General features: G+C 56.3%; 5 protein-coding genes and 1 long non-coding RNA gene across 10 annotated transcripts in view; 1 reads left to right on the top strand and 5 right to left on the bottom strand.

Annotated features, from left to right (window-relative positions):
- The window catches only part of OPRD1 (opioid receptor delta 1), an 8,730-nt gene extending 7,254 nt beyond the window's left edge, over positions 1–1,476 (bottom strand). Inside the window, exon 1 of the mRNA XM_039733724.1 lies at positions 1,025–1,476. Coding sequence (XP_039589658.1) covers positions 1,025–1,302 — 278 coding nt within the window. The 5' untranslated portion in view covers positions 1,303–1,476. The remainder of the gene's footprint in view (positions 1–1,024) is intronic.
- A 12,208-nt stretch (positions 1,477–13,684) lies between these two features.
- TCEA3 (transcription elongation factor A3) lies at positions 13,685–20,531 on the bottom strand. Of its 3 annotated transcripts, none has more exons than XM_039733764.1 (14): positions 20,288–20,530; positions 18,766–18,855; positions 18,566–18,671; positions 18,086–18,251; positions 17,756–17,824; positions 17,491–17,559; positions 17,292–17,366; positions 16,936–17,013; positions 16,664–16,818; positions 16,327–16,383; positions 15,338–15,492; positions 14,661–14,807; positions 14,510–14,581; positions 13,685–14,354 (listed from the first exon to the last, which is right to left on the bottom strand). In XM_039733764.1, the coding sequence occupies exons 2-14, from the start codon at positions 18,784–18,786 to the stop codon at positions 14,346–14,348; spliced, it is 1,179 nt and encodes a 392-aa protein (XP_039589698.1). In that variant the 5' UTR covers positions 18,787–18,855; positions 20,288–20,530; the 3' UTR covers positions 13,685–14,345. The 3 variants fall into 3 exon arrangements, with proteins under 3 accessions (XP_039589698.1, XP_039589696.1, XP_039589697.1); XM_039733762.1 differs by having other exon boundaries at positions 18,766–18,828; XM_039733763.1 differs by lacking the exon at positions 18,766–18,855 and having other exon boundaries at positions 20,288–20,531.
- An 829-nt stretch (positions 20,532–21,360) lies between these two features.
- On the bottom strand, positions 21,361–38,664 carry ASAP3 (ArfGAP with SH3 domain, ankyrin repeat and PH domain 3). 3 transcript variants are annotated; one of them, XM_039733827.1, is made up of 26 exons: positions 38,510–38,664; positions 34,647–34,719; positions 33,942–34,087; positions 32,392–32,466; positions 32,071–32,120; positions 31,691–31,817; positions 29,647–29,732; positions 28,794–28,869; positions 28,587–28,673; positions 28,229–28,338; positions 27,930–27,999; positions 27,310–27,397; positions 26,744–26,792; positions 26,468–26,655; positions 26,224–26,357; positions 25,724–25,818; positions 25,287–25,467; positions 24,869–24,954; positions 24,646–24,761; positions 24,489–24,556; positions 24,214–24,321; positions 23,836–24,079; positions 23,480–23,753; positions 22,845–22,989; positions 22,573–22,695; positions 21,361–22,294 (listed from the first exon to the last, which is right to left on the bottom strand). In XM_039733827.1, exons 1-26 carry the CDS (start codon positions 38,630–38,632, stop codon positions 22,220–22,222), a joined length of 2,997 nt encoding a protein of 998 aa, XP_039589761.1. In that variant the 5' UTR covers positions 38,633–38,664; the 3' UTR covers positions 21,361–22,219. The 3 variants fall into 3 exon arrangements, with proteins under 3 accessions (XP_039589761.1, XP_039589762.1, XP_039589763.1); XM_039733828.1 differs by having other exon boundaries at positions 23,836–24,064; XM_039733829.1 differs by lacking the exons at positions 28,794–28,869; positions 29,647–29,732.
- Positions 38,665–39,964: 1,300 nt separating this feature from the next.
- E2F2 (E2F transcription factor 2) lies at positions 39,965–47,990 on the bottom strand. The gene is made up of 6 exons (XM_039733743.1): positions 47,794–47,990; positions 42,754–42,841; positions 42,180–42,399; positions 41,935–42,093; positions 41,668–41,782; positions 39,965–41,420 (listed from the first exon to the last, which is right to left on the bottom strand). The coding sequence occupies exons 1-6, from the start codon at positions 47,983–47,985 to the stop codon at positions 40,935–40,937; spliced, it is 1,260 nt and encodes a 419-aa protein (XP_039589677.1). The 5' UTR covers positions 47,986–47,990; the 3' UTR covers positions 39,965–40,934.
- A 3,361-nt stretch (positions 47,991–51,351) lies between these two features.
- LOC120513939 lies at positions 51,352–54,022 on the top strand. Its single transcript, XR_005630381.1, has 3 exons — positions 51,352–52,259; positions 52,598–52,672; positions 52,773–54,022. It is a non-coding gene; the product is annotated as an uncharacterized LOC120513939 (long non-coding RNA).
- Positions 54,023–54,714: 692 nt separating this feature from the next.
- ID3 (inhibitor of DNA binding 3, HLH protein) lies at positions 54,715–56,642 on the bottom strand. The gene is made up of 3 exons (XM_039733839.1): positions 56,014–56,642; positions 55,741–55,812; positions 54,715–55,265 (listed from the first exon to the last, which is right to left on the bottom strand). Exons 1-2 carry the CDS (start codon positions 56,332–56,334, stop codon positions 55,756–55,758), a joined length of 378 nt encoding a protein of 125 aa, XP_039589773.1. The 5' UTR covers positions 56,335–56,642; the 3' UTR covers positions 54,715–55,265; positions 55,741–55,755.
- Positions 56,643–67,195: the final 10,553 nt, after the last annotated feature.

Below are 67,195 nucleotides of genomic sequence, written 5' to 3'. Positions count from 1 at the left end.
GGCTTTATGGTCCCATTTTCCATGTCAACCCATCCTAACCAGGCAGGACCACCCAGTGTCTGGACAAAGGGACTGACGAGATTTTGTACCTTAGCACAAGTGCCTGGCTGGATACAGCAGCATCTTGCCATGCCCCATCTTTATAATGGGGGGCGTTTGGGTCATGCTGTTTTGTCCTGGGGTGCAGGGACCCTGCAGACCCTGTCTCTGCCCAGGGAAAGCCTCACCACAGGTGCCCAGGTCTTGGACGCAGCCACAGTAGGTCTCTTGGCTACTGGAGATGGTTCCCCACGCTGAGGGGACCAGAGGACAGCTCAGCTGCTGTGGGAGATGGGGCTGGGCCATGCAGTTCCTGCTCTTTGTTAGAGAAAAGCAGAAGTCAGGCAGCTGCAGGAGGTGCTGGCACAAGAAGGAGCTGGGAATGGGCTGGGTGGGTAATTCCCACTGATGGAGTGAGGTGGCAGCAGCGGGAACCCACCAGCCCCTGCCTGGGGCGGGGGAGTCTGGACCCACCCTGCAAACAGAGCAGCTCCCAGCCCTGCGCTTCTCTTCCTCACAAAGGACAAGAGGCACCCGCTCGGGGCCGGGCTGTGTCGCCCATGCCCCCTCCCCGTGGCCGAACACAGCTGCCCTGCACTCCCCGAGCTGCCCCAGGCCCACACGGCCGCTGCTTTCACCCTTGCACAGCTCACACGCACATCCCGGTGCACACCCAGCCCTGCTGCTGCTGCTCGGGGAACGCTCACACGCGGGGCAAACTCACACCTGGTGCACACTCACCGCCGGTTCACACTCACTCTCGGCTCACACTCACTTCTGCTGCTGTTTGGCACGCAGCACACGCTCAGCCCCGCTCACACCTTGTCTCAGTGCAAACTCGCTCCTGGTCCTGTCTCAGCCCCGGTGCGCACTCAGCAGCTCGTACTCCCGTGCGCTGCACCGGCACAGCCTGGCTCCACACCTGCTCACACCTGGTGTGCCCAGGGTGCCCCTTGTCCCTCACACTCCGCAGCCCGGCTCTCACCTGACGATGCCGTACATGACCAGGACGTTGCCCAGCAGCCCCACCACGCACACCACCGAGTAGAGCGCGGTGATGACGACGGCGATGAGGATGGACGTGGCGCTCCTGGCCCGCTGCAGGCCCGTGTCGTTGACGCCGTGCCCGGGCAGGGTGGCCCAGGCGCTGCCGTTGCCCCAGGGGGCGGCGGTGGCGGCGGGCAGCACCGAGGGCAGCACCGAGGGCAGCACCGAGGGCAGCTCCGCGGGCGCATCCGAGGGCACAGCCATGGGCAGCTCCATGGCCCGCGGGCGGCCGCGGCCCCGCTGCAGCCGCCGGGCGCATCCGAGCTCCGCGGGTTCGAGCCCCGCTGCGGCCGGCGCCGCCGCCGCCTCCCGCACCGGCGCTTTATAAACCCGCGTGTCCCCCGAGCCACGTGGGGCCGGGGGCGGCCCTGCTCGCCGCCCGCCCCCTCGCCCGAATGTTCCCCTCCTGCGGTTCTCCCCCTTGCTCCCTACCTGTCTCCCCCGTCCCCGCCTTCCTCCACCTCGGTCGATGGCTGCCGTTCTCCACTCGGCAGGTCCTTGTCTTCCCTCCACGCTCCCGTTTTCCCCGCATCCCTGCCTGCCTCGCCCCATGCTTGCATTCCTGCCTACCTTTTCCCCCCACAGCTCCCTCCTTGCTCCCCCCTCCACGCCCCCCCGCCCCCAAGCCTGTCTCTTTCTCCTGCCATCCTCCCCTCCCAGTTCTTCTCAGTCCCTGCCTGACCTCCGCTCTCCCCAGTCCCTTCCTCTTTTCCCCTTTTCCCACCGCCCAGTTCCTTACCTTCACCCCCCTCCCTCATTCCTGCCTCTGCCTCTCCTCCCTGCTTGCCCTCCTGATCCCTGTCTCTCCCCCCAATCCCTGCCTGTCGCCCATCCTGGAGCCTGCACGGGTCCCCGGCTGGAGGGGGAGCGATGGATGGGGCGCTGTGACTGCTCTGGGTTTCCTTTGTCTGCAGGCAGGCAGGGGGACAAGCAGCCCCCTTGTCCACAAAGCAAAGCCGGCCGGTCTCCAGTTCTCCCTCGGCCTCTGCTTTTTCTTCCTCTCCTTCACTCTCCCCATCACATGCTGTGGGGTTAAGGGGTGCTGCATGAGTTTAGGGGTGCTGAGGAGGTCTGGGAGGATGTTGCAGGGGGATTCAAGAGGGATATTGTTGGTGAAGGAAGGAACTGGAGGGGTGCTGGGGGGAGAGTGATGCAGGAATGCTGAAGAGGGATTTGGGGAGCAGTGTTGGGGGGATTTTGGAGGAATGCTTGGAAGGCAATAAGGAATGCTGGGGGTGCTAAAAGAGGTTTCTGGGGGGCTTGGGAGGGATGCTGCTGCAGGATAAAAGATGTAGGAGATGCTGCAGAGTGAAGGTGCAAATACAGACCCAGCAGCAGCACCTGCTTAGCTGAGCTGGGCTTTGTGGGCTGTTGAGTTCACCTTCCCCTTTCCAAGGAGCCTTCCCAGCCTTGGGGCAGGACCGCCTTCCTCTGGCAGTGCTCCCCCCTTTCAGGGTCTGCAAAGCTGAGAGGCAGGAACCTTATTTTTCCTGGAGCCCAAATGGAGGTGGAGGCTCTGGGTACACATGCTTGGGGTGTCCCCATCTCCCGTTTGCTTTGGGAATAGATTAATTCATTGCCCTGTGCCCTGGAACAGCTCCGGCCCAGAGAGAGAGGATGATTTGCTGCAATTTTGGGTACATCTGGCTCCAGAGAGACGGAGCAGGAGACACGGGACATGGAGGAGAGGCCAGCAGCTTGTTCAACCCTGGAGATGGGGTTTTCAGTCTGCGCGTAGCTCTGCCAGTATCAAAACCCTGCAGTGCTGAAGCAGACATTTCACCAAGAGCTTCATAAAAACGCCCAGGAGGGAATTAATGGCTTTTCAATCATTCCATGGTTCAGATGGTAACCACGGGATGGGAGGTCCAGGGCCTCTGAGCAGGGAGGCAGGAGCTGTGAGCTGTGTGCTCCTGTCCTCATGGCGTGAGGTGGCTGTGGCCCTGGCTGTGTCCCACAGGGCTGGTGGGATGGGTAAAGGCAGGATTGGGAGCACAGGAATGGATTTAACATGTGTATCTTGGTTCCTGCACTTTGGATGCATCAGCCTCCTTACCTGGAGGGTGTTCCCATTCCTGCAGTGCTTTTACAAGCCCAGGCAGGATAGAGGGGGATGTTCTGCATCTGTGTGTGGTCCAGAATATGGGATTTAAACACCTGCCTGGGTGAAAAGAGCCTCCCAGACCCAGATCGAGGTGTTGAGTATCTGCTGTGCCCAGCTCTGATGCAGGCTGGTTGCTGATCTCTCCCAGCGGGAAGGAAACATCAGGTTGGGGAGTGTAAAATAGCTTTTAGCATGGCTGAGGAGCTCTCTGGAAAAGAACCCATCCCTTCGCTTGGCTCCCGGCATGGCCAGAGCCCCCACACTGACCCTTTTCCAACGGGTTATCTGCAAAGGACTAATCATCCTGGCAGGTTCCAGCAAACACGTCCTCTTGGCTCAGCTCCAGCATTTCTTTAGAATTTTTTTTTTCAGCTGGAATGTTAAAAATAAACCCAGTGGACACACAAAACAAATGGAAAATCTTTAAAGGGCTTTGGTGCTCATCTGCCTGCTCTCAGTTGTTGCTGCTCCTGCTGCCAAACCTGGCTGCTGCTGCGAGTGGAGTTCCAAAATTGGGGAAACTGAGGTATCTTGGAGGGGAGAGCATCACCCTAATGCAGCCTGGTGGGTCTAGCAGGTTCTGACCCCCAGCACTGGTCCTGGGACCTCTCTCTGCATCCCGAGTTTGATCAATGCCACTTTGGCCACCCGGGGGGATGGTGAGGCCCTGGCACAGGGTGCCCAGAGAAGCTGTGGCTGCCCATCCCTAGAAATGTCCAAGGCCAGGTTGAAAAAGGCTTGGAGCAGCCTGGGATAGTGAAAGGTGTCCCTGCTATGGCAGGGGTAACACTGGAGGGGCTTTAAGGTCCCTTCCAGCCTGAACCATTCTGTGATCTCGGATCAAGTCTTGCTCTCCTGCAGGGATTGCTTCTCTTAGGAAGTTCTGTGCGGCAATGTCTTAGCTCTTATTTCCTCACCCACATCCTGAAAAATAAATAATGTATCAAATTGAGATGGTGAGAGCAATGCTGAGGCTGTCAAGGAGCACAATTCATGTCGCTCCTTTGCCTGGTGAGCTGAGGTCCATCCAAGGGGATTTATAGCTGGAGCCACTAATGGCAGTGTTTTGATGTACTCAGAGACTCAGAAAACTCGACAAAGTGTATTTCATGGTGAGAAGACCCTCTCCTCTGGAATTTATTGCTTTTAATCAAAATAGACATAGAAATAACATGCAAGAGCAATGAATCTGCTCTGGCTGGACTCCAGTCAAAATCCATGGCAACCTCTGGAGGATGATGAAGGAGGGAAAAAGGGAGATGAATTCTCCATGAGGATTTTTGGGAATTCAGAAGGACACTGAGGCTCCCTAGCAGTACCATGGCTCTCACCTTGCCATGATGCTGTTAGGGAGTGCCTTGCACTGGATCTCTGGTGACACTGGAATGGCTTTGTCCTCTGCTGAGGTGGGGACCAGGGCATTTCTGCCAGGTATAGAACTATGATAGAAATAGAACAATATCTAAAATATAAATATATAAAAATATCTAGATATTTTTATATAATTTACATTTTGGCAGCCAGCTGGAGTCCTGTCTGTACATTTCAGAGCTGTGATGCAGAGAAGGGAAACTCCATTTTTTATTCCCCCTTCATAGTGCCTATCTTCGTAGAATCATGGAGTGATTTGGGTAGGTAGGGACCTTAAAGCCCACCTATCCCACCCATCCCAACTCAGAAAACCAAGAAGTCAGCACAATGAGGGCACCAGAATGGAGCTCAGCTTGTAGTGAACCACTTTGGGGGGGGGCTCCATTGGCATCTAGCTTCCCTCATTTATAAGGATGAGCCAGGACGTGCACAGAATCACACCTTGGGGAATTGCAGCAGAAAATGTCACTTTGTTTTCTGTAGATCTGAGGTGTTTTGGGGCTTGGGAGAGAATGGACCAGATGCTCAATGAGCATCAGCCCAACTGCACTGGTAACCACCGAGTTGCGAGTCCAGGCTGCTCCTCCATCTCCCCAGGGCTCATCACTTCCCCTCCCTCCACTGACAGCTCCAGATAAATCAGCCTTGAAGAGGAAAATGGGCTGATTTGTGTGTTTTGTTTTCCCATGTCAACATATCTGAGTGTTTTCATACCTTGCGGGGCAGCTGCTGCAAAGAACAAAGCCCATCCGTCAGGGGAGTTAAAATTAGATGAGATTCTTCTCTGCCTCGCCATTCTGCATGGCTGCACGTGAGGTGGGGGTTTGCAGCATTGTTTCCTCGGCACTGTGTGTGGAGAGGCTGTCTCTTGGGGCAGGGTGTCTGCACACCGCGACGGCCAGAGTCGGAGTTGAGGCCAGAGGCTGGATGGAAAATCTCTGCTCACCACCTTGCAGGCAGCAGTCCCTCTCCCAGAGGTTGGTGATATCTTGAGGGGGATGCCACCTCTATCCCTGAGATGTTCTTGGGATGTGAGAGGGGCTGTCCCTGGCGGGCTCAAGCTGGCGACAGTGCCAGCCTGCCCCGAGCCCGCTGCTCCCACCAAGGCTGGGGGCAGCAGGGCTCCTTACAAACACAGGTGAGTGCATCTGCACCTGCTAGTTCATCCTTTTCCATAAAAAATGCCTCCAAAGTGATGATTATTTCACTGGAGGGGTTAGTGAGCCCATTCCTTCACCCAGGCTCATGCCTGGCCTCGTGGCAGTGACAGGGACAGGGGCAGCGATAGCGAGTGACTCGTGGGCACCAAGTTGTGCTGGCAGTGAAGGAAGGATGGGCATCACACCCCATCCCTGGGGAACTCAATCCCCACAGGAGCCTTCTTCCCTGATTGTTGCTTATTTAGGTATTTTCACCACCTCACTGCCCCCTCTGTGCTGCCTTTTTCTGACAATGGAGCATTAACTGGGAACTGGAAGGGTCTCCCTGGATTTTGGGGAGCTAGGAGCATGAGCTGTGCCCCCCTCAGCTGGTGCTCAGAGGTGGCAGAGCTGCTTCCTTGGGAGCATTAACAATCTGTGAGTCATCTCAGAAATGAACCATCACAGGGAGGGGGGAAACACAGCAGCATGCTGCTCCCAGACAGATCCGGGCTGGAAAAATAAATCTTTTTGCTGCTGGTGGAAGGAATTGGTGTCAATGTGACCCCTGGGCTTCCTGTGAGGCTTTCACGGTTTTCCTGGAGAGGTCCTTTGGGACTGAGGCATGGGGACTCAGTGTCCTATTGCTTGGGGCTGGGTGTATCATGGGAACCAGGTGTCCTGCTGCCTGGGGCTGCTCGTGACATGATGGAGGGCCAAGGACCCTGTGCACATGGGCAGACACACATGCAGCGCTGCCAAGGGACAGGGAGGAGCGTTAGGTCTGGGTTTCCCAAGTGATAAGGTCTGTTTGTCTGTCTCCTGTGAGTCTGACAGGAGATTTTCCAATGTCTGTTACTGTACTAAGAGCATGGGGGTTAGACCCATGCCAAATGTGGCTTAAACCCCCCGGGCCACCTTTGACCACCCTGATGATGGAGGAGGCAGGCTTCTTTCTCAGCATATAAACATTACATTTTGTACAGCTTTTTAGCTCTGAGCCACAGTGCGGGGGAGATGGTCCTGCCATCACCCGCAGCCCTGGATGCCAGTACCAGATGAGATGGACACGTGGCTGTTCAGCTCATTGAGTCACCTCCTTGGAGGGCTCTGGAGATGCGGGCATTGTCTTTGATGTTGGGAATCCAGGTCAGCTGCAATCCTGCTGCTCTCTAACTGTGCCAAACCACAGAGTGCAGCTTCAGAGCCTCTTGCTCTGGACTCAGACCCTGGGTCTTCCCTCCCCTTTTTCATGCTACTGCAGAAGTCCATAGGATGATTAGGTTTGGGACTGGGAGAGGACAGGAAACCTCTTTTCAGTGTAAACCTGGTGAAAAAGCACAGGAAGGTTTGGATTTGGCTTGGTTTGGGGGTAAAGGATTGAGATTTAGGTGATTTGGACCTGGAGGCATCAGGAGCTGCAGAAAGAGCACCAGCTCCCACCAGCTGTTAGTTTTTGTGCCAGTCTTTCCCTGCCAGGAGCCAAGATGTAGAGGTCAGGGAAGCAATGGCATGGGAGCAGTTGTAGTTACAGGTTACAATGTGTGATTAAGGCTGTTTTCCAGGCAATCTCAGAGCTCTCCATATCCTGTGCTTGATTTGGGCGGGGCAGCTGCCTGGCTGTGGGGCAGCACAGGAACCAGCCTCTGCCAACACTGCCAGTCCATCAGCCAGCACTGGGAGCCTCTGGAGAGCAGGTGGGATGGCACAGCTCTTCCGTGGCTGTGGTGTTACCCAGGGAAAAGCCAGGGACACCAGGGAAAGGAGTTGAAACCCATCAGTGCTGGGTCTCAGAGGAAATCTCTGGCTCTGCTTGTACCCTGCCATGAGAGCACCACTGACATCCCAATGTTGGGTGTTTTGGCCATCCTGAGGGTGGGCTTCCAATCCAGGAGGAGGACAGGAACAAGAAAGAGCCAGAGGAAGAGGAGCAATGACAGCAAAGGCTGCTGTGCTCAGCTCTCCCCACTTCAAAGGCAGCTCCCCCTCCTCCAGCCTCTCTAGCCTGCAGAACCTCAGACAGCTGATCAGAGAAGGTGATTTCTCTCCCTCTTTTCTTTCTTCTTTTGAAAGGCACAAAAACCACCCTTTCACTGCCTGCATTTTGCAAACGTGCTGGGATCTTCCTCCCACCTGCTCTCCCACTCTTCCTCTCTGAAAATATCCCAGCCTAGCAGGAAACTAGTATCGCACTCCAGCCACACCATTGTCCCCTTCCTGAATGCCTCTGCCTTGGGAAGACATTTTCAGGGAAGACATCCTCTCTGATTATCAGCTTGGGGTATTTTTTTTTTCTTAAGATCCCTTTTAGAGCTGCAAACCTGCTGGGCTCAGCTGGGCTATCCCCAGGGAGCACTTGGCCAGCCTGACCTGGCTTTAAACGAAGACTAACAACAATAAGGAAAAATTGAAAGTGGGGATTTAATGATTGGAACAGCTCTTTTTCCACAGCTATCTGTCTGCCTATCTAAATACAGATATACATTTTCTAAACACAATGTGCCAGCATCCCTGCTCTGAGATGGGTGAAGCAGCTGAGAGCCAAACACAAGGATATAAAAGAGCAATATTAAATAACTGATGTCCAATGAAAGCCTTAGGCGGAAGGAAATACTCTGCAAATAGATACTTATTTACTTGGAAAAGAAAACGGCTAGAAACAGATTTTTCCTCTCTCCCAAGGTTTTGGCTTCAGCAGGTTGAGGGAGAGGATGTTTGATGTGTAAATCCCTTCCCACTGCCGGGTTTGGTGGAGGCAGAGCCACGTCAGGAGCAGCCCTGGCTCAGGGAGGTGTTGGATTAGATAAAATGTTGTTGATTTAAAGGATTTTTTAAAATTTGGGTTTTTAACTTGCCCTTCTTGGCTTGCCCTCCCATGGCACAGTAGGGAGCAAAGCTTGGTTGGGGATCAAGGAGCAACACACACACATCCATATGGATGTGGCAGTGACTGGGAGCATCAGAGCAGCAATGTTGCCAGGGATGAAGGGAGGCAGCGTTTGCCCATAACCACCTTCAAGGCAATGCTCCAACCTAATTCCCGATCCCAGAATGGATTTTTCCCATCAGCCTGGTGGAAAGACCCATCCTCCTCCCTTTCACTAATAACTATGCACTCCATTAACTACTTGAATGTTCTAGGCTAAGTGTTCCCATTTCTCCCACAAATAGGGCCCTTCTTGCCCACCCAACAGCACAACACCCCCTCCTCCCCACGGCTGTGGGACCAGAGCTGAGGGTGGGTGCCGACGGGACAGTTTTTAGTCCTTGCTGTAACCAAGATATCTTCTGAGCAAAACAATTTTTCATTTTGCTTTGTGCTTCTACCTTCCCTGTATCCAAGCACAGCCGGGATCCTCTGAGGGCCTGGATGACTCACCACAGCAGAGATGTAAGGGCATTAGATTCCTCCCTGGGCTCTGCATTTCCCACCACCAGGAGTTTTTATATTCCAAGCATCTTTCCTGCCCCGAGGAAACGCCACGTTTACCTGCAAAACGGCTGGGGAGAGGGAGCACGTCCAGGAGACAGCAGGGATGGGGCTGGACTGGGGAGGGATGGGAGCACACACAGAGGGTCACAGCCTCGCTGATGGCAGCGTGGCACACGTGTCTCCAGTGCCATCAGTGCCCTCACCCTGGGTTACAGCTGGAAGCTGCAGCGGGTCCCTCCTCCGTGGCTGCTCTTCCCCACAGCCCCAGCACCGTGGCGGGTGCAGTTGGCTCACTAATTACATGCCGTACCCAGACCGGCTGCTCTGCACAGTGCTATTAATTAGCATTTGTTTCCCTGGTGGTTGCTGACCCTGCCAGAGCTGGGAATGAATTGGCTGCTGTGGGTGACGGGTTTGCACAGCTCCTGGGCAGTGGCGTCGTTACAGGACGCACTATTTATATTCCCATTTTGGAAAGACAAGGCGGATTGTTGGAGGAACGTGGCCCTCAGTGCCAGCTGCTCTCGACTTTCAGGCTTCCAGAGACCTTGGAGAAAAGGCAAAGAGCTGAGACACTTGGGATTGTTCAGCCTGGAAAAGAGGCTTTGAGGTCACCTAATTGTGGCCTTTCAGCACCTGAAGGAGCTGTCAAGAAAGACAGAGACTATTTACAAGGGTCTGGAGTGGCAGGGCAAGGGGGAATGGCTTTCCATTGCCAGGTGGCATGGTTAGATGGGATATTGGGAAAGAATTCTTCCCTGTGAGGCTGGTGAGGCCCTGGCACAGGGTGCCCAGAGCAGCTGTGGGGGCTCCATCCCTGGAAGTGTCCAAGGCTGGTCTGGATAGGGCTTGGAATAACCTGGTTTAGTGGCAGGGGGTGGGACTAGATGGGCTTTGAGGTCCCCTCGCACTCCAAGGACTCTGTGGTGCTTTATGTTTATAAGAATCAATGGGAGAATAAAAAGGCACAGATAAATAAACAGAAAGAATTCCCAGAAAAACAGAGAAATGACAAATTTTGTCATTTGACTATAAAAGGGGGCACAGATATGGCTGGGGGAAGAGCTTGGGACCCGTCCAACCTGCCCTCCTGGGGTATTTTTCCTCAATAAATAATTGACATGGGGCAGGGAGACTGGGATGATGTAAAGCAGGTGGAAAGATACTTTGGGGACATTACAAGCAAATCAGGGTTAGAAACTGTGCAAAGATCATTTTTCTCTGCAACACAAGCCCTGCCCAGTCCACACATTTTGATGCAGAGGATCACGGAGTAGGGATGAGCCTGAATATCCCACTGAGCCCCCCAGGTTCCTCCTCTCTTTCCCATCACCTTGGGTGCTCTACCTGCACTAAACCTGTCCTAAACCCTGTTAATCTGTAGATGAACTGTCCCCCCCTTCCCCTCCCCACCTCGTTCACCAGCTCTGTCCTCCAGCCACCTGGCACTTCATTATATCACTCAAGATTAATCCACAGCTCCTAATTGCCGAGAGCCCAAGAGCTCCTGGCAGGGAGGAAAAAAAGTGTCAGGCAAAAAAAAGCCAATGTCTTTTTTTTTTTTTCTCTGCAATATTTAGGTCGACCTACTGATGTGGGAAGCACAGAGATGGGAATTTGTGTGGTTTGAGGGAACTGGGGGGATTTATAGCATTTATTGGGGTTTTTTTGCTGTCATCCCCTCCATCCTGGCTGTAAGAGGGAGGAGTGTCCATGATTCCAGCTGAAAGTGAGGAAAAAAATGTATTTTGTGGAGGGATTTTTGCATTTAATGGATCTTTGCTCAGTTCTCTGAGTATTCAGCTAAGGGAGGGGGAAAAAAAGCCAGTGCCAAGCACTGTGATTTTGGGCAGGCTTAGATCAAAGTGCTCTGCAGACTCAGCAAACCTCTCTGGCCAGGAAAAAAAGTGCATGGGGTTTTTCTTAGGAAAGGTATATTCTGTAATTTTCCATGCAACACATTTCACTTTAGAAATAATGGTCTGGGTCCAGTTTAGGCTCTTTTGATGCTTTTAATCATCACAAAGCCTGGTGTACAGAATTGCAACCATACACCTTGACAAATAATTTCCTTCCAATGGACTGCAAACACTGCACATGAAAACTGATTTTCCTCCTCTTTTTATTTTTTTTTAATTTTTTTTTTTTCCCCCCCAAAAAAACCCCAAAGCAAATACCCATTCAGCTCAAATCCATGGCTTTGCTCCAAGTATTTTGGCTTGGCTGAAGATCCAGGCTGGATCATGTGGCTGTCCTGGGCAATCACTAATTTTTCCAGAGCTGCTCCAAAGCAATTGAATCACTCACATCAAGACAAAACAATGAAAGAGTGCCTGTGCCTAAGAGATCATTACCTATTGATTGGAAGCATGAGAATGGGCAGGGCAATCTGCTCAGTTTGTCACAGGGGTTGCCAGTCATGGAATCATGAAATGGTTTGGATGGGAAGGGACCTTAAAGCTCTTCTCACTCCACCCCTGCCATGGGCAGGGGCACCTTCCACTGTCCCAGACTGATCCCAGCCCTGTCCAGCCTGGTCTTGGGCACTGCCAGGGATCCAGGGGCAGCCACAGCTGCTCTGGGCACCTGTGCACAGCAGGAGCACCAGGACCCACATGGAGAGGCTCCAAAACTGCTTTAATTCACTTCAGTTCAGAGACACGAACCACCAGCAGCTGCTCCATTCCTTCCCAAAAGCCTGGGTGCTTGGGAAGCCCCGGCTGAGGGTCCCTCTGAGATCAGCTGTCCTGGTGGTGGGCAGGACACATCATCTCCCGCTCCATCCCTGGGCACAGGCACCTGCCTCTGTGCTCTGGGGGTCGGTGACCAGGGCCGGGGGAGTTACAGATGCATAAAGTGAGAGGATGGGGAAATGGGGTTGCCAAGGAAACCACAGAACAGCAAAGTTCTGATTGTTTTCTCAAGGCTGGAAAAATGCGGGGGAGAAGGGCAGCAGCAAAGCCCCGTGCAGGGGGGAGCTGGGGGGGCTGGAGTACAGGGGTGGTGACCCCTGGGCAAGTCAGGACTGCAGAGTAAAACTGGCCATGTGCCAGGTCCTGTGGAAGAGGGTGTCCCTGGGGGGGCTGAGGGCAATGCTTGGGGAAGGATGTGGTCTGGTAGCACCAGTGGTGGCTGTCCCCTCATGGGGAAGCCTGGCTGGGGTTGGACACTCTGTGGGGTTGTTTAAAGTGTTGCATGTTGGAGGTTGAATGTAAAAACTCCACCAGATAGAAGATTCAGCATCTCCTTGGAGTCACCTGGAGGGATTTAAAAGACGTGTTGATGTGGCACTGGGGACATGTAGCTAGTGGTGGGCTTGGCAGTGCTGGGAGAGCAGTTCTGCTCAATCATCTTGGAGGTCTTTTCCAACTGACATGACTCTGTGATCCATGCAGAGATAGGCAGGGAGAGGCAGGAAGAGACACCAGCCTCTGCTGAAGCTTTGGAGCATCCACACCTGGAGCCTTGGGGTGGGTAAATCAACCCCTGGCAGGGACTGTAAGGGCCTCTCCATCATTGCATGTGGGGCTGGAGCTGCCACAGAGGTCCTGAGAGCTCTTGTGAAGGACACAGAGGGATGCCAGGAGATCCATGACAACATGCTTGGAGTCTGGCTCCCTCTGGTATCGCTTAAACACCTTTATTAGACTGGACTGCAAGAAAATATAAGTCCAAATCCCCCTATTTCAACCTTGTCCCAGGCAAACATGCCCTGAGGCACCCTGGGCATGGCTGGGAGCCCCAGTCCTGCCCTTCCCGCACTCCCCTCACATCTCAAGGTCACACTGATGTTTTATTCATCCCCTACAATCCACTATATTCTTTAATTGCAGCCACACACACTGTCACAAGTGTAAATAATTGCCTTGGAGGCTCATTAATCACTTCAGTGTATTAACGAGCACCACAGCCCAGAGAGCTCTTTCAGGGGGCTCAAGGGTGGTAGGGACCCCCAAACATGGAGGGTTTAGCACCCAAGTTTGGGTACATGGCCTGTGAAAATATTCATACCTCAGCCCAAGATTAAAAAATTAATGATGGATTAATTAACAGCTTCACTGTCCTCTGCTCTCATACTCATGGAGGCATGGGAGCAGCACCCTCATCCCCATCCATGGTCACCATGACCTTCCTGTGTCCCCATCACATCCCACTGCCACTGGAAGAGGCTGGTGGTAATAAGGGATGGGTTTGGTGCCACAGGGCTCCATCCCAGAACTCCTGCAGCCCAAGAGATGTCTCCCAGCTGGTCCCTGATGCCTTTTCCCTGGAAAATGCTCCCCACTGTTGGTGCAAGTTCTGCCCTGCCATGGGGCAGCCTGCAGCATCCAGACCAAACCAGGGAGCTGCTCCAGCCTTAATTAAAGGTCTTTAATCACCAGTCAGGTGATGGGTGAGCAGCAAACCATGGTTATATCCCAAGCTGGTGCTGGTGGATTTGAGATATATGTTGGAATTTGGTGAGGGATCTTGGACGACCTTGAGGCTCAAGCTGGGGAGCTATAAACTTGAGACAGAGGTCCCAAACCCATCTTAGGAAAGAGTCTGTGCTGCAGAGACAGTTCACACCTTTATTACTCTGGCTGGAAGGGTTCTTCCTCGCTCCTCTCCCTGCCATCCTTCCTTCTTTCCTGGGACACAGTGCCTTCAAGCCAGGATGGATGGTCCATTTATCACAGAGCAGAGGGGCACAGTGGCATCCCAACAGCATCTGGACACACTGCATGCACCCTGTCCCCTCCATGTCTCTCCCCTCCCTCTGTGTGCACTTAGGTGAGGAAGAAGGTCTTTGGATTAAAAACTGGCCCTCTGCCACCCTCAGCTCCCAGGCACAGCCCCATGCCCATGGAGCAATGTCTCTGCTGCCCCCACATCATCCAAGTCCAGATTTCTCTCAAGGAAGGACATGGTGCCCAGGTTGTACCAGCCTCCCTTGCCAGGAATGAGTCTGTTCCCAGTGGGATCCCAGCACACCCCAATCAAAGGACAGGTAATTGCAGGGAAGAACCATTGAATTCCCAGGGACCTTCTCCAGTGAGCTTGACATTGCCAGAGGCCAGGTCCCCAGGATGTTTGAGGGAGCAAGGGGACAAGGAGCTGGGGTTTAGGGACTGGTGCCACCCTGACCCCTCCTGCCCAACCCAGCTGCCCAGTGTGGTGTCACAGCATCTTGTCTTGCACCATGTTCCCTCCAGCCCACTCGCCAGCAGCGTCAGCAGAACTGCGGGAGAAGCAGAGCCCGGGGCGGATGGTGAGCCCAGGATGGGTGGTAAGCCCTCACCCAGCACCCACAGCACCATTTCAGGGGGCTCTGCTACCCCTGAAGGCTAGGAAAGGGGTGGGCTGCCCAGAGCCTCTCCCCAGGTGGTTACAGACCTTCCAGCGGTTCCCGCACTCGTTGCACAGCACAAACGTTGTCATGGGCTCATCAGCGCTGCGCGTCTGTACCTGGGGTGGAGCAGCACGGGCTCAGTGGAGACCCTTCTGGTGTCCCCCGAGCCAAGCTCCCCTGCAGACCAGGCCTGACCTGGTTGTACGTGCAGTTCTTCTTCTTGCACTTGCCACACTGGAAGAGGTCGGTGACGGTGCCACCTGTCTTGGCCATCTGGTGCTCCCGGATGGCCTCCTGGGTCATGGCATTCCGCAGCTTCTTCAGCTCATCACTGGCCATCTCCTGCCACCAGCATTGGCCCAGATGGTCAGTGTGGCCATGGCGCTGCTCACATCCAAGTACCACAGTCCACACCTCCCCCATCCTCTCCCAAAACAGGATTAATCCTGCTGTCTGTGCTTTCTGGAGGACTCAGACCCGTCCAGATGAAAAAATCACCCCATCTTCAAACTAAAGCTGCTGCCTGCAGGGCTCTGTCTCCCCACAGGGGAAACTGGGCTTCTGAGGAGCCTGATTTGTGGACCCTGGTTGAGGAGGACAAAAGGCGGTTGCTCCAGCCTGATTCCTGCCAGTGTGACATCCCTCAGCCAGATCTGTGACAGGCTGGGGTTCTGCAGGGCTTTAAGGGAACCTAGAAGTGCTGCCAGCTTTCTCCTAATTCTCCCTGTGTCTCATTCAGCCCTGGGGTGGGACAGGGAGGTGCTGGGACAACCCCACTGTGGACATCACCAAGCCAACACCCAGCACCTGGACACCACAGAGGCAGCATGGAAGAGACCCAGGGGCAGCAGCCCCATGCACCCCCTGCCCACCTCAGCAGTCATGCGGGCGATGAGGCTGGGCTCGATGGCTCCACACAGCACATTCCTCCTCAGACCAGGGTTCTTGGGGTCCTTCAGGTTGCTGATCCTGCTCCTCACCCGGTTGCGATACTTCATGTCTGTGCTCTTCAGCTCCTGGAAGATATGTGGGGTCTGTCAAGGAATCAAGACAGGGGGATGCCAGCTTGGGTGCTGCTGTCACCAGGGCCAGTGGCCACGTGGAGGTGGCTGATCTCAGTGGGGCTTTCCTCCCTGTGGCTTTAAGAGGATGAAGCACAGCTTGAGATGTGGGGAGGAAAATGATCTTGCATTGCCATGGAATGTCTAACATCCAGGCAAGGCTGTGGGGCTTAGGGGCTGTCACCAAGCCCTGTGCTGGGACAAAAGTTTGTCATGCAGAGGACTCTATCTACTCCCTCCTCCCAAAGAACATGGGTATGGACAGGTTGATGTAGCAGCTTTGGGCACAGAGTCTGGGAAGGCACCAAAAAGGGCACCCAGGAGGTGAACCACCCTGGGGTTGGTCCTGGTCTCAGGGGGCTTCCAGGAGAACCCCAAGCCTTGATTTGGGGGTGGGCAGAAGTGGCTCCATCCAGCATGGCATAGCCTGGACATTGTGACAGACTGGTTCTGGCAGGACACACAGGCATCTACAGCAGGCTTATGGAAAAAGCTGTGGCTGGGTTTGGATTTATTTCCCTAGGGATGAAGGCATGTCCCTGACCAGAGGGGAGTGGGGAGGGCACGCAGACCCCTGCACGAAGGCAGGTGCTCAGGAAATGCTTTGCTCAGCATCAGCTTCAGTCTCAGCATCCTCTCACTGAGGTCTTGGCTCCCTCTGCAGGCAACGAGCACGGCAGAGTCTGTCACCCTCTGTCCTTGTCCCCGCCACCCTCTGTCCTATCCCCAGCAGCACTCTTGAGCCACACATGCTCCCCCAGCAGATGAAGCCTGGGGACCCCTAGCCCCCCAAAGGATATGGTCTTCAATCTCCGATGCCATCTTCTCGCAGTTGACACTGAACTCCTTGTAGTCGTCTAAAGGGTAGAGAGTAAAGGGTGTGAAACCAGCCACAGGTCTCACTGTACCTCCCCCAGAAAAACTCACCTCTACCCCTGTACTTGCTCCAGACACTCCATCTCTAAAACACCTGGTTTTACCTATCTTGAACCTTACAAAGATGCATCCTCACATCCAACCTCCTTATCAGAGACCCTACCAACCTCCTTTTTCCTTTTGGGGCTGAACGCTCCTATCAGGACTGTCCCATAGGAGAAATAGCCCAGTCTGGGGTCCAGCACCCTCAGAGCTGCTCACCATCCATGCGCAGTGCAGCCGTCAGCATCTCAATGCACTTGTCCCGCACGGAGTCCCCTGTGAGGTAGCAGGGGGCCAGGAAGCAGGGGCTGGCAGAGAACGAGGGGCTGGTGGGGCTCCGCGGCACCGCAGGTTTGACCTTGCTGCTGTTGGCTCTGCAGGGCACACGCAGGGGCACGGGCAGGTGGGAGGGTCCTGGCACAGCCACAGGGACCTGCCGGGGTCCCTTGGAAGTGGAGTGGGTCTCTCCTACCTTTCCCCCTCTCTCCTACCTTTCCTCCTTGCTGTCGCTGGAGTTTCTCTGGGAGCTGGTGGGAGCTGGAGAGAGGCTGGTGCCCACAGAGGCTCTCCTGGGAGTGGCACGAAACAGGACAGTGGGGATGACACCAGAGACAGGGCAGGGGGCAGGGATGGTGGCAGGACCTCAGGCGTCAGCACATGGATGAGAGTCCTCACTCGGAAGCCAACAGGAATTTCCCCAGGGAAGGATTTGCTCCTCCCAGGAAATATCCCAGTGCTGTGGCAGGATCAGGGCTCCCAGCCACTTCTCACCCCCTCCATGGTGAGGGTATCCCCAAGGCGTACCCTAAAAGCATCCCCAGGCTGCCCAGGGACACCTCCTCCTTACCTCTCCCCTGACAGTCTCTTCTGTGAGGAGGAAGAGGAGGAGATGGTTGAGGACCTGGAGTCAGCAGAGGCTCTCCTGGCAGGACAAGCTCCATGTCAGAGGGCAGTGACTGGGACAAGTGGTGGGTCCACACCCCCAACCACAACCCAGTGAGGGGCGAGGGTCTCGCCTCTCCCATTTCACCCAGCCCAGAACCCACCTCTCTTTCTTGCCATCCAGAGGTGGCTTCTTGGAGGACACAGAGGGGCTCCTGCCATCACTGGACTCTCTTCACCACGGAGGCCCAAAAGAAGGGAGAGAAGCTCTCAGCAAACCCAGCACACTCTGGCAACCTGCGAGCTGGATCATGTCCATCTGCATCCCCCATCCCTGAGCCCCACCCCAGGCTGCCAGCAAAGCTTCCCCTGGGCTGGCAGTGCCTGGCAGAGCCTGGCATGAGGGTCAGGACATCCTTCAGCAGGTACCTCTCTGGGCTGGAACTGGCAGGGTGGCCCTGGGTGGTGGTGGCAGGAGAGTCACACTTGCTGGGCTTCCTAGGGATATAGAGAGCAGGGGTCAGATGAGCACTGGCCAAAATGACCTCATCTAAGGATAGTTAGTTTTAGAGAAGGGAAAATAAAAAATGGTCACTTCTCCCTCCTCCCTCCCTCTGGTGCTGTCTCAGAGGCAGTTTGGTCTCCAGAGGTGCTGCCAGCATCCATGGGTAGGCAGCGGTGGATAAACTCTTAAAGACCAAGCAGAGGGTGGTCTCATATTGGCCCAAGTGTCCCACAACAGCAGGCAGGAGCCCTCACCTCTCCTTGTGCTTCTCCCTGTGCTTCTCAGCTGTATTCTTGCTGTGCTTCACCCCTTCACTGGGGCAGCTGGAAACATCCAGCCCCTTCTTCTTCTCCTTGTCTCCATCTGTGTCCTTCTCCTTCTTCCTATCTGCATCCTTCTCTTTTTTTGTGGTGGTGGACTCTGGGGGAAGGATTTGGGTGTCACAGTCACAGCCCAAACCAGCACGGGGCACCTGTGGAGTCGCATCCTGGCATGGGGAATGATTGTGTCGATGCTCAGGCCTTGGTGGGGCACACATTGATTTACACCACTCTATCCCAGAGTGAAAACAAGCCCTTGGAAAATTTGGGTTACGGGTTATAGGAGCCTGCATGTCCTAGCTCTGGACTGATTCCACTCCATCCCCCCTAGAAAGTAGTGGGGCTTGAGATGCAGGGAGGACCCAGGGAGGATTGAGGCTTTGGGGATTCTTGTCTCCCTCCAGCATCACTCACCCAGCAGTCGCTTCCAGTTTTTGATGAGGATTTTGGCTGAGGCCACCACCTCTTCATCTGAGCAGTGTTTCCTCACTGAGTTCACAGCCACTCCAATCCGTGTGGTCTGGGGACACACCGGGGACACATCCTTAGGGATGTGCTGGCTGGCACAGGGCACAAGCTACCCCATGGGGTGTCCCCCCACTCAAACCCCTCACCTGGAGCAGCTGGATGGTCATGGTGTAGCCGGTAAGGGATTTGAGCAGATCCAGTGCCCCTTCCTACAGCAGGGAGAAGCCACAGGAGCCCTTGAGGAGGCACCAGGCAGCAGCAGGAAGGGCATGACAGGAGAATCCAAAGCAGCCCTGGGCTGCTCCCTGGGATTGCCTGACCCTCTCACACCAATAGAGAAGCCCCACACCCAAATCCTGCTGGACCATCCCAGCACCAGGTCACATCTCCAGCTGGATAGCATGAGATTTTCTTAAAACTTGGGAAAACCCCCATCTGCAAGAAAAATCTGGGCTGGTGGGAGTTAGGGACAGCTGGGGGATTTCCCAGTGTCCCCCACCCAGGGGTGTGAAGGTCCATGGGACACAAGCCCCAGGATTTCATCCTGATACCCTGCAGTGGCAGCTGGGATAAACATAGTCCAGCACAGAGCCTTCCTCCTCCTCCCTCTCTTTCTCCTCCTCATCCTTGGTATTTTTAGAGCCCCAGCAGCAACACTGGCTCCCAGGTATCCCCCCCGTGGGGACACTGTTCCATGGATTCTCACCATGAGGAGCTGGATCAGAACCCCCTGGTTTGATGGTGCAGGGACATTCCTGTGCTGTAGGTGGACCCTGACTCTGTCCCATCCCAAAGTGCAGCAAGAGAGGACTTGGAACACCCTTGTCCCATGACCCCTGGGTAATTCCTGGCATCAAGCAGAGCCATGGGATCTAGTTTGATACCAAGCACTGGCATCCCAAAAAGCCACCAGATTCATGGAGATGGCAGTGCTGCTCCCCCAGCCAGGAGCCTGCATCTCATCAGGGCAAAGGCCAGTGGAAACAGTCAAATATTAACTCTGAGAGCTGGGCTTGGCACATGTAACTGGCTCACCAGGATTCCCAGAGGGATCCTCACTTGGCACAAGGGTGGCAGGGCTGGGTCCCAGCTGCCCCAGAACACAACCAAAACCACCCAGGAAACAGCAACTGACCACCTCCCTTTGCACAGTTGTGGAACAGGCAGGGCTGTGCCTGAGGGTGCCTTGAGGGTGTTATCCCCCAGCCCAGAGCTTTTCCTTGCCTGTAGACGAGCCTCTGGCCCTGGCAAGGTGCTGGTGCACAGGCTGGGGGCCAAGCACCTGTCGCCCACAATCGGGCACTGCCAAGCAGCGTCAGGAGCTGCCACCCATGGGACAAACACCCCCTTACCCCCAAATCCCAGCATCTGGGAGCAATGGGGTATAGGAGACCCCCAAATTAGAGGCAAAATTAAATCCCCTGGGTGCTAACTATAATGTCCTGAGGCTGGGCTGGGGTGACACAGGCAGCACCCCTTAAACCCACTCAGTGCCTCCAGAGGCAACACGAGGGGTGTGAAAAGCAAACAGTCCCCCCAGTCCCCCCTTTCCCAAGCCACACAGGATTCAAATGTGCATGTAAACAAGCACGTGTGTAAATATGCACACCTGCAAGTACGTATGTGTTCAAATATGCGCGCACGCCCCGAGGAGCTCAGCCACCTTACCGTGCTCTTCCTGGCCACCATCTTATCCAGTTTCTTGGCAATCCGGACCAGCTCCTCAGCGGGCCCCATGGCGGGGGCTGCAGCGGAGCAGGACGCTGGCTGTGGGCACAGCTGGGCACAGCTGGGCACAGCTGGGCACCGCGGGCATGGGGGTCCTGGGCAGGCAGGTGGGAGGGAGCAGAGAGGAGGGGAGAAGGGGGAAAGGGACGGGAGAGGGAAGGGAGAGAAAGCAGAAAGGAGGTGGGGCTGTCCCGGCCAGTTATAAACTCCTGCCAGGAAAGCAAAATAGCACGGGGGAGGGCTAAATATAGCCGAGAAGCAGGGCTGCAGGAGCGGGGGAGGTGAGCCCTGGGCTGTGGCCCTGGGGTGCCGAGGCAGAGGGACGGGGCTCTGCCATTGGGCTGGCTGAGGCAGGCAATCCTCAGCACCCTGCAAGCTCTGTTTTTCCCAAAGCTGATCCAGCAGCAAGATCCCCGGCGGGAATAATCTTTATACTCCACGCATGCTAACGTTCCAACGTACGTGGAATTCCAGTATACAGGAATAGTTCTTATGCTGGAGTACTCCACATGTTGGAGAGAATAGCCTGTTCCTGGAAATGTCCAGGGTCAGGATGGACAGGCCTGGAGCAACCTGGTCTGTTGGAAGGTGTCCCCCCCCGACATCAGGGGATGGACAGAACGATCTTAAGGCCCCTTCCAACATTCCGTGATTGTGCACTGACAAGTGAAGTGCAGCAGGGACGGTGTGGCATCAGCGCCAGCAGAGCCAGCTGATGGTGTGCCAGCCTGGGAGCCCCGCAGGCCTGGCTGGACGGGCAGCAATACGGGGCACAGGCCATTGGGATATGGAGGTGACAACAGCCTTGCCATCCTTGCTTGTCCCTGCTCCAGCTGTGGCTGTAGGATGAGCATCCTGCTGTGGATTCACGTCCCAGCCCAGCCCTCCATGGCTGCCCCCAAGGGCGATCACAGATACCAGTGACTGGGAGCCTGCTCCCATCAGCAGCATCACCGTGCTGGGGACGGCCAGGGCAGGGGTTGTCCCCCCGCAAACACACTCCCAGGTGCTTAAAAAATGATGGTTTATTAGAAATCAGACAGAAAACATTTTAAAAAAGACTTTTTTGAGATGAAGCATTTGAGAAGGGTAAAGTGAGGGGGTATGGAGACAGGTGGCTCCCAAGGGACACTGCTACAGGGGTATGCTGGTCCTAGAAAAAGCTGCAAAACCCCCTCTGAGAGCCCCCCCAGGGAAGGGGCAGTGATCCAGCACCCACCCCACATGAGGGACACGGGGCAGGGGCTCTGCAGTACCACCTGAAACATCCCCCACCCTCCAAATCAAGGAATGGAATTTCACTACCGGTTTTGGAGAAGCTTTGGAGCATCCCTGAACTCCACCAGTCCAGGAAGCTCCCAGAACCTGGGGTGGGGGATGGACACAACAAAAAAACCCCTCTCCTATTTCTTGCCCATCCCAAAGGCTTCACAGTTGGGGTACAGAAGGAGGCTGGTGGTCCATGGCTGCCCCCAGGATGAGGAGGAGGCTTCAAGACTATCTGGCAGAGGGTGGGGGATACCAAATACAGCTCCCCCATCCCAAATTCCTTGCAGAGAAGGAAGAAGAAAACCCAAGGGATGGGCAGAGCCACGGGAAGGACAGAAGAGCAGCGGGAGCAGGGGCTGGCACAGAAACCTCAGCCCACCAGTGCAGCAAGCATGTCTGTTCTCTGCTCCTCAGCTCCCCACTGCTGCCATCCATGGACGGGTTTCCCAATGCAGGGGATCTCTGGCCCCCTTGGAGGGCAGTGGTCTCATGCCAGGATCCTGGGCACACGTGCCCTGTGGCCTGGCTCTTCCAAGCCCCCAGCAGGGAGCTGGCTCTACTCCCAGTCAATGGGACGGTGACAAATGGGCCACCCCCACACGGTCAGTCTTGCAAGAGGTGGACGAAGCTGGCAGGGAAGACTCCGGTGCGGGAGCCATCGCCCTCGATGAAGCCGACCTGGAGGTGCAGAAAGAAGGTTTAGGGGAGAGCAAGTCTTATCTTGAGATATCAGCCCCAGAACTTCTTCCCCTGCTGAATTCCTAACAGGGATTTAGAGAGGCAAAGCAGTGGTGGCACATCAGTGGAGCCCTCCCAGCCCTCCTCCATGCATACATGGGTCAGAAGTCCCCCATCTGTGCCCCCCCAGAAAAACCCAGCCTCCTTCAGAAGAGAACTGGAGGGAGAAAAGGACCAGGATTTGGATCCCAGCACCTGTCCGTGCCATGGTGACTTACCCAGATCTGCTCATCCTCCTCCCGTGTCACCACGATGACCTCCCCCTTGGAGAAGGTCAGCTCTCGTGCCTTGTCTCCCTTGCAGTCAGCCACTGCTTTTACCCGCTTCTGCCTCCCCTTGGCCTGAAACGGGATGAAAAGGGGGTGAGAGACCCCCCCCGAGGCCATCCAAAAGGTGGCAACAGTGATAGAATCCCCTGATCACTCCATCTGCCACCCCAGGATAAGAGGAGCTGGGATGCTTGGGGATGCAGAGGAGGATTTGCACATACCGGAGCAAATCTTCTGGGCATAGGCACAGGGGGCACCTTGCTGAAAGCGGGGTCCTCGGGGCCACCAGGGCTCTGGGGGGACCCAGCCGACCCCATTTTGCCCACCATGCCACCAGTGCGCCGGTACGAGCGGGTGCTCTCTGAGCTGTGGGTGACAGTGGGCACAGCGTCACCCCCACTCTGCTGCTGCCTTCCCCCACCCTGTTCTCCATCCTGCGAGGTCTCAGGGAGGTCAGGGCTTCCCCCATGGGACCTGGATCTCACCCACAGCCCCCTGGATGCTGATGAAAAGCGTCCCCAGCACCCAAGCTCCCTCAAATGAGCCCATCCCACCACATTTTCCCAAAGGAGAGAAAAAAAAATATATGATAACTGGTACAGGATCTCGGTGCCTTCCCAAATAATCTGCATCATTGTCTCCAAGGTCAACCCAGCATCCCCACAGCTGCCCTTGTCTCCTCCTGCATCCCAGAGTCACCATCAGTTTCTTTGGCGATCCCAGAAGGTGGGGACCCCTTTGCTTCACAGCAATTCTCCACACCCATGGGGGTGGCAGAGGTTGAAGCTCCCCCACCAGCACTGTGCAACGATCCCCCAACACCAAGTGCAACTCCGTTCTGGAGCAGGGTCCCTACCCAAACTTGACAGGGGGGATGTCAGGGACTGTGCTGCCTGGCAGGGGCTGCGTGGCTGGGGGACTCAGCTCTGGCCCCCGCCGACTGCTGCTGGGGTCCGTCTCAGAGCGCGTTTCCCAGTACGCTGCCCGCGGGCTCTCGGTGGGGCTGCGGCTGCTGGGGGTGCCATCCAGGGCACCCATGCTGCTGGCACAGGGCAGGCTGCGTGGTGCCACAGCCTCTGCTGGCCCAGAGAAGTGGGGTTCCGATGCCTGTCGGGGCAGCTCAGGGCGCTCTGGTGGAACACAATGGGGACAATAAACTTGGTCTCTGGGGGAGGCACAGACCCACCATGATGACCCCCTGCTCTGACTCACCGGTGAGGCTGTGGCTGGGTTTGGGGCGAGAGCTGCCCCGTGTGGGGTTTTTTAGGGGCAGTGGCGGGGGGATCTCCTCGCTGTGGGCCCGGCGGGGTGCAGCGCGCGAGGGCACCAGGATGCTCTCGTAGGTCTTGTTGGTGATGTCCATGCCCATGCAGCTCCAGCGGGTCTGGGGGCAGGCAGGCAGCGGGCTGGCGGCCAGTGGTGATGTGCCCTTGAAAGAACGCTGGAGGGGGCTCACCTGGGGGTACTCACACAGCTCCAGGGATGTCCCACTGCCACCTGCCCCCCAAAAGGGTCTGCACTCCCCCCGCTCCCTCACTGGGGATGTGGAGGCCCCACCATCCCACAGTACCCACCACCATCCCACAGTACCTTCTCGTCCAGCTCATCCTCACTGTCATATGGGAACTCCGATGGGGGCTCCCAGTCATAGTCCACATGGATTTGCAGGGAGAGCTTCCCTGCCTGCGCCTGCTCCAGCTGCCACAGGGATGGAGCAGGTCAGGGGGATCTCAGGGTGGGGCAGCCCACAGGGGTCTCAGCACTGGAGGGACACATTCCAGAAGCCCCCCCACCTTCGTGCCAGCCCTCCTCAGGGTCCCCTCTCCCCACTTTAAGCTTCTCCCCCATTCCTCCATCCCACTTACCAGCTCCTCACACTCGCTGTACTTCAGCCTCCTCGCCACATCCAGAGCTGTCTCACCTGCCGTGTTCACTGCCCGAGGGACAAAAGGGGGACAAATCCAAGTTGCAGCCTTATCACTCCCACCAAAGAACCCCAAAATCCCCATCCCAAGCTCATACCTGTGGTGAAGCTGGCTTTCCCTTTCAGGAGCAGCTTGAGGCAGTTGGGCTGGTTATAGAGGGCACCATAGTGCAAGGCCGTGTTCCCATCCTGCGTCACCCAGTCCAGTGTCCCCCTGTGCAGGGCCAACACCAGGAAAGTCAAGGCTTTGACACAAGCATCCTGTACATGCCTCCCATGAGGGAGACGGGCAAGGAACACTGGGAGCCCTTGGGTGCACACCCATTCTGGATGATGAAGTCCACCAAGGGAAGGGATGATCTGTCGGCATGGCGTACGGCCATGTGCAGCGGCAGCTCGCCTGCATCCTGCAAAGAGATGGGAGGGAGAGATCACCCTGAGAATGCCCATCTTGCCTCAGGATAAAGGGAAAAGAAGTACTGGATCCAAGAATGCTCATCTTCCCCCCTGAATGAAGGGAAAAGGAGCGCTGGACCCGCGTATGCTCATCTCCCAAGATACGGAAGGGAGAGAAGAGCTGGCCTCAACAATGCTTCATCTCCTACGTGTAGGAGAGAAGAAAGCTGGACCTGAGGATGCTCATCTTCCAACCAGCACATCCCTTCCCAAAGCCCAAGACAACGCAGAGAACAGCCACCCAGAGAGGCAAAATCCATTCCCTGTCAGGCGCAGGCCTCACCTGACCCTCAGGGCTGGCCAGGGGCTTGGTCAGGTCATGCCCCTCAGCAAAGGCCTTGAGCAGGGCCAGGAGGTCACGGGCTTGGATGGCTTCCCAGAGGCCATGGGGGTTATCCTGGCTGCCCTTGTGCACGTAGCGTCGCTCCATGTACTTGGCCATGATGTATTCCTTGCGCGCAGCCCTGCCAGAAGTGGGGCTTGGATTGGCATGGAGACCGGGTGTGGAGCCCTGTGCTCCTGCCTTCTGAAGCCTCAGGATCAAGGGTAAGCCTCCAAAGAGGTGCAGATCCCCACCACAATCCAGCAATGGCACCGGGATGCCTCATCCCAGGGCTGTCTTAAATGGGCAGTGGCAGCATGGGGACAAGAACAGGGCACACACCATGCACTCCTTTTCCTTCTCCTCTTCTTCCCAGCACACCCAAGTCCCTGACTCACATATCACTGCTGGCTGAAGGCTTGGGACAGTCCTGTGTGGGCAGCGCAGCCTCCATGATCTCATTGAAACGAGTGTTCCCAATGCTAACAGCCAGCTAGGGAGAGAGGAGGACAGAGGAACATGAGCCCTCCTGGCCACAGTCACCCTGTTCCAGCCAGATCCCATCCAGAAGGAAGGAATCCACTGGATCCACCCAGGGCTTTCCCAGAGCAGCATCTTTGCCAGGATGATGCTCTCTTACGGCAGTGGAAATCTGTTTTAGGAGGGAGAAAATCCTGGGGAGCTGCCAGCAGCCCCCTGTTTAGCAAACAGCTTTGCAGAGCCCCCCTTGCCCACACCACTGTGCTGGGGAAACTGAGGCAAGTTTGCAAGCCCTGGAGCAAGCTGGGGACAGATGGGATGGAGGAGAAGGAATGGAGCCTGCATCACAGGAGGTTTAGGAGACACAGAGGGTGGTTCCCAGGGGCCCCGAGATCTCTGGGCTCAGAGAGCAGCTTACCAGCAGCTCGGAGGTGCTGAGAACATCCAGAGTGAGGGACTGGATGCGGGAATAATGCACACCCAGCTCCCGATGGATACCAGAGCACTCGATGCATGTCAGGATGCCAAGGTTGGTAGAGAGCCATGTGGGATCTGCAGAGGGAGCAGCGCGGGGCTCAGCACCACGCCCAGCCCCCAGAGATGCTGTCACCCCCTGACAGCTGACTCACACCCGGGGGGGGACACCCCAGGCCCTGACGCACCTGGGGCACCGCAGTCACAACACTGCTTGTTTCCTGGCATGCTCTTCACCTCACTGATAACCAGCCTGGTGAGCTCCTGCATGCCGCCGTCCACGCCGGTGCCCGCCGCCACCCCGCCACTGCCCCCATCCCCCTTGAAGGCATTGCTCAGGGCTTCATCCTTGCTGTTCTGCAGCACCGAGACCCACCTGGGCAGGAGGGAGGAGGAAGAGGAGGATGGAGAAGGCAGAGCAGGATCTGGCACGTCAAGGAGGAGGGGTGGGCTGTGGCACTTACACAACACACTCCTGCTCATCCTCTGCTTGGAAGTGATATGTCCTGTTGTCTGCAGGGATGGGGAGAGAGGAGAGAAAGTGAAAGGAGAGAAGCTGTGCCTGCCACATCCCTTGAATTGTTTAAGCTTGGACAGGGCTTGGAGCAATCTGGTCTAGTGGAAGATACCCCTGCCCATGGTGCAGGGGTGGAACAAGACAGTCTTTAAGGTTGCTCCCAACCTAAACCATTCTAGGATTCTATGGTCTAGAGATGCCCAGGACAGCTGAAATTTCTTTAAAGGAGCTGCTTAATTACAAATTAAATCACTGCACATCACTCTCCCATCACCTGAGCCCTGTCACAACCTCTTTTTGTCTCAGCTTTCTAGCACTCATTGAAGAGATTGGTCCTTCATCTGTAAAGACAGCCAGGAAGACACCCAGAGCCAGATTAAAAGCATTTAAAGAGGGTGCCACTGTGTTTCAGAGGGAAAACCCACTCCAAGAAGGGAGAGGTCCCACCATAGCCTCTGCCTTCAGGTCAAACACCTCACACCCCAGCCACAGCACCTCATCCCAGGTACTCACGTGTCACCAGGTCAAAGCATTTTTTCTCCTCAGCATGGGGCCGCACCTGGCAGGTGAGGAGGTTCAGCTTCACAGGGGGACGGTTTATCTGCAGGGTGAGAGGAACGGGGTGGGTTAAAGGACCAGGAAGGGACGGGATGGGCATCACCATCTCCATTGCCAACTGCGGTGGCACAACCACCAGCAGAGACGGTTTCTCTCAGGATAACCATGCAAACCAGACCCTGTCGGACCCATTTTAGAAGAGCAGAAACCCTTTGGTCCCTCCTTGCAGTTTCCAGCCTCCAACTCCAGGTGGCAGCGCTTCCCTCCCAGCCAGCCCCATCCCCTCGGGGCTCCTCTGGACCCTCAGCCAGCGCCGTGTCAGACCCGTCCATCTGCTGCCCCAGCCGAGACCACCCTCCTCTCCCAGGGACCCCTGTCAGACACGGGGCACCACCTCTGGAGCCCTGTCAGACACTGGGGACTTTCTTTAAACAGTCCAGCCTCATCCTGCATTGATTTTTAATCCAGGCAGATTTGTGACCAGTGTGGGCAACACTAAATCTGAAATCCAATGGACACAAAGCCCCAAAGGGTGCAGAAAAAAGGGTCAGGGCTGCAGCCCCCACGCTCCCCACCGTGCTGTGGGAGATGGTCAGGCAGCCATACTTCACACCACACTTCCTCTTCTGCCACACTTTGCGGATCCTGAGGAGGAAGAGGAGAATGAGGATTGCACAGCTGCAATCACCCACATCCACATCCCAAACCAGCCATGGCAGAGGCCTGATGGGAGTTCTGGACATGGGGTTATGCTTTCTCTAACTCATAGAGCACTAAATGTCCTGTGACCTGGATTTCAGCTCTGAGGCCTCCCATGAGCAATGACAACATCAGGAGGAAGCCAAGAGCTCTCTGCTATAACACTCATCCTCACCCATCACTCTTCTTGTACAGGAATCCTGACTTCTCTGTCCCGTACTGCTTGTTGCCTTGGTGCTGATGGATACTGTAGCCACTGCCAGAGTTCTTCCTGTTCAAGTTTTCCTGAAAAAAAAATAAATTAAAAAGCAAAGTGAGAGGCACAGAGGCAGCTGCTGCCCCAAGTGACCTTGTCCTTACAGGGGTGCAGTGTGCCCAGAAGATGCCAGGCAGCCCCTGCCCTCCCAGCATCCAAACGCCTCCAGGTCCCTGGAGAGGTCAACCTTCTGCTCCCCGTTCCCAAACTAACCCCAGGGAACCCAGCACCCTCCCGACGCTCCTCCTCAGCCCTTCCCTGCCCTCTGGGCTCTCACCTCCTTGCTCTCCAGCTGCAGGGTGCTGCGGAGGGAATCGCGGGTCTGCGTCAGCTGCTTCACCTCCTCCTCCTGTGCTTGGCGCAGCTGCAAAGGGAGCACTGCCCTCACAGCCACGCTGGGCACAGGGCTCCAGGGGCTGGCACGGGGCTGGGGGCAGCCTGGGGACACGCCTGGGGGGCACTGGTGGCACTGGGGAGGCCTTACCGCGTGCAGGGACACAGCCAGCTTCTCAATGAAGGGGTAGAGGTTCTGGGCAGCCTTCCAGCCGTCTTGGAAGAAACTGGGTGTTTGTTGAGGGTGATTGAGATGCAGATGGGGAAGATGGAGGAAACATGAAGGTTTTTAGAGAGAATGTGGCAGGAGATCATGGCGATCCCCTCCCTGGAAAGCTGCACTTGCTTTGTGGCTCCCTGCCTATGGAGAGAGCCCAGCAAAGGCCAAGCCTAGCCCAGGGGGTTTGGATATCCCAAATATCTGGGGTGTTTGGCATGCAGGATTGGCCTCTTGTTCAATCCCAGCTCAACTCACTGGGGAGCAGTGCTGCTAAAAGCCACATTCTGGGGGGTCCTTGGGTCACAGTCCCAGTCAAAGACATGCTTTTAACCACAGTGACTGTCTCAACCTGCCTCAGTTTCCCCACTTGAGAGCTGGAGGAGATGATGACTCCCACACACTACTATTCCAGCCTCACAGAGCAATGGGAAATGCCAGGGGATGTTGATCCTCACTCCAAACACCCTCGTTAAAAGCCCCATGGCTAATGCCAGAGCTGCTCAGCTGAACTCATCCCTGGAAATCTATCCCGAAACCAAATAATCAGACATATGTCAAGCCAATGCCCCTCCCACTGCCCCATTGGCTCATGTACAGCTCCTCAAGACAACAAAGGACATTTCAATTCCCCAGAGAAAACTGAAAAGTGATGGGCTCTGCCTAGTATCTCCACCAACAGCTTTATGGATCTGGGATGAGAGTAGAAGACCCCAGACCCTCGTGGGACCACCCAAGGGTGTCAATCAGCCCCAGGGATGAACCATCTGACCCAGGTGGCACCTACTTGTGCTGAGCATGGAAAAACTTGATGAGGCTCTGCAGGAAATCTGGTCCCTGCTTCATTTGAGACTCTCTGGCTTTTAGCAGGTACTGGAGGGGGAGAAGACACCTGGTTAGGTGACAGAGACAAGGACCAGCTGAAAATATCCCAGAGGAAAGGGCAAGAGCCTGCCTAGCCCTTGATTCCCTTCCCAGCACAGGGAGGAAGGTTAAAACACTGGCTGGGTTTCAAGAAGTCAAGTCATGATCTTGGATTTGAAGGCAGCTCGCTAGGGACCACCCTCAGAAAACCTGGCTCTGGAAGTCCTCCAAGACATGGAAAGTTCAAGGATTGAGACAGGCCTCCAGGCTTTCCAGCCAAGCATGCTTCTCCCACTGCTCATTACTTCTGGAGTTAATAAATAACCAAAGCTCAAGGCAGCTTGTGAAGGGAAGAAAAAAACACAACAAAAAAGGCCAAATGTTTTTTTGAGATATGGCCCTTTTACTCCCAAAAAATCAGATTCCAAGAAGTGAGCACCTGCAGCACACCAGCGCTGGAGGTCTGCTGAGGTGCCCCGTGGGATGGGGAATTTCAGCTTTATGCATCAAACCCATCCATCAGCTGCAGGCAGGGAAAGAAACACACAGAGTCTTGCTCACCCTAAGTAAAATAAGGAGGGGAAGAGATTTTCCCCCTGCAAGCTCCTCTCCAGCTGCTGGAATGGTTTCGAGTGGGGAGCGAGGGGAGGGGGAGGCAGCCCTGAGCTCTGGGGGCCTTCCAGGGTGAGGCAGAACTCCTGGAATGGAGGCTCACCATGCCCAGGCACTGCACACACCCTGAGGGGTCACTGGACTGGGGACATTGTTAAAGTGCTCCTTGACAGCTGGAGATGCCAAGTCAATGTCAGGGAGCACGTCCCACCTAGTAAAGGCCAGATGTGCCCAGCTCCAGCGGGATATCCCTGCCCTGCCACCCACACCCCACAGGGACAGTGGCAGAGAGCCACTGGGACCCATGAACAAAGGGATGCTCCCAGCAGCCCTGGGCCCATGTCCAACTGCTCCACAGCCCTGAGGGTGTGAGATGGCCCACAACAGGGAGACACAACCACCCCATAGGGTGAAACAGGACCCTGGAAATAGCAAAACCCACTTTCCAGTAAACATATAGCCCCCAGCCCCCCAGAAGAACTGCCCTCCCATTTCCAGGGCCAGCAGCAGCTCTCATGCATGCAGAAACACGGGTCCACATGCCCTGCTCCAGCTCCCACCCCTCCATGTGCTGTTATTTATCCCAGAGTGGAGCTATTCAAGGGAGTGACTCATCTGGCTGGGTCCCAGCTCCGAGGCAGGCACAGCCCCTGTTCTTTGCTGGGCGGGCACCAGGATCTGGCCCTCAGGAACATGGGAGACCTCTGGGACAACCCACTGCAGACTTGTTTCTTGCACTGCCACCCTCAAAGTTTATGGGGCTGCTGAGTGTCTGGAGCCAGGACACTTGGGTTCCTCCTTGCTGCAGGGCTTTGAAATTGAGTCTCCTTCACTTATTCCCATCTGACCTCTTGAGCATGGACTGCAAGGACCCAGAATTGCCAAGAATCTGGGACTTGTGACCCCCTTCATCAAAGCCAGGAGCAGTTTTGAGGCTAGGCAAAAACCACAAAGCCAACCTCAGGGATGTTAGCCAAGAAGCTCACTTTTTACCCAAAGGCCACCCGAGGAAGGGTAGGAGTGGGGTTGGGGGGACAGGGAAGTAACCCCCAGGCCACCCTTGTGGGGCACTGTGGATGCCATTTGGAGCTGCAACCCACAGGGACCTCAGTAGGGGAATGGGATGGGATGGGATGGGATGGGATGGGATGGGATGGGATGGGATGGGATGGGATGGGATGGGATGGGTATTCCTGAGCTGGGACCAGGCAGGGGCACAGGGGGATGGGGATGGACAAGGTGGGGCTGCTTTTGGCTCTGATGTCCCTGCACAGCTTCTAGCAGAGCGGTCCTCTGAGCCCCCCAGGACTCTTCCTGGGGGGAAGAGTCCCCAGTGCCCTCGGCACAGCCCCCACCTCACACATATGGAGCTGCAAGAGCCGCCGCTCCTTCTGCACGTCCTCGGCCGTCTCTGCTGCTGCTGGCTCGGCCTGGATGACCCCAGCCAAGCGCGCTCGCTCCTTCTCCTTCTCCATCTTTCCCCTGTGCAATGGGATGGAGGTGGTTGGGGACATCCCTGCTCTGAGGGGTGTCCCATGTGGGGACTACAGTGGGGATGGGATCAGGAGAAACATCTCCAGGCCCTCTCTAGCCCCTTTCCCCTTTGGGAAAAGCTGGAGCAGAACCCTCCCCAGGACAAACTGGCACCATCAGTGCCTGGCTCCAGCCTAGGGACAAAACACCTTTGTGCAGAGTGGGATTAGGTAGATTGTGCCAGAGGCAGCATGTTACTTACACTTTGGTCTCATAATCCTTCCAGGCCTTTTCAATCTGTTTCTTGGAATCCTGTGGCAAAGGAAAAAGGGGTGGCAGCTGTCAGAGAAAGCAAAAGAGCTGGTGGCACTAAAGGGGCCAAGAGCTGTGCTCTGCATTGCTGCACCCCTTGAGGGTGATGGGTGTCTCTACCAGGTCTTCACCCCTCATTCCTGTCACTCCCAACCTTCACTGCTTCCTTCCAGGTCCTGGTACTAGCTCCTTCCTTCTCCTGGCCACAGGCATGAGCTGAATCCATGCCAGAGGTCTCACTGCAGAATGAGTGACCTGGGACAGGACTTACCAGGCGGCCATCCTTCAGCTGCCCCTTCAACAGGCTGTCCAGGGGGAAGGACACGATGTTATTCAGGTTCTGCACCTGTAGAAGGCAGAGGCAGGGTCACCCCACGGTGAGGGAAGTCAGGGAGCTGGAGCCCCAGGTCCTCCTCAGCACCAGGGACCGCCCCCCCCAACTCCATCACTGCCCAGGAAGGGTTAAAGAGGCTGGAAGGGTGGCTGATTCCAGGATCCTGGCAGAGGGCATGCTGGGGCTTGTTGGAACTGGCTGCAAGATGTCTGACGAATGTGGCCCTTCCCACAAACCACACCAGTGCACAGCTGCCAAAACCAAAGCTGTGTTCCCCCACTGACACCTCATTCCTGTCCCCAGCATCCAGCAACACGACCAGCCCCTCCATGGTCCTGTGATACAAAGAGCTCACCCATGTCAAAGGGGCTTCCCAAAATGTCTCCCTTTGCTGGGATCTGGGGATAGCAATAGAGCCACCACTATCCCTACCAGTGCTGTGCAGGGGTCTGTGGTGGGGACACAGGAGCCAGCTGCTGTCCTGGCATCCCTCCACGCAGCCCACGGAGCAGCACCCCATTTTAGAGCTGTGAGAGCAGCACCAGCACCCACATGGGACTTCCCCAGTGCACCCAGATTTCTTTTAAAGGGTTTTGGTCCTCTGCAGTACCGGGGGAGAAACCCAGCCCCAGAGCACAGGACCACCCCTAAAACAGGGGTAATGGGGGAGCTCCAGGGAGATTCTAGGAGGGGAAACAGCTTTTTGGATCTGGCTTTGGCACATAACTCACTCATCAGCATGTGGGGCAGGAAGTGGGGACCCTCAGAACCGATCCAACTCCTCCATCAGGACAGTTCTGCAGAGCCTACTGGAGCACAGGAGTCCAGCAGGCTGTGACAGCCAGGATGGGGAAGGGGGGGAGCAGGGAGGCCCAGATTAGGGTAACTGGGAGAGGAACACGCCAAAAATCTGAAATTCTTGCTGGGGGAAGGGCAGCAGAAATCAATTTCCTCCTTAAGCAGAGCCAGGGGCCAAAAACACCCTTTGGAGAGGGGGATTTGAAAGTGAACAGAGAGGGGCCACATGGCACCCCCCAGGGATTTGCTGCTGGGCATGCATGAACCCAGCTCCATTCAGGACCCGAGTTTTCCATCAGAGCCATTCCTGGCTCGGCTCACAGCCGCCTCTGCCTGCTCCCCATGGCCCCACTGTGCAGCCCAGCATGGCTTTGATTTACTCTTGGCAAGCGAGATCAGAGATGCAATTGATGTGAGAAGAAAACAGAAAGCAAGAAAAAAGGGAAAAATGAAAATAGCAGCCCCAGCTTCCCATCAGATCCCGTGTCAACAGCCCCAGGGAGCTGGGAGTGAGCTATAAATCCAGTGACAGGGGTATCAGATGGTCTGAGAGCACTGGGAATGTGTCCCTGAGACCAGGGTAGGAGGTGGGGATTGCTGCATGTGGTGGAGGGCAGCTAAACTGGAAGGAGGGGAGCTGCACTGGTTGGTGGGGGATTCCAAATCCAAGCGGATTTAGGACAGCTTACCAGGTTCTTGAAGAGTGCAGTGACCTCACGGGTGAAGACGGCCAGGTTTAGGAAGCCAGTAGAGAGCTCATGGTTGTTCTGGGAGAGGTGGTTGTTGCCAAAGTTCTCCAGGGCCTCGCTGTACTGTTCCTCATTCTCCACATGGGCTGTGTGGATAGACACCACAGAGGGACATGGGGTGACCCTGCAGCACCCGACACATCACCGTGACACCATCTCTCCTTCCCTTTGCAACAGAGCTGGCCTGATCCTAATGCAGGGCAGCAGCAGTGCCCCAAAACAACCTCCCTAAGGTTCTCAATCTCTCAATTTTTATATAGACATTTCAGACAGGTTTTGGCATCTAAGCACATTATCAGGTCACATCACGAGGTTCCACCAGCAGCTGGCATCCACCTCCCTATGTACTTTTCTGGGTTTGCTACCCACCTCTGTAGCAAAGCTGGACTGATCCTGCTGCACAATAGCACCGGAATATCCAAAACAAGCTTCCTAAGGCTCTCCATTTCCCTCTTTATATAATTTTAAGACAATTTTTGGCACCTTAGCATGTTTCCAGACTGGCGGGCTGGTAGCACCCAAGCAGCAAATACCCCCAGGCTCACCAGCACCCACGGCTCCCCATTGCTGGTGGAGGATGGGACTATCACACACCCCCAGCCCCATGCTCTGGGAATGCCCATCATCTCCCAAAGCCCAACTCACTGAGCCCGGAGATGTGAATGGCTTTCACATATTTCCTGATCCTCTGGAGCACAGCTTGGTCCCCTTCCAGGCTCTGCAACAGCAAAGAGAGAAAACAAATGGAGCTCATTAGCCAAGCATGGCTGCCACTCCCCCAGCCCAGCTGGCCCTTGGAAAGGCTGCAACTCTACTGTGCAGATGTGTGGGGTAGGATCCAAGCTCCCAGGGCTGGGAAAGGAGCTGGAGGCATCCTGGGGATGCTGGAACCACAGCATCCAGCCGGTCCCCTGCCAGGGCTGTGGTCCCAATAGCTTTGCTGCCAGGCAGGGCTTTGGCTGGCCCCAGATAGGAGGGTTTGAGCAAGACAGTAGGAGGAGGTAAGAGGCTCTTTGGATCCAGCAGCTTCTCTTAAGCATGAAAAATGCCTTGCTGGCTCTTGCAGGGACTGTTTCAACCAAGGAGGCGAAGCATCATGTAGCACATAAGCCCATCCCCATGGCTCAGAACCAGGTGAGATGTGTGAGGGTGCTCAGCTCCCCACAGAGCCACAGGACCCACGTCCTGCTGATGGGGACCTAAATCCCATAAACCCTTGTGCTGGTTGTGTGCTAAACCACAAAAATCCCACAATGAGCAATGTGACTTTCCAAACCCCCCCAGCTCATGCACGGTCTTGCCCCATGGTCCCCAGCACCACAAGTCTCCCTGCAGCCCCATTGCCCAGATCCTGCTCTGGTTTGGAGCTCTCCCCATCTCTTCCTACCCATATAGCCCAGATTTTCCCCCTGAGAACCACAAAAAATTCAGTCCCATCCAAGCACTATGACAAACTCACCCCACTCAGCCCAAGGGCAAGGGGCTGTGGTGCTGCCAGCATGAGCATCCGAGCACACGCTGGCCCCAGCAACAGGAAAGGGTTAAAGGTGGCTTGGCTGCAGGTACCAGAGCCATGATAACAGGCTGGAAATATTTAGAGGGCGTAAACAGCAGAAAGGGCAGGGATGAAACCTCAGAGGAATTACAATAAAGAGGCTCTCTCTCTGCTTGAGCTCTGTTGAAGGTTTTCGGGCTGATGTCAAGGCTGATTTCCTGACAGCAGGGTCAGCCTAGCTTCAGCACTGTTCTCTTTGTCAGATGGGATGCTGCCAGGATGAACTGGCTCAGAGCGGACTGGGGCTGAGGTAGGAGCCAAACCCCCTGCTCAGGGGAGTCTTGCAATCCATCTGCAGTGGGGAGAATGTTAGGGTGCACCAAAGTCCCTCACGGCCCTTCTCTGTGTCACATCCAGGTGCACCAAACTCTCCAGAGCAGAGATATTGCCTGCCTCTGGGGGAACCCAGGGCTGGATGCCTGGATGCTCCAGGCCTGCAAACCTGGCAGTCTTAGGAAGGGGAAACTGAGGTAGCATGAGATGCTTTGGAAGCATTAATGGGCAAGCGTGGGAAGATGCTCCTTCAAGTGTCCAGGATGGAGCAGCTCATCCTGGTGCCAGTTCACAGCTGCAGGATGCAGAGTGCAGGGCTGATGCAGAGCAGGGATGATCCAGGGAATGACACAAGAGCTGTCAGGAAGGGGTCCGTGAGTCTACCAATGGGCACAGGGCAAGCAGAGACAGGTATTTGGGTGGTAAACACAGAGGGAATCACTGTACAATGCTGCTGGCACCTGCAGGCAGCACTGGCATCCCCAGTGTACCAGGCTGACTGCCGGGAACACAATCCTTGGCTGCTCAGGAGTGGAGAGGCAGAGATGTCTGGAGCCCCCGATGGCACCCATCCTACCCCAGGTCCAGCTCAAGGGCTTCTGGTCAGGGGGCAGCTGAGGACATTGGCACAGCAGGGACATCAGCGGGAGGAATTCCCCATGGGATGGAGGAAGGGATGAATGCACACCTGCACCACAGCTAGCTGGGCTGGCAGCCGGGGACCTCGGGCAGGATGCTCAATGGAGGCCATTCTTCTCCCTCCCCTGCCGCTGCCAGCTCGTGCTACCCGGCGAAGGAGCTGCCACGGGTGCCAGAGCCAGGGTGCCAAGCTGCCAGGCCAGGAGCAGTATGTGGCACTGCCCTGGGGGATAGGGTGAGCTGGGAGCTCGTCTGCCAGCAGCCTCTGCCATGTCACCCTGCCCTAGCTCAGAAGTGCCCAGTCTCCTCTGACATGCACACAGCATCCAGCACCAACCACCAAGGGCTGGATTCAGCCTTCCAAGCCCACTCCAGAGACCTCAGGTTCTGTCTCTGCAGCAGCCCCAAGAGCCCTGAAGTCACAGAAACCCTGGGGAGGGGAGAGCCCTCTTTAATCTCAGGAGGTAAACTGAGGCACAAAGTAGCTCCAGACAACATCAGGGTGTCTCTTTAACGTTGAGCAGCAATCTCCAGTCCTCTCCCTGCTTGCTCCTGCCCCCGATTTGAGACCTGCTCCTATCTTGGGTGCACGTGGCCATGCTCTGTCCCAGGATCCTGGTGGGATACAACCATCCCTTCCCACACAGCAGTCACTGGAGTTAGACCAGCATCCCTCACCCCCTCCTGCTCACCAAGCTACCATCCAGTATTTGGGGTGGTGACAGGAAAGACTATGACTCGGTTTGGTCACAGAGCATCTCTCTCCTCCCCCAGTGATCCCCAAAACTGCCACTGATTATCCCTCTTGCCTCATGCCATGGTGGGGCTCCAAAGACAGTGTGGAGCTGGTTTGCTCAGATTTCCCTCCTCCTGTCGTGCTGGGAGCAGGAGGATGCCAAAGGTCCAGCAGCAGTTTGGCCTCCTCCCCAGAGCCTCCAGTGGCATGGAGGGCTCAGCCCTGTGCCCTCCATGGCACAGCTATCTCTCATGCTTGCTGGAGGTTTACTAAGCCAATCTCAGAGACTGCCTGTCATCTCCGAGGGATGCATCCCACCCTATCCCTGCACCCCTTGACCACTGCCTCTCAAAGCAGCCAAACAAAATTCCTGCTGTTCCCTCCTGGCTAGAGCTGCCTCCCCTTCCCCACTCGGAAGGGGACCCATGACAGTAACCAGCATGTGCTGATGGGGACCAGGGTGCTACATGGTGTGTTCACGGATTGCCAGGCCTGGGACACCCATCCCACTGCCCCCAGGTATTCAGCAGCCCCGGCACCGGGGGCCCCCCACTCCCTGCCAGCCCTGGCTCTCCTTCAAAGTCATTCCTTAGCTAAGAGGAGTTGGCAAAAGCCACAGGACCAGCTGGAAACTGCCTTTATTCCAGGCAGGAGAAGGAGGATGAAGGCACCCCACCACCTCCACCCTTCCCAAAAAGGCTACCAATGATTTTGGGGGAGGTTGAAAATACTCCCGTAGTTTTGATCAAGGAGGAGACCCTCCAGTGACACCACATCCCATTGGGGCTGGCTCCAGCACAGGAGCTCGATAGTGGATAGAAATATGGAGCTGATTCTCTGGGGGCATGGCCTGGTCCCGGTGGGAAAGAAGGATGCCCTGGCCCCGGGGAGGGATGCCTTGATCCCCGGGAGGGGCAGGTGAGGATGCCCTGGCCCTTGAAATAAGGAAATAGGCCTCCTTGGCTTCGGGGTGGTGGGGGATATGTCCCGGCCCCGGGGGGGCACTTGGAGCTTTAAAGAAGCCTTTGCTCATTTCTACAGGCTTAGCCCCCCATAAAAGTACGCTGGGCCTGCTCGGAAGATGCAAACGGCCACCCCATCCGAGGGTCCCAAACCACCCGTTTAGGATGACCGGCGTCATCTCGGAGTGAAAGGGTGGGCCCTAAAAACAGAAGCCCGAGGGAGGCGCAAGCATCAAGGGACTAGCACCTATTGGTGCAGAGGTGCTCCCAGGAGGGATGCGGGGAATGTTCTCGGGCGGGATGCGCCCCCGACCCCCTGACCACACCCCCCGGCCTGGCTCACCTCCTCCAGAGCCCCCACGGCTCCCCGGCTCTTCTGCATCTTGGAGGCAAAGGCGGCGGCCGGCGAGCTGAGGTCCTCGCTGGCAACGGCCAAGAAGTCGGCCACGCTGAGCTGCTCGGGCATGGTGCGGGGAGCACCGGGGGGCGGCGGGGGGAGCGGGCCACCGCCCCGGCAGCCCCGCACCGAGCCCCGCACCGCGCCGGGAGCGCTCCGCCCGCCCGCTCCCGCCCTCTGCCGTCACGCGGCGGCTCCGCCCGCCCGCGGTTAAAGGCGAAGAGCTGCGGTGCTCCCCAGGAACGACTCCCATATCCCCCATTCCGGGACGGAGGGGTGCGGAGTTGCCCCGTGCTGGGGCGGGACCAAGAGAAAGCCTCGCGGTGTGGGTGGATGCGCGCCCCCAGCCTTGCCTCGGCACCCACCTTTCCCAAGCACCCAGCATCTCCCTAACCCAATACCCCCATTCCCCATTCCCCAGCACCCCCTAACGCAACACCCAGATCTCCCTCGGCAGACAGAGGGTTAAAAGGCTGCAACCCAGGCAGCACTGGAGCAGGAGGGATTTGGGATAAGAGTTTCTCTGCAGACAGGCAGTCCCCGACCCCCCTGCTGCCCCAGGGGTGCCTCCGGTCCCTTGGCTGGTGTGGCCCTGCCACCTCCTGGCTGGCCTGGGGACTGCGGGGACAAATGGCCCAGGGAAATCCCCTTACGTGCCGTAGGACACTCATCCCCGTGGGGCATGTGGACTCTGCCCCTCGCCCGGCTCGCCTGGCCCAGGGCTCTCCTCCTCCTCCTCCTCCATGCCACTTAGACTGTGCAACGCCAACGAGACATCACCAGGTACCTTCAGACATCCCTGAGTACCACCGGGTGTCATTTGGGACCAATGAACATCAGGAACCCCCAGTCATCACTGGGTTCCACTGACCATCACTTTGCCACCAGCACTGGTGGCATCCCCAGGTCACATGTGACACAATGGGGAAGGACCTTACACGGACACAGCTCCCCTAGGATCTTGCTCTGCAGACCCCAAATCAGGGGGCACAAGCCCATCCACCCACAAGATCCATAGGGAGCTGACCCCCAGCGCTGGTGGGGCTTTTCCCACACTCCTGGTTGGAGGGGCTCTAGCTCAGGCAAAAGCTCATCCCAGCCAGATTTGGGCTACAAATCGCCAGTCTGAGCAGGTCAGACACATTCTCCTCATTCCAGTCAAAGTTTCATCTCAACCCGTTCTCCACAGGTGCCTACAGAGGAGGCTGGCCAGTTAAAAAGCCCCAAACCAGGCCATTGAAACAGAAGCAAAACCAGCTCAGCTCCTCTCTCCACCCAAACCATTCCAACATTTTGCTGCTTAGAGGAAAATAGCACTTTATAAATCCAAAATTTTATTTTATTTCAACCCCTCCTGGGCAGAAAACATCAAGTGCCACAAGTTTTTTCCAGACCAAAACATATTCTCACCCACACCATCTCTTGAGCCAACCTACAGGAGCACCAACAACCCAAGGAAGGACAACTTAAATACACCCACTGATAAATCCAACCCCTCCCAGCCCCACACCAAAGGGGGAACCCAGATAAATACAGTGCAATAATTATAGGTATTTAGCAAAGAATGGCACAATTAAAAGCCCTATCCTACCCCACGTCCCAGGGCTTGTCTCAAGCTCCTTCCCAAGCCCCTCTCTGGAGGTCATCGCCTTCCCCAGTACATACCTCTTCCCAGTACATTCCAGTTTTGATACTGCCAGCACCAGCAACCGCAAGAGGCTGGAGGGAGCTGCTGTGGACTGGGGCAGAGGCGCTGCAGCCCCTCAGGGAATATGGCTCCATATCCTGGCCAGAGATTTGCTGAAGCCATGTGAGTTTCATCTTTCCCTCACCCAAAGGTGACTTCAGCTTTGCTGCCTCAATGGTTTTTTAAGGATATTCCAGCCATGGAGGGGAAAATGCCACAGGTAATGAATGACCTGTTGTGACCATGAAGAACCAGTTTGAGGAGCAACTGGAGTGACCCCAAACCATGACACAGCCCATTCTGGGCAGAAGTTTCTCTGTCACCCAAGGGTGCCCCTAACCCATGTGGGGCATCCAAAGGCACTCCCAGTCTACCAGCATCCCCAGGGTGGGGGGGGAGGTTACGGTGGGAAGCGTCGGTGCCCCACGGATTTATTGGGGGATGCTGGAATGGGTCCTGGGTGGATCACAAGGCACTCTCACAGCCCAGTGAGATGACAACCAACCCAGGAGAGTGCAGAGAAGCCACAATGGGTAAGCAACATAAGGCCCCCTCTCCCCCCCATCCTCAGAAAACCCAGTGCTCCCCAACATGCCCCAATTTCTCCAGTCACCCCACAGAGACCCCACATGCTCAGGACACAAGTGGCCAGAGGGAACAAAGGCAATGGGGACTGGGGGGCACTCAGTGCTTCAGCAGGTCTCCCAGGTCATATGTCTCAAAGAGGTCTGTGACACCCTCACCCTCAAGCCCCCAGAGATAGTCATCCTGTTCCAGGGGGGGCGAGAAGGCAACGAAGGCTCCCAAGTCCAGGCGGGAGGAGGTGCAGGGCAGCTGGTCCTCCGTCTGCTGCAGAAGGTGGGCAGGGGAGCCCAGGAGCCCAGGCTCCATCTCCAGCAGTGAGCTGGGTCCCCCCTGGATGGGGAGAGGCAGAGATAGGGGTGAGAGAGGAGTTCCTGTGCCCCCCCAGCTCTGGGAGATGGGGTGGGGTGGCTGTGTGGCTGATGGGGAGCTGTTCGTCAAGCCAAGGGGTACGGGGTGGTCCTGTGGGGAGCTGGCAGCAGAGGGAACAGGGTGGTCCTTGGTTGGGGTTTCCTCCATGATCTCCTCTGGGCAGAGGTACACCTCAATGGGGCCGTTGGTGCTCTTCAAGTAGAGCTGGAAGTTCTCCTGGGAGGGCAGAGTAAGGCTCAGAGGGGGCAGCCAGAAAGTCACCCATACCCCAACTCCGCTAGGATATTGTGGAGTTGGGGTATGGGTGAGGGATCCAGTTGGGGCATTGCAACCCTTGAAGGACCAGCTCAGGGTCAAACAGCCCCGTGGAGACACCCCAAAACCACCCAGGGTCATGCTGGGCTGTGTCCTTGGGACACCCCAGAGGGACCCATTGAGTGTGGGTCTCATCACCCACACACACCTGGCTGAAGTCTGGCACCTCCAGCTGCGTCTCAGGGGGAGCCTTCACAGCAATCACCGTCTGCTCCTGGAAGCTGCTGATGGCTCGGAGGTCCTGGTAGGTGACATATGCCAGCGTGGACAGGGACGAAGTATAGGAAAAGGAGGGGCTGCAAGCAGGACATAACCATCACATCCCTCCAAACACCCCCCAAGCTCGGGGGAATCCAATGGCTCAGAGAGATCCCCAAGACCCTGCTCTCCCTCCCATCTCCCTCAGCAAGGATATCTCTGGTTGGTTTCATTGTCAGCCAGCTGCTGGATCTGCAGGGCACAGTCCTGCACGAGCTGGTCCAGCATCCTCTCTGTCCTAGCCAGTTCGGCCAGCTCCCCACGCAACACTTGTTGCTTCGCCACCATCGCTGCATCCTCGAAGATCCCTGTCCCCCTGCCAGTGGAGATGACATCTGAGTGATGGCACAGCACACCCCACGTGTCCCCCACCCTGCCCCATGCCTGTGTCCCATCACTTACATCCACTGGATGTGGTTCTTGGACTTCTTGCGGATGAGCTGGATGCCCTCCAGTACGTTGGTGATGTCGTAGATGCGACGTTTCTGGACCTCCAGCACCTCAGCAGCCCGGTTCAGATCCACAACACCATCAGGAGACTCGTTCAGCAAACGGATGAATTTCTTGGTGAGCAGCCCCAGTGAGGTGTCGTAGCGAGTCTTCTCCCCAGGAGACTTAGGGGCTGTGGGGAAGCAAGAGACCCCCCCCATCCTCTCCTTAATTTGGGATGTGGGATGGAGGTGACATGGGGCTAGACATGAGAGGCCACGTTTTCCTATCTTTAGTGTCAGATCTGGGACAGAGATTACATTAGGGTTGGAGACAACAGATCTCCCATCCTCTCCTTAGCCAGGTCCATGGGATGGAGGTATCACTGGGCTGGACTTGAGAGACCCTCCCCACCCTCTCCTTCGTGTGGGATATGGGCTGGAGGTGACATGAGGTAGTGCTAGAGGGGACATGGTTCTAAGAGGGAAGAGAAGTGGGGTCTGGTCTCCCCAGCTTCCCCTGCCCCATCTCACCCCACATCACTTACTCCGGGGGCTGGGGACCTGTGCCAGTGTCCAGCCCTTCCCCTTGGGCGTGCGAAATTCGGGGCCCTCCAGGTCCAGCTTCCTCTTGGCCTGGAGGACGAGAGAAAACCCTGCATTGTGGCCAAACCAGACACCCCTCTGAGTTCCCCAAACTCCTCAGGGCCATCAGCCAAGCTCTGGTGCCACATCCTGGAGTAGGGGAATCCTGCAAGAGGCTCACCCAGTTGCAATACTCCTTTTGGGAAGGGGCACAGCAGCAGCCAGCAACATGAGAGGCCACTGGGAGAACTGGACAGAGAGGAGATGAGGGGTCCTATCACCTCCCATGACTTCCTGCACACCCTGGCAAGTCACAGGGAACCCAATGGGATTCCCCTCACCCCCAGCTCCTGGCAGGGCTCCACAGGCTGACCCCTGGGAATGCAGCAGCTCCAAAGCCAGATCCTCACCCTCCCACCTGGCCCACTGGGGTGCAGGATTTCACTTCCTCCCTCCCACTGGATCATGGCTGAGGAAGCTGAGGGCACCCAGCTGCCAGCAGCACACCTGGGACCAGCCGGGTTCAGCCCCCCTGGGGCCCCTGGACACATGCATCCAGCTGGAGGGAAACTGGGCTGAGGGAGATATGCTGGCTTCTGGGAGGGGAGACAAACATCCCTGCACCTGCTGTCCCCTCACCACAGCAAGCAGCTTCTTGAAACCCCCCCAAGGAACCCTGAGAAGCACTTGGGCAGAAAATGCAGGGGAGTAAATGCACAGGAGAACTGGAGAGTGTCACCAACCCCCCCCCCGCCCCACGCCAATGCAAACAAATCCCTCAGGATCCCTTCACACCCACAAACACGCACAGGGTGATTTGTGGGGGAACACTTTGGCTCAGCAGCAAAAAGCAGTCACCCAGCCCCATCCCAAGCCCCCGGCAGTACCTGCTTCCAGGCCGGGCTGTCCCACAGGGTCCCCCCCAGTACCTCCCGCATGGCACCCAGGTCCCTGAGCCGGCTCTGACGGCAGCGGCTCCCTTGGGAGCACAGCGCACTTTGCAGGGAAGGGTTGGGCACCTCGGCATCGTTCCCATCCGAGGGGGCTGGCAGGAGAGGCGCCAGGGGCTGTTTTCCTGCCCCCAGGGAGCCAGGTTGGTCCCAAGCTCCTGTGGGAATCTGTTCCCTCCCACCCTTCCCCGAGCAGGTTTTTCCCAGTGAACTTGCCTCCAACCCCAGCGTCGAGCCCCCGGATCTGCCCCGGAGCTGCCGGCACCACAACGGTTAATGCCGAGCGCATGGGAACACCTGCCTCAGATAAAACCCCATCCCTCTGCCAGCACCCTGCCCCCCCGCCGGTGTCCCTTGCTTCTCCAGCGTGGATGGCCATGGCCAATGTATGTTCCCATCACTGTTGGGGAGATCAGCTGCACCCCACCTACTCCAAGCAATGGGGAAACTGAGGCACAGAGCAACCCACAGCAGGTCCTGGTGTTTCCAGACACCTCCAAACTCCCTGAATCCCCTGTCCCCATGTGCAGGAGGGGATAAAGGGGACCCCTGCTTCACCAGGTGTAGTTTTGGGGTGTGGGGGGCTTGGTGGGCTCAGACAGTGGCAGGACCCTGAGTTCTGGGACCCACCAGCAGGGGACAATGGACAAGGGGCTCCCTCCTGTGACCCAGCTGCCATCCCCCGAGCTGGGCAGGATTAGGCACACAACAGCTGAGTGGGGCACAGCAAAGGGCTCCCAGCACCCTATCACCACTGGGGGAAGTGGGTGGGGGGTGAGATGAACCACAGTAGGTAGGGGAGCAGGGACCAAAGCCAAAGACCGCCCCCCCCCCCCCCCCCGACATGGCAGGACCACCCCACGCCACTTGCCAGCCCCCAGCCACGGCTCCCCAGGATGTGGGAACATACCATCTACATGCACTATGGTGGTGCGGGTGGGAAATCAGGCTTGACCCCAAAATCTTGGGTGTATACAAGGCAGTGAGGGGGCAGGCTGGGCCCCCTGCCAGCTCTGCCTGCCAAGCAGCCCTGAGCCCAGCCCTGGCGCCAAGGGCTACACCCTGAGCCCAGCCCAAGCATCAGAGCATCCCTCAGCCCCCCCGCGGAGGGCTCCTCCTGCCAACCTTCCCTTTCAGCAGCATCCGCTGCCTTCTCCGGGCTTGCCCGGGCTCTGCCCGGCCCTTTGTGGGGCTCCCTCTGGTTCCCCCTTTTACCAGCCCCACCGGCCCCTCGGGGGCGTGGGAATGCCGCGCCCGGGGCTGGCGGTGGGCCAAGGGGCACTCCAGCATCCTGCTGTGCTGAGGGGCTGCTGGGTCAGACCCCCACAGGTGCAGCCCCCTGCCTTGGGGTGGCTGAGGGCTAGCAGTGCATGAGATGCAGACCAGGGAATGGAGGCTGATCCCAGATTCGGGAGACAGTGAGAGCACTGTGCACCAGGGAAGGAGGCAGTACCCTTACCCCAGGTACTGCTCCCTGCTCTGTGGTGCAGTCAACATCTGCATCCCCTCCAACAGCCCCATCCTGGGAGATGTTCCCGGTAGAGAGGAGCTGGTGGCTTTAAAAGCCATAGCCAAACAAGCTCCTCCAAGGGCAGCAGCACAATCACCACTTCCCCACCCATCCCTCCCCCAAAAATCCCCCCTTTTGCCCATGCAGAAAACCCTTTGATGGGATCAAGGTGGGATGGGATTATGTTACCCCTGTAGAATCTGGGGTGCTGCTGAGCAGGTTCTCCCACAACCCAGCACCCACAGGGGCTGCCAGTCTTGGTGGCTCTCTGCAGGGATGGCTCTGCCCTGACAGCTTGTTCAGAACCACAGAGGACTGTTGTCCCTGTTCAGGGTGTGGAGCTGGGATCCCACGGCAGAAACACCCCTCTCTCCAGTGCTCTTGCACAGCCTTAAGCCCCTATAAAGACCAGAGATGGGCAAATGCTGACGATGGGATTGGCATGGGCTAAAACCACTCCAAAATACACATTTTTCCCTGGAGGAAAACACATTTAATTACTCCAGAACCCTCAAATTGGAGAGTATGGTAAATTTAAGGCTTTTTTGGACGGTGAGAGACAACCCGTCCCGCTTTCCCGCGGGGTGATAGGCTCCTCCATGTGATCCCAGATCACTCATGTGGCACATAGCCGGTAGGAGCGGCTGCAATTGCCCTGCTTGGGAACTGGCAGGAAACGCTGGTATCTGATTGCCTCGGCTCTGTACACAAAGGTTGTGCCATAAACGGGGTGTGTGCGGCAGGAACCCCAGCTGTCAGGGCTGGGAGGGCCATACGGGGGCTGGAAATAGCATCTTCAGCACTGCAAATGGGACAGTGGCAGCGGGAAACGGGGAGAGGGGGAATGCCTCTCACAAGCCACCAAGAGGGAGAGAGGAGCGCCTCATGTCCCCAGTTGTCACATGAGCCCCCAGACCCCGCTCAAGGGATGGCTGTGGGCAGCAGCACACAGAACACCTCCTTGTGTGGGTGATGATGGTGGTGATGACAAAGAGGCAGTTAGCCCAAAACCTCTTCATCCCAGATGTCGCTTAAGGACAAGCACTTCATGTCCCCAAGTGCAACACAGGAGTGTCCCCCCAGCCCCCTCCCCAGCCCCATTTAGGGGACAGCAGCAGGAAGGAGTACCCTGAGCACTGGAGTGGGTGATGATGGTGATGATGATGATGATGATGACAAAGGGGCCACTAGCCCGAAACCAGCTCTGCACATCCACAGAAATGGTACTGGGCGTCTGTGGGGTGTTTTTAAGGGAGGGGGCAGCAATGATGGTGTCTTCTTAAACAACAGACCCTGGCAGTGCGGGATGTCTCGGGCAGTTCGGAGACAAAGAGGCCAGAGAGGAGACAGGTGGTCCCAAAGTCCCCTGGGATGGGGCTCGAAACAGCCGCATCCAGCCCCCAGGCATGGCACAAAGGGGGAAGCAAAGACACTCCCTCTCCCTCCGCTGCGGCAATGTCCCCAGCTGGCACTGAGTATCAGGGATTGGGAAAAGGGGAGGGGGTGGGAGAGGAATAAATAAATAAATCAAGCTTTGGGAACACTAAATCAGTGTTAGCGGGGTCTGGGATCCCTCCCAGGACCAAGGAAAACAGAGGCTCACAGTAAGGGCTGGATGTGTGCCCAGGCTGGAGCAGGCAGGAATTAAATGCCAGCTGCTGGTGAGGCCGACGATTTGGAGGGGGCCCTCCGGGAGCAGGGACAGGCTGGGCAGAACCTCCTGTGTGCCCTGACAATGGGCACAGGGCCAGCACCCGACCTGTGCCTCACTTTCTCTGTTAGGGGTAGCTTTGTAGCTTAGTGTTGGGCTTTATAAACACAACCGTGACCCTGCAGCTTGGCGGCAGGGATGTGGGACAGCAACCCCCTACACAACTCCCAGCACCAGGGTCTGAGCTATAAAGCCTTGGGGTGATCCATGGAGGATGAGATACCTCCCCCCCAACCAAAAAAACCCCTAAAACCCAGCCATTGCCAGCCCCACTGTAGCCACGGGAAGAAACCAAGGTTAGAAAGCAACCCCTGTTCCGTGTCCCCCCACCTCCCTGGGTAACGGGTCACCCCGGGGGTCACAGCTCCAAAGTGGGGAGAGCCAGTGGGCAGGGCTGGTGCCCCCCACCCAGAGCAAGCAGGGGCTCTGCCTCTGCCCATTCCTCATTTCCCCACCACAGAAAGGGCTTCTCAAAGGGCCTGGGATTGCTGACCGGGTGTCGAGGCACAACCCGGACTTTTTGCAAGCTGGAGAAAGGAAATGAGGCCGAAAAAGGCCAAGAAGCGGAAGTAGGAGCTGCGGGCTCGCAGGGGCGAAGGGAAGTCGAGAAACATCTGAGCCATTTCATTGCGACTTCTGATTTCAGAGCTCACCCTCCCCCACTCCCAGAAAGACACATTAGAGGGTGCAGACTCCAATACAATCTGCAAAATTTGAGAGGGGGCTGCACATGCTGAGGTCACCCAGCCCTTGCTCCCCACCCAGCACCATCCCCAGCCTCCCATGCCCCTGAAGCAATACCCGAGGAAGGGACAGGGTGCAGACATCTTACCGGCAGCCGTCCCACCGAGGCTGAGCAGAGGGTCCTGAGCTCGGGGCCTTGGGGGGTGTCACAGAGGCACCGGCCCCGTGGAGCGGGGGCGCTGACAGCCGCTGGCGTGTAGAGCTGGGTGAAGCAGCCTGTGGATAACGGGGGGCTACCCAGGCTGGAAGCCCCCGGATCACAGGAGACCATCACTGACATGACCTTCTTCGGGTGGTGCTGGGGAGGGGGGGCCGGGAGGGCGGTGCCCCCCCTCCCCGGGGCCGGGGACACTCCCCCGGGGAGCCGCAGCATTGCAAAGTCCTTTCTGAGGAGCCCGGCCCGGGGAAGCGGGCAGGAGCACCCCGCGATTCCGCAGCCGGGAGGGGCGGGGGGGGGCAGCCGTGGCATTTTGGGGGAGCGGGGAGGTGTTCCGGCGGGCGATGTCACCGGCCGGTCCCCAAATTCCCCCCGAGAAACCCACAAAGAAGGCGGCGGCGATGCCGCCGAAACCGCCGGAAAATTCGCTTTTGGCCCCAAAAATCAGCCGCACTGAGGCCGAATGGGGCCGGGGCTGCCGGAGAGCGGCCCCGCTTGGGCCGAGACCCCCGTGCCCGGCTCCACTCACGCCCGATCGCGCCCGGCCCCGAGCGCTTCTTTTCTTTTTTTTTTTTTTTTTTTCCGGTTTTTTTTTTTTTTTTAAGCGCCAAAACCCGTGCCGCGAAATTCAGAATTCCCGCGGAAAACGCCGCGTGCTGATTGGCTGCCGCCGCCGCGGCCCCGCCCCTTAGCTGCGGCTGGGAGGGGCCTTAAAGCGGCCGCGGGTGGGAGGGGTCAATTTATGCAAATAAGGGGAGGGGCCCTCTTGAGACCACCTGCTGGGGGTGGGGGGGCTTTGCCTTGGGGATCCGGCCTAGAATATATTTTCTGTTACTTATTTGTTTTTCAGAAGATGCGCCCCCATCAGTCTGGTGGGGTCTGCCCTGGGGGCTGCGACCCTCCAACCCCATCATCCCGCATTCCTCACCATTCTCTTTATCTCCATCAAGCCCCAGTCCTCATCTTCTCATCCTCAGCCCACCCTTCCCATTGTTCCCCCACCCCTATCCCCAGTTACGGCAACCCAGGGTAGGGGAGAGGGAGCCGCATCTGTTGAAATAAAAATTTAATTAAAATTTAAATAAAAATTTTGGCCTCCATCAGCCAGAGGCTGTCTGGCACCTCCCCACCCTGCAGACAGTGCTGTTGGGGGAGGGCAGAGATCTCAGAGGGGCTCAGCATAAGATTTGGCCCCTGGTTCACACACAGTTCGTTCAACCTGCCGCTCATTGCTCCACATGCATCCCACCCGTGTCCTTGGAATGCACCAGGTATTTCTGACAAAGTGGAGGGAGAAAAAGGGGATGAAGGGCACCCAAGCTGCCCTACAGGGTATTTCAGAGTGCAGCAGTAACAGGAATCACTGAGGCAATGGCAAACCCCTGAGCGAGGGCAACTCTGACCCTTACTGGCACCAGTAAAAGGCCACCACAGCCACTGAGACCGGCCAGAGTTTAATTTTGCTGAGGCCACCAAGCCACAGCAGCTGGTTTCTCTTCATCCCTTTCTATCACCTTGTTTGTCTCTATCCCCTGGTTCCTCCCCATTCCCTGATTTGTCTCCATGACCTGGTTGCCTCCATCCATTCATTCTTCCCCATTGTTCTTCTCTCCATCATTCTCCTCTCCAGGAAGAGCCAACTCCATGCTCAGGTCAGGGATAAGGATAATTATGTGCAGAAATGGACTTTTGTGTGAAGAAGCCTCCTGGAATACAGACAGATGGACACATGCTGGCCATGGCCTCTGCTGTGGACGAGGAAGGACAGCAGACCTCCAGACTCCAACTCAGCTGGGAGAGACACCCAGAAATGTGCCAGGAGCCTTGGATCAAGGACAGATATTTGCCTCCCACCGTGCAAGACTCTGATGCAGAACAAAAGGCCTGGCAGCAGCAATGCTACCCCAGCTGGGCAGTGCAGCCCCTGTGCCAGCAGTGTGGCCGAGCTTGGCAAATCAATCCACCCAGACCTTCTTCTTCCTCTCTGTGGGAAGAAGGCAACTGCTGTCCCGATCCCAGTGCACAAAGACAAGGCCACGACCAGCAGAGTGGATAAATTTGTGTCATTTGTGTCATGTCTTGGGCTTGCTCCAGTGGGTGACCCGTGGGATAAGGACATTGGGGTATTGGGTGGGCCTGGCAACTTGTGTCCTCAACTCCCCCACTTTAGACAAAGCAGAGGTGATGTCCCCACGTGTTGCTAGTGTGACCTCACCTGGGTAAGGGCTGCCCCAGAAGGTGGGAAAACTTGTTGGCCCTCATCCCCTCAGCTGTGCTGAGGGAGGAGTCAAGGGCATGTTTCCCAAGCCTTTTCCAGCCTTTCCAGCTATGGCTTTCCACCAGCAAAGTCCTCTCCCATACCAGAAGACACAGACTTGTATCTTCCTGTGACACCAAGGTGTCCAGAAGGGCAGGCCATGCACCAGCTTCCACCCTGCAAGCCAGAGGAGTTTGCATTGGAAAGGACCTTAGAGACCATCTCATGCCGTGATGTTGCAGAGGTCTGGGATGATCTTGTGGATGGCCTGAAGCATCCCTAATCAGCTCCTTGACCAGCCTCCTCACCCTGGAGCAAGGCGAGGAATCCCATCACTGTGCTGGCTGTAGACCTCTCCTAGCTTCTCCCCTGAGGGTCTGAACTGCACCCGAAGGCAGAGTGAAGAGCTGATGGCGAAGAACAAGTATGATGTTGCTTTTCCCAGAGCAGATTGAGCACATGGAATAGTGGTGCTACACCTGGGCACCTCTGCCCAGACCAAGAAGGCACCACCAGAGGCTTAGGGGTACAGCCCCCACACTGTTGCTCACCTCAGGATCTGGAAATTATTTTGCAGATTCAGCTTGGAGATGAGGGACCTCATCAGGATGCAGAGCACAAGGCTGACTATATCCCAGAAGCAGGGGGCTGAAGCTGGGCTGTGGACCTCAAATGAGATCCCACCCCCTAATTTTCCTCCCCAAGGAACATTCCCAGGAGAGAGGGGGTACAAGGGGTGCTGATGCCCTATGGCTCTGCCCAGAGCAGGGGGAACAACATGTCCCAGGAGCATGTGATGGGCCACTAGGAAAGCACATGTGATGGGCCACTAGGCGAGCACAGGTGGCCAGCAGCCCCCACAGCCCAATGCCACACATCCCTGTGCCTGGAATGGGGGCAACAGAGGAGGTCCCAGTCTTTTTTGGAAGGGCACCAGAGAAGGTCCTGGTCCTTCACAAGGGGAACACCAGAGGAGATCCCAATTCTTGCCGGGATAGGCATTGGGGGAAGTCCTGGTCGTTTCCACGGGTACACCAGAGGAAATCTGAAATCCCCGTTCTTCCCGAAGGGAGAACCTTTCTGGCGAGCCTGCCTCTGCCCTGGAGACGGCAGCAGCGAGTCGCGGCTGCAGGGCCAGCACCGCTCCGGCTCCACCCTCCGTTGTCCCCGGCAGATTTTGGGACGTGCTTGAAGCCTCTGTCCCACCGTGGGACAAAGCCCTGATGTCACCTGTGGGAGAGGGAAGACAAAGGGCTGACAGGAACAAGCGAGCTGGCTTCCACGATGGAGGATGGTCTCCATGGGGGTGGGGAGGGAGCAGGAGTAGCTTCCTCTAATTCCACAGCATCTCTGGGGGCTCCAGCCAAGGGGGTGCTGAGCCCCTGCACAGGCTGGTTTGCAGGATGAGCCCTCTGGTGCATACATGCACACGTGTGTGTAGGCACGTGTGTAAGTGCACACGGGCATGTATGCTTGCATGCAGCACACACATCAGTGTGCCTGTATTTTCAGTGTGCGCAGGCGTGTGTCGGTGCCTGTGGGCATACTGTGAGTATACATGGGCATAGCTGTAAGTGCGTGCACGCGTATGAGTGTGCCTGGACACAGCTGTCAGCATCTGAATACACACGTGTGAGTGCACATAGTCGTGTGTGACAGAACATGGCCGTGTGTAACAAAACACAGCTGTGTATGCACATCTGCCTGCGTGAGCGTGTACAGATACGGGTGTCAGTGCTTGTAAGCACGTGTGTAGCTGCATGCAGGTGTGTACAAATGCACAGCCACGCGTGCATACATGCACACACCAGTGAATGTGCATACATGCACACACGCGAGAATGCGCTCATGCCACGCGTGTCAGTGAGTGTATGTGAGCAACCGTGCACGTGTGCGCACCCACGCCCAGCGGCCAGAAACCCTCCACGCGTGAGCGCGCCTGGCCAAGGTCACGCGTGTGCGCGCAGCATCTGTGTCAGCGGCGGCTGGCGGCGAGCCGGGGGGCGCGGGGCCAGGCCTTGGCCGGGGCAGCAGCGGGAGGAGGAGGAGGAGGAGAAGGAGGAGGAGGGAAGTGCGGCTCAGACAGCGCGGCGCCAGCAAACACCTGCAAACAGCTCCGGGCACACAATGGCAAATACAGGTGGGAACCGCCGCCTCCGTCAGCGCCGCGATTGCATCAGACTCCGGCGCTTGCCAAGAGGCGAACGAGCCGGATCACGGGCCACCGGGGCCGCGCTCTACCTTCACCGCTCCCCCCCCCCCCGCGGTGTTAGTTTTTGCCCTCCTCGCCCTCTTTTCTGCACCCCTGCAGTGTAGCTGGGGTGGTAAAAGTAACGCCGGGCTTACTCGGCCAGGAGTATTTTTCTCGTTCCAGCTGTTCTCCCCGAGGTATATCTCGGTCCCTGCGGCTATTTTTAGCTGCGTTTTCCCCGTTTTCTTTACTTTTTTTTTTTTTTTTTTTTTTTTTTTTTTAATCAGGGTTTTCCAGGAAAGCATCGGCATCCCACAACAGCCAAGATAAATCTGCTGCATGGGGTAAATCTTCTCCCTGAGGTAAATCCCATTAACCCCCCGAGGTAAATCCTAGTCCCCGCAGTTATTTTTACTTGTGGGGGGGGTTTCCTTTTTTTTTTTTTTTTTTTTTTTTTTTAAGAGGCGTCTCGAAAGCACTGGCATCTGACAGCCCAGTCCAGGGAGCCAGTGGGGTCTGAACAAGGCTTGTGCCAGAGTCTGGGAATGTCGGGGTGGCTGTTCCAGGCAAGGCGCCGGGATCCATCCACTACGGGGGAGGAGGTTACGGCCCTGGGAGGCTCCTCGGGAGCTAGAGCCGAACCTAGACCCTGCCGAGCCCTGACAATCCCCTGCCCTGATCCCTGAGAGGGGACAGGGGCAGGGGCCACCTCCACTCCCCGGGAGCTGCAGTCCCCCTTAACCTCCCCAGTGTCGTTTCCATCCAAAAAGCCCCAGCAGCACAGGTTTCTCCCACCCCATCAGTGCCTAGCCCTACTTCTCCAAGTAACCCCAGCCCCAAAGTAGACTCATTAATGCTCCCACGAGTGCAGGATTTCCACCACCATAATCTCTGATGAGGGACCCATTAGGATCTGGGATGGAATACTCACACTGCAAGAAGCTCCACCTTCCAGGTACGAGATTCATCCCTGTCCCCTGGCTCATGCCAAGGATGCTTTTCCCACTTAAATCCCTTTGGCACATCGGCACTGGCACAGCTGGAGGACCATGACACTGGGGTGAATGTGGGGACATTCACCCCTAACCCACCCTTTGCCTTTTCCTCCAGAGCCAAAAGCCAGTGGACATGGCAAAAGCTTATTTTTAGCTGTGAGCATAACAGCAGCTCTGTTCCCAGATGCAGTGGTTTCTGGATGGACACCTTCACTTGCCTCTCTCCATGCCCAGGCAGCCCATGTCATGGCATCCTACCTCCCAGAGGTGCCAGAGGATACTCTGACCTGGCCTGGGGAGCCTGGGGACATCAAGCTGGGAGGAGGGAGGAAAGTTCCCAGGGGCTGGTGATCCAGTTGGACCAGGTGGTGCTTTTTGGAAGCTCCATGTGCTGCTTTTCTCTATGGTAATGCCCGTGGAGCGTTTGGCAGGTGCCAGCTGCACCTCAAGCTCCTGTTCTCTGTCATTGGGATAGAGGCTGAAGCCAGTGTGTGTGGGTGAAGCTTTGCATCACTCTGTGCTCCGAAACCCTCGTGTCTTCTCTGTCCTCTGCTTCCCATGATGCAGCCCTTAGCCCAGCACCCCTGGATGCTGGAGCACCCTGGGGACACCCCAATGCCATGGGGCAGGATCCACATCATGCCTGGCTAAGCCCACGGCAGCAAAACCAGAGCCCAGCACAGGGAATAAAGATGATGGTGCTACAGGTGGGGGTGAAGTCAATTTAACTTCATCCTAGGCAGGCCAACACCTTCCCCAGGGAACATGATCTGGCTCCACAGCTGAGCCAGCCCGGGGTCACATCTGTTCTGCTCCTGGGCCAAAGGGAAACCACAGCATTACCCAAGGGGAGGGAAAAGCATTTTTGCTCCCAACACCTCTTCCCTGCAGTGTTGACCCCGAGGAGATCAGGCCAAGCAGGGGCTGCTCTCTCAATACTACCTGGGGCAGCAAAAGCAGTCCAGAAACTCCTGGGGTATATCCTGGGGGAGCAGCATCACCCCTCCTAGCCCAGTAGAAGCTCAAATCCAGCATCAGGGCACCTATCAGCCCATTTTCACACAGCTAGAAGTGGAAAAAAATCATATTTTTCCCTCCTTCCCTGGACTCCAGCTACACCTCTAGATGGTCCCCGGGGCTCAGCACCTTCTTCACTCCTTCCCTATCAGATAAGCACGGCAGCACACAAAATAGCTGGCAGCCACCTCGGCCAGGAGCCGGCAGCCCAGGGTTAATTCCTCCCATACCTGAGCTGACATTTCAACACTATTACACAATTATGGAGATTCTTACAGTAACCCTAGAAGCTCCCATCAAAGTTTGGGAGGCTCTCACCCCCCCAGGGGGTTTTCCCACCCAGAGGTGCACCCCAGCTCCCTACCACCCTAGCGATGAAGAAGAAAAAGCAATCAAAATGATCTGATTTTTATTATGCAAAAATGATAACTTTTATAAAAAGTTTATAAAGCAAGTACAAGGCATATTTGCAGAAAACCACCTTCCTGCACAAAAGGTACAAAAAGTTATACTCTAGTATAGAGCTCCACAATACACGAGGCCACAGCCCCAGAGAGTTTAGTTCATACTCGAGGATGTTTGTTCCCCCCTCCCCAAAGCCCCCTAATCCGCACCCCACCATCCCATTAAACACCTTTAAAAAAAAGGACTTGCTGCTATAATCCAAAAATATACAGACAACCTCCGCTTCATCATCAGTCTGTCATTAAAAATATCTCATGTGAATTCGGGTCCCAAGCTGGGATGCTGAGCTCCGTGGGTGGGATGCTGGCGGTCGATGGCTGGGGGGGTCGGAACCAGCCGCTCCCCACTCTGGCGGTGCCCGGGCCCGGGGGAGGCAAGGCCGGGGCCGGTAGGTCGCAGACAGCCCGGCGCCACGGAGGAAGCTGCTATTTACCTCCGGCTGATAACGAACCAGGAACCGACACTCGCTGCCTGTTTGCTAATTGGCACCGGGAGGTGAGAGAACAGAGGGGGAGGGAGGAAAAAAAAAATAATAGCGGTAATTAGTGCGGTGGTAAGTGGAGCTGGGGATGGAAATTTGGGAAGAGGGGATGGGAGCCAGGAAACCCAAGTTCGTCGGGGACTGTGTCTGGCTCCTGCCTGGGGATGGGTTGGTGCTGGTTGGGGAATGGGGTTCAGGCGGGAGACTTGGGGGGGATTGCAGAAAGGGGGAGCACTGGTCTGCTCTAGTTATTTGGACCGGTGTCGGAGGTGGGCTGGGGAGGTCGACTGGGGTGCGGGTGGTGAAAAATTGGGACGCAAGGGGAAATTAGGGAAAGGGAAGCATGGGTTGCTGGGGATCGGTCCCCTGGGGATTTTGATGCTGGGGGGCGGGAGGGGGCCCCGGGACGCCACCTGGGGTGTGGGCATATGATGAGGACTGGGCTGCGGTGGTGATTGGAGGCGACACTCACCTGGTGTAGGTGGCGTTAGTGACACAAACTTCTCTCGTCTTTGGTGCGGAGTTCTGAGGCGAGCTCAGCCGCCTGCGGAGAGAAGGGACAGGGCTTAAGATCACCCCGGCGGCTGGTGGTCCCCACTCCTCCCCATTCCCCACCGTGCCATGGACCACCAACACACTCGGGGACCCAGCAGCACCCCCGTCCCGACTTGTGATCACCTCCAACCTAACAGATCCTCTCTCCCCAAAGCGACATACCTAGCCCCCAGTCCGAAGCGACCCTTACCTTAAGGGAAAGTAGAGTGGCCTCGGAGGAGGGGTCGCGGCCCTTGGACCCCTCCTCCAGCACGATCTGGAGGTCGAAGATGTAGTCTATGACGTGCTGCAGGATCTCCACCTGGCTCACCTTGGTGCCTTGAGGGATGCCCGGCACCAGCTCCCGCAATTTGGAATAGCAGTCATTCATATCGTAGAGCAAGTTCATGGGCTCTTCCAATGCCGGGCTCTTGTTGTGGCTGCCCCGGGCAATGGCTAAACTCTGCTCTGAGAGGCAGCAAACGGCCTCGTAACAGCTCCGGACGGAGCGCACCGGGCTGATGGCTTTCATGGTGGGCTTGGAGCAGCACTGGAGATGCAGGACGGGAGGATGCCCGGGAGCCTCAGGGGCTGTAGCGGCAGCGGGAGTTTTGCTGGGACCTTCGAGCACCAGACCGCCAAGGAGGGCAGCTCCGAGACTTGACTCTCAACCTCTGGACCCCCACTTTCGTATTTCGCTGGCAGATCGGACAGGGCAGGAAAAAGAGGGAAGCGCCCGCGCCGCCTTTATATAGGCAGCGCCACTTGACCGCGCCCACTACATGTAAATTACGAACAACACAACCCCCTTTTATGTAAAATAACCATTAATCTCTTCCCTTTTATGTAAACGAAGCCCTAAACCCCGCCTCCGAGTGTCAATGAAGCATCAAACTCCACCCCTACACATAAATGAAGTCTTAAACCCCTCTGCCTCACACCCCCCCCCCCCCCCCCCCCCCCCCCCCCCCAAGCCCCCCAGACTGACCCTTGATGGCCCGACGGGGATGACACGACCACGCAGGTCCCCCTCCCCATGGCCAGACCCCCAAACCTCTTGGGGATTATCCCCCCCTAACCCCTTCAACACCCAAGCACCCCCAAACTGTCCCACTCCCCTTCCCAGTGAATTCCCCCTATTTTTAGACAGGACGATGGGGTTTCCCACCTCCCACCCTCCCTGTTTTAAGGAAATTAGTGCCGCCCTTTTCCTCAATCCGCTTCTCATCTGACCTCCAGACTTTCTGGCGTCAGGAATTATCTTGTGACCAGCAGAAAAAAATTAATTGCGGTAAAACTGAGGTTACGATGGAGAAACCAGATTTAGGTCAGCGCCTGCAAGAGGCCTGGAAGGTTTTTTATTTTGGAGGTGGGAGAGGAGATTTATAGGCAAAGGGGCTATCCCAGCAGGAGTGGTTGGTGCGGGGAGGGGGGGGGGCGCGGGATGTGAAGGAAACTGCACTTCTGAACCATCGCTGCCTTAAAACTTACAGAATCAGAGAATGTCCATAGAAAAAGCCCAAAGCTGGAGCGATCTGGGGTCCCCAGTGGGTGTCACTGCAGCGGATGGCACATGGAGGGGTCCCGCAACTGCGACAGCCCCGCAACACCCCGACAGTGAATCAGGGTGAGCCCAAGGGGAAAATCCTCTCTCTCCCCCAAATACTGACTTCAGTGGGATTTAGTTATGGGGGGTGTTGTGGGGGTTTGGTTATGAAAGTGCAGGAAGGGAATGTTACAGCCAAGAGGGCTGGAGGGAGGCACTCTGGGACCCTGCTTGGCCCAGGGGTCCCAGCTAATGAGGGGGGCAGGGGTGAGGGTACAGGCACCTGGACCAAATTACTCCTGCCCACGGCACCGATCTTTTCTAAATCTGCCCAAATCCCAGTTTGGTAGTGCTGGGGTTTATTTCCAACCCCCAAAGGGGTCTGGGGACTGCAGGCTGGAGGGCACCCCTCCTCCCCACATCTCCCCAGCCATGAGCTGCTCAACAAAAAAACCTTGAAAGCAGCATCCAACACTCTTTGTGGCTGGATTATTTTTGTACTTTTTATTTTTCTCTCCACCCCCACCCTGAACCCCCCACCTCACTCGTTATGAATTTCATGGGAAGTCATGTCTGTGTAAAGGATAGCACCTTGGGAAGATGCATAATTCCCCTCATTAACCAATCCACCCCGCCAAAAAAAAAAAAAATCCGAACAAAATAAAGTTAAAAAAAAATTAAACATCTTTTAAAAATAAATTATAAGTGTAAAACTTAATGAAATTAACACAGATTTTAAAAATGTTTACAAAACATTTAGAAACTCTTTTTCAGACCACCACCTGAATCCTTCTTATGACTTCCACTCAATACAAAACAGCAGCGTACAGCCTCTGCTTATTCCCATACACCCCCTCTCATTTCCCAAGGGACGGCGGGGGGCGGGGGGGGGGGGGGCTGAAAGGCTTCAGAGGGACTGGGGGGGGGGGTTTTGTTTGCAGGGGGGTTTTGTTGGCCGGGGTTCCCACAGGCCCTGCCTGGGGCGCTGAAAGGCTTCAGAGGGACTGGGAGGGGAGCTTTTGTTTGCAGGGGGGGGGGGGGGGGGGGGGGGGGGGGGGGGGGGGGCGCTGAAAGGCTTCAGAGGGACTGGGAGGGGAGCTTTTGTTTGCAGGGGGGTTTTGTTGGCCGCGGTTCCCACAGGCCCTGCCTGGGCGGCGGGACCCGCTGCCTTTGCCCAGCTGTGGCCCGGGCCCTCCAGCTGTGTTGATCTAACTCCCGGCCCCAGACAGCCTGGCGCCAGCCCTGCGCACGTCATGCATTCACAGAGGGATGCGTGGCCAAGGCAACCTCGCCCCCCCCGGCCCCCCCCCGCGCCGCCACGGCCGCGCTGCCGCCGTGTTCCAAGGGGATTCATTCCAATCCTGGGATACCCCGAGTGTGTGAGAGGGCTGGGAGCACAAGAGCGTTTTTATCCGATCTCCCCAAGTTTGTGTCACGACCCCTCGTTTCCCTGGATGGGTTGCTTCACTTTTGGCCGGGGGGCAAAGGGGCACTTTTAGGGTGCCGTTGCAGTGGCAGCTCCGGGTTTGGGGTGTCCTCATGCAGTGGCTGCAGGAGGAGTGGATTTCTTGGCGTGGAGGAGAGAAAATGGGGGAGGAAGGGAGTGGGAATGCTCTGGAGCATGATGATTTCATGGTGAAAGGGCCCACACTGGGTGTTTTATTAAAATGAAAAGTAAAAGAAGCAGGAGCTGGGATTTTCCACCTCAGCAAGCACCCCAAAATGATACCAAGTCCCTTGGGGGAAGGGTGACCATGTATCTCACTGCAGGTCAGCTATTGCTCCCTACCCACCTTTTGCCTTTTCCTGGGAACAGACTGCTAATCCCAGGGGATTTGCCCATGCTGCAAATACCTGCAAAGGCCTTCGAAATTTGGGGGGGGCCTCACAAGTAGCTGCTTCCCCCCACCCCAAAATAATCTACCCCTTGGGCTTGGGTTTGATTTGATTCTTTTTTTTCCCCCTGAAATAAGTCAGTAGAGGTGACAGGATGTGAGGGATGTAACATGGAGTGGAAATGGCCAGATTTAGCCTGGCTGCTGCAGGGCAGGGAGGGTGAGTGTGGGGGTTCCTGTGTCCTGGGGGAACACCACCAGCATTTTAGGAGGAATTTCTTGTGTTTTGGAAGCTGGAGGCTGTCTGGAAGCACTGGCTGCTGGGCAGGGATTTGCTGGGAGAGGAGAGGAACAGAGATGTGGCAGGGTGCCCAAGGCAGCTACAAAGGGAAGGGCTCTTCCCCAGGGGTCATCTGGATTCACTTTCAGATGGCGCTGAGGTATAAATCCCATTTACCAGGGATCTTCAGAGACCTTGAGGAGCAAGGGAAGCTGAGGGACCTTGGCTGGCTTGCTCTGGCTCAGCACAACATGGGAACAAAAGCTGAGAGATTATTGATTTTTGGAGATACTTTAAGCCAACTTCCCCCCCCCCCCACCAGTCTGGGCATCACATGGCACAGCACAGCAGCAATCTGAGGGAGTTTTGGTGCTGGAGAACAAATCTACATGGAAACTCAAGGGAAAAAAGGGATCCTGGCTTCTTAAAAGGGCTCTGAGATCTCTTTCCCACCTTATCCCGAAGGCTGTGGGGAGGCAGTCCAGTGGCATTTGTTGATCCTGCTGACCACTGTGTGGCAGCTCTCTTGACACTTCAATTTGTGCTGGGGCCAAGAGCTCCTGGATGGACAGTGGGTCCAAGATGGTCAAGGACAGGCAGGGACAGGCACTGTGGCCCTGCTCCAGCCATTGGTCATGCAGCAAATGTGCTGAAAGGTCCTTGTGCAGTTGGGCAAACCCTCCCTGGCGTCCCTGTAGCCACAGTGACATCCCTGTATTGAGCTATGATGTCCCAGATTTGGGGTGTTTCAGGATGGGAGATTATAAATTGGAGTTGGCAGATATAGATGGATGGATGGATGGATGGATGGATGGATGGATGGATGGATGGATGGGTGTCAGTCCACAGCCCATGCAGAAGGGAGCCTGGCTCTAGCCACCTGTCTGCTCTGTGCCTCGGTTTACCCCCCTCACCCACCACAGGGACCCTCTGCCAGAGCCAGACAATGCCGGAGGCTCCATAATGGGCCATGAATGGGGCTGGATGAGCAGAGAAATGGCAAAGAATTGGGGGGGGGGGGGGGGGGGGGTGTGTGAAAGGAGTGGTACCTACACCCAAAAAGCAGCAGTGAGGTGCCCTGCCCCCCTAAGCCATGTCACCAGGAGACCTGATCTGGCCCTGGGAAATGTGCAGTTGTTTGTGCAGGGGATTAGCCCCAGGAACCTCCCCTCAGCCTGAGCCCCACCTAGCCTGGAGGCAGCACCCAGGACAGTCCCTGCTGGTGATCATTGGGCACCAAGTGAACACCATGAGGCATTACCTTATTCCAGAGTACTCAGGGGATGGAGAGGAACACTCCTGGGAACCAGGAACCGTGACATGAACTGTGGCCAAGCTGCTCAGTCCCCATCCATGCCTCTGTTTCCCCACACTCCCTCTATCCAAAGCCTAGTCAGGAGCAGAGCCATGTCTCCATCACCCTCAGAGCCAGAGGGAACCGCATATTCCTATGAGGAGCCACAGCTGCTTCTTCAGGGCAAATCCTGAACACCTCTGTTCCCTGCAGAGGAGAGGCTAGGACGTTTGGAACGTCCTGGGGTAGTACCCAGAGTGGGGACAGACAATGGGGCTGGGCCCAGGCGGTGTTGGGTAGGCAGCAGTAGCTGTTCCCAGCACCGGGATTCTCCACAGCTGCTTCCTGCTGCCCTATCTCACAGGCACATCTGGGGAGCCAGGAGCAGTGCTTCCACTGCCGCTGCTTCCTGTGCCAACCCCCCTGCCCTAGCCACCTTTCTCACCACCTCCCCCCGTGGCTGGACAGACCCCACCCTTCCCCTCCCCACCCCTGACACGGTAGCAGCCCCTCTGAGTCCCATCTGCACCCTGAGGGGTCTTTTCCCTCCCGGGACCCTTTTGGGGCACCCCCATGTTACCCTGAGGCACCCAGGACTGATCAGCTCATGCCATGTGACCCCCATAACTCAGGCCCTGGTGAGGAGGTTTCATGTGGGTGTCCCCAGCAGGGTAGGTGCTGAGGTGCTGCTGTGCCACTACTGGAGGTACACTCACAATTTGGTGCTCAGCCCACCCCTTGCTCTGCTCCCTTCTTCCTCCACCTTTTTGATTCTTCCCTTCCCAAATTGCATCCATCCAAATTGAACCCCTGCAAAAGGAGGAGGAGGATGGGTCTGGAGGTGCAAAGGCTGCAAGTGTGAACAACTGTGGCTGCTGCGGGTGTGGAGACACTAGGCTCCCTCAGAGGAGCCCGGGCCCCGCTGCCACTGCCAGGGTGACAGTGAAGCAACTCCCACAATATCCTCAGGGGGCTGGGGTGCGGCAGCAGGGGGGCAGTGGGCACCCAAACCTGGCACTGTCTGCCACAGCCTCCCCCCAAACATGGGGTGCTGCAGCCCTGGCATGGTCCAAAGAGGAGAAACAGGCATGGGGAAGAGGAGCCCAGCCTGTGTTATGTGGGGGTCCCTCGAGGAGTTCTGCTGCTCCCTGCAGGCCCTGCTCCCAATCCCTCCCTTTCTCAGCACCCCTAATTCCTCCCCCCGGGTCCTGCTGTGCTGCAGGATGTGGCTTTGCCAGGCTGCCCTTACTATAATCAGAGACTGTTACAACTCATTACACCCCCCACCCTGCATTGCCTAGCCCTAAATCACACCAACCCCAGCAACCCTCCTCCAGAAAACCTGACACACATCCTCAAAACCCTTAAACCTTCCAGATCCTCTCCAAAACCCAACACAAGCCCCTGGCCAAGCCATCCATCCCCACTACCCCCAGAAAGACACATCACCCAGCATCACACAGAAGAGCCCCTCCATGGAAAAACATGGTGTGGGGGGGGGGAAGATGTTTTATCTTGGCCTCCATCTGCCCCTAATAAGGCAGGTTTATTTTTAGTGGAGGTGAAAGCCAGAGCCACCAGCTCAAGAGCTTTTTCCACTCACATCTGCATTTGTACAATTTGGGTTTCCTGTCGTGGTTTCGGTGCTTTTCAAACCTGCCCAAATTGTTATTTTCTTTGCTCGGCAAAGAGCGACACAGATCACTCCCTCTGTATTCTCAGTATAAATATCTTGCCAGTATCCCCTGCCCAACCTCCCCTCTCTAACCTCTCCATTCATCTGGCCCCTGACTTGCTGATATCTTGGAGTGGGATCCAAGCCTCCCCCTGGGGCTGGGATGCTGGTGACATTTCAGATCGGACCAAATAATTCCTGTCCTGGATTGTGCCTTTCCAGCCCCAGTGTCTGATGAGAAGCCACTCTTCAGACCCTGAGTAGGGAAACTGAGGTAGGGACAGTGTCAGTGCTGTAGTTTGTGCATGGGGACCCCCCAGCTTGTTGACGCTCAGGGGCCTTTGGGTTGTGTAGCCCTGCTGGGTTTAAGCAGGAGTGGGAAACAAAGTGGGGTGGGGAGGGTCAGGGTTGTGTCCTCCCTCTGCTTGGAACCCACCCCATGGGGATGAGCCCAACTCATCCCAGGTGCACCAGGGAATAGAGTAGGTCGGGCTTGGCACAGGCACTGGGGGAAGACACCTGGATGTCCCCCCCAACTTCCTCTGACACACAGTTTCCATCCGTGCAGAGCAGATGCCACGTGAGGGGCAGGGTGAGGAGGGGCTCTTTCGTCTCCTCTCCTCAAGCCACATCCCTGCAGGAAAGGGAGGACATGGGATGTCCCCCTCAGTGCTTCTCCAAATGTACTGGAGCTGTGGTCACGCAATCCAAGGACCCCTGGGGAGTGGCCAAACTGGGGGTGCCCGTTCCCAAACCCCAGTGCTGGGACTTTCCTTGCCTCAGTTTCCCCACTCAGGGTCTTAAAAGCAGCTTCTACCCTTTTGTTGCCAAAATCCAGTCCTTAAATGCTGTGGTCCAGCCCCAATATCCACTGTTTTCTCCACCCTTTGGCCCCTCTCCTTATCCTATCCCCTGATTCCAGCAGCTGGGGAGAGGGGTGCAGGCATCCTGGGGAACAGTTCACACAGCCTTACATCTGGGCACACGCATACTAGTGATTCCCTGCCGTGAAACCCCAGCACCATTCCTTGGGATGACGAGGATGCTGGAGTACAAGGCTGAAGGCAGGGGTCCCTTGTCCCCTGTCCCCAGCTCCCTCTACAGAGCCAGCTGCCACACCAGCTGTGGGGCCACATGCTGGAAGCCAACCTGTGCTCACTTTCTCACTGCTTTTAGTTAATTTTTCCACTCTCTGTTCATCCGGGGAACTTCACTTTTTACAAAAATGTCCCAGCGTGTGTCCCGACTGTGGGGCTGGGGACAAGTCCCGTGCTGGGCTCGGCCCCTGTGACATGGAGACGTGATGGCACTCTCTCTGCCCCCATCCATGCTGGAGTTGGGGGAACATCCAGCACCCAGCAGGGATGTGGGAGCCGGAGGCTGTAGCACTTGTGGATGCACATATAGGTATGTATGGAAGCCGTAAGGCCCCGTGCACGTATGTAGGTGTGTGTAGGTGACCTGTATGCCCCTGAGCATGCGTACGCTCGTCCCTTCTGTGCCACCCGCACCTAGACGGCCATGTACTAAGTTTTGTGTGCGCAGCTCTGCGCCGGGCGGGACGCGGCGCGGCTCAGCGCTGCCACCTGGGGGGACAGCGCGCCACTGTAGCCTGCGCTCCACCACGGACACGGACGTATGGGCACACGGACCGACGGACACATAGACACGGCGTACATGGACACAGACACATGGACATGGCCCCCACGGACACAGCTCTGCGCCCCTCCCCCTTCGGACTGCAGCCCCTTGCATCTGCCCCCACAGTAACAATTAACCCCAGCCCTTCCCCTATCACCGAGTGAGCCCCAAACCCCAGGCCCACCTCCCCGAAACAGCACCCATGGGTGTGTCCCCCCATCCCAGCGACCCACCGAACCCCCACCAGCCACAACTATGGGACCTGCCAGGACAGGGTGAGGGGTCACAAAGTTTAATCACGGGTCACATGGGCACTGTGGGGTGCCAGGATGGTCTAGGGGACATGGGGACAGCCCAGGGGGATACAAGGCAGCCCCTCAGGAGGTGATGGGGCAGGTGACCCCTTCATGCCACAAGAGGCCCCGGGCTGCTTGTACAGGTAGTGCTGATGGTAGTCCTCAGCATAGTAGAAGTCCCTGGCTGGCTAGATGATGGTTGTGATGTTCCCATGCTGCTCTGCTCCCAGTTCCTAGGACAGTCCCATGGCAGGGGGAGCCTGGAGAGATCCCCCACCCCACTACCCCACACATGACACAGCTAGGGCAGGGTCTTGTCCCATACTCCCAAGCTGGGGAAGGCAGCTGGTGTCACAGCATACCCAGAAGGGCTCCTGGTCCATTGCTCACTTCACCCTGCCACTACCAAGCCCCTTGTCCCACCCCACGTGTGCAGCAGCTCGTGGGAGCCCAAACGCAGGGACAGTGCGGCCCTGGCAGCAGGTCAGTACCCAAATAAAACAGGCAGGGACACCACCTGTGGGCGGCGGGGTGTCACCAGGGCCTGCAGGGTGGCACAGAGCATGGGGGCAGCTGAGAGGCAGAAGGGGCCTTTAGGAGCAAAGTGGGGGCTCCAGGGTGGCACAGAGACCCTGAGAGGCTGCAGTGGGGAACTCGGGGGTGACACAAAGAGGCTGAGGGGCAGGGGGTGCCTCGAGGAGCAAAGTGGGGGGTGCCTGAGGGTGAGAGGTGACGCAGCCCTCACACCAGCCCTAACCTCACCCTAAAAAACAGCTCTACCCTTGTGGAGAGTGCACGGTGGAGGTTAGGGGGCCAAGGGACAATGTCAGGGGCTTGGGGTGACACACAGACATTGTGGGCTGAGGGGCAAAGAGCGGGGGCCTTGACAGGTGGAGAGCTGACACTGAAGGTTCGGGGTACAAAGGACACAGGGTACCAGGAAGGGTTAGGGCACAGGTGCAGCACCTCTCACCCCAGCCCTAAGCTCACCCTAAACAGTACACCTGGGACACCAGCTGTTGTTTTCCCCAACAGCAGCTGCAGGTATTGACCCCAATTAAAAGGTAGGGATGATGTTTGTGGGGTAGAGAGTTACAGGTAGTTGTTGGGGGTTGAGCACATTTTTAGAGGGGTTTTTTTTGTTTGTTTGGGGGTTTTTGCAGGAGTTTTTTAGGAATTTTCTGGGAATGTTTAGGATACCTTTAGGGTTTTTTTCAGGGCTTTTAGAAGAATTGTTTTAGGGTGTTTTGAGGGCTTTTTTACTACTAATTAGAATGATTAGTGTTTTTTTGGGGTGCTCTTGGGGCATTTTTAGGACAATTTAAAAATTTTTAGGGTTTTTTAGGATTATTGAGGTTATGTGGAGGACTTTTTTAGGACTAGGGTATTTTTAGGGTACTTGAGGGAATTTTTTAGGGTCTTATCAGGGCATTTTAGGAGTTTTGGAGTATTCTTAGAGCTCTTTAAAGACTATTTAGGGATTTTTAAAGGTTCTTTGGGGATTTTAGGGGTGTTTGAGGAGTTTTTTAAAAGTAGGGTATTTTTAGTGTATTTTATGGGTATTCTGAGGCTATTTTTAGGTTTTTTTTGTGGGGGTTTTTAGGGCACTTTGAAAACTAGGCCTTTTTTAGGGAATTTATAGGCTTTTTTAGGGTCTTTTAAGGCCATGACAGAGGCTGAGGGGCAGCTTGAGGGGCACCTGGGGGCTTGAGGATGACAGAGGCTGGGAGCTGAGGGAGGAACAGAGAGAGCAGCAGGTGGGGCTTGGAGCCTGAACAAGTTTTTCTCATGGTTTTTCCACAACATTAAGGATATATAGGGGATTCTCAAAGGTTTCTTAGGACTTTTTTAGGCTTTTAAGAGTATTCTAAGGGGTTTTTAAGGGTTACTTCAGGGTTTTTTGGAGTATTTTCAGGGTCATAATCAGAGGGGATGCGCTGTGAAAATGTGAAGCTTTAGGACTGCAGTTGAATGCAATTAAAAAGGGCCAGGGTGACAGAGTGGCTTGGGAAAGACAGTGATGGTCTAAAGGCTGTGAGTTCCAGGGCCAGTGGAGTCATTGTGGCTACGGTGAGATGACAGCAGTGTTGTCAGGGAGAAATGCTGCACAGTAAAATGGACCAGCCCACCGTGAACCCACATGTAAACTGACACCAGGAGCCTGGGCTGGTGAGTTTTGTTTACCAGGGAAAAGGGCCGGCTTTCGTATTCAGAGGACAGTGGTGATGTCATCTGCTAGGGTTCAAAGAACCACAAAGCTCCTCCACAGCTTTCTCCTTGGCACCAGCCTTAGCCAAAGGCTGCTTTTCCTGCCTAGAGTTAGAGATAGGACAAGGGTATAGGATTTTCAAAACAACAAAGCCCAGAGGCTCCAGGCACACTGCAGCTGCACAAGACATCCCAAGGAGAGCACAAAATTGCCAAACATGGCGTTCTCTCCAAGGACCCGCCCAATATAAGCCACAGTAACATGAACACAAGCGCCGGCCATTTTCCATGTGAAACAAAAGCTACCAGGCCAGGTTCCTGATGTCAGTTTGCAGGAGGCACTTGGCACTGTCAAACCAGCCACAGTTGCCTGTGGGTGCACCTTGCATCTGGGAGGTATCGTGATCCGTGCGGAATTTCAGCAGGCAGCCGGCCACTCCGGGCCACCGGGCCCTGGACACGAACGATGGCCTTTCCCCAGAGAAACAAAACTCTATTTTTAAGGGGTTCACTTGAAGGAAGCTCTGCCTTTTTCAGCATTTTAAGGGTTTAAATTTGCATTTCAGGGCATTTCTTTCCGCTCTCCAGGACCAAGTATCTCAGAGAAGGGCCAGGCTG

This window comes from Passer montanus, unplaced genomic scaffold (assembly GCF_014805655.1).
Source record: "Passer montanus isolate IOZ18808 unplaced genomic scaffold, ASM1480565v1 scaffold89, whole genome shotgun sequence".
Taxonomy (NCBI): Eukaryota; Metazoa; Chordata; class Aves; order Passeriformes; family Passeridae; genus Passer; species Passer montanus.
The sequence above is the reverse complement of the archived record's forward strand: the minus strand, read 5'-3'. Positions and strand labels throughout refer to the sequence as shown.

Coding starts and splice junctions, on each gene's coding strand:
- ASAP3 (XM_039733827.1), bottom strand. CDS start 38,632: ATGCCCGAGCAGCTCAGCGTGGCCGACTTCTTGGCCGTTGCCAGCGAG. Junction 22,990..23,479: donor ATCCCCCCTGTCAAGTTTGG/GTAGGGACCCTG, acceptor TGTCACCCACAG/CTCAGAGAGCACCCGCTCGT. Junction 22,696..22,844: donor TGCCCAGAAGATTTGCTCCG/GTATGTGCAAAT, acceptor ATCCCGTTTCAG/GCCAAGGGGAGGCAGAAGCG.
- ID3 (XM_039733839.1), bottom strand. CDS start 56,334: ATGAAAGCCATCAGCCCGGTGCGCTCCGTCCGGAGCTGTTACGAGGCC. Junction 55,813..56,013: donor CCACTCTACTTTCCCTTAAG/GTAAGGGTCGCT, acceptor TTCTCTCCGCAG/GCGGCTGAGCTCGCCTCAGA.
- TCEA3 (XM_039733762.1), bottom strand. CDS start 20,356: ATGGGGCCCGCTGAGGAGCTGGTCCGGATTGCCAAGAAACTGGATAAG. Junction 17,367..17,490: donor CTGGATGGCAAGAAAGAGAG/GTGGGTTCTGGG, acceptor TTGTCCTGCCAG/GAGAGCCTCTGCTGACTCCA. Junction 16,819..16,935: donor AGCGACAGCAAGGAGGAAAG/GTAGGAGAGAGG, acceptor TGTGCCCTGCAG/AGCCAACAGCAGCAAGGTCA.
- E2F2 (XM_039733743.1), bottom strand. CDS start 47,985: ATGTCAGTGATGGTCTCCTGTGATCCGGGGGCTTCCAGCCTGGGTAGC. Junction 42,842..47,793: donor CCTCGGTGGGACGGCTGCCG/GTAAGATGTCTG, acceptor CTCGTCCTCCAG/GCCAAGAGGAAGCTGGACCT. Junction 42,400..42,753: donor ACAGGTCCCCAGCCCCCGGA/GTAAGTGATGTG, acceptor GCTTCCCCACAG/CCCCTAAGTCTCCTGGGGAG.